Source organism: Perna viridis, chromosome 3 (assembly GCF_037379345.1).
Source record: "Perna viridis isolate PV_CMFRI_1.1 ecotype Kerala chromosome 3, ASM3737934v1, whole genome shotgun sequence".
Classification (NCBI taxonomy): Eukaryota; Metazoa; Mollusca; class Bivalvia; order Mytilida; family Mytilidae; genus Perna; species Perna viridis.
In genome coordinates this window covers 10,681,035-10,753,123 of record NC_142447.1, presented here as the reverse complement: position 1 = coordinate 10,753,123, position 72,089 = coordinate 10,681,035, and the positions used below count along the sequence as shown (strand labels likewise).

The 72,089-nt window shown below is 32.1% G+C and overlaps 2 protein-coding genes across 5 annotated transcripts in view; one reads left to right on the top strand and one right to left on the bottom strand.

The window, feature by feature from the left end:
- The window catches only part of LOC148620979 (alpha-1A adrenergic receptor-like), a 16,327-nt gene extending 5,182 nt beyond the window's left edge, over nt 1-11,145 (top strand). Inside the window, exon 2 of the mRNA XM_088574936.1 lies at nt 9,803-11,145. Coding sequence (XP_088431062.1) covers nt 9,803-10,287 — 485 coding nt within the window. The 3' untranslated portion in view covers nt 10,288-11,145. The remainder of the gene's footprint in view (nt 1-9,802) is intronic.
- Nucleotides 11,146-30,173: 19,028 nt separating this feature from the next.
- LOC148620978 (uncharacterized) lies at nt 30,174-64,380 on the bottom strand. Of its 4 annotated transcripts, none has more exons than XM_088574935.1 (18): nt 64,245-64,380; nt 57,887-57,974; nt 57,338-57,506; nt 56,351-56,495; nt 54,817-54,993; nt 53,851-53,929; nt 52,777-52,837; nt 50,322-50,866; nt 46,087-46,212; nt 45,323-45,402; nt 44,901-44,970; nt 43,511-43,633; nt 42,602-42,666; nt 41,484-41,569; nt 39,056-39,116; nt 38,520-38,680; nt 36,806-36,939; nt 30,174-33,447 (listed from the first exon to the last, which is right to left on the bottom strand). In XM_088574935.1, exons 2-18 carry the CDS (start codon nt 57,972-57,974, stop codon nt 32,147-32,149), a joined length of 3,471 nt encoding a protein of 1,156 aa, XP_088431061.1. In that variant the 5' UTR covers nt 64,245-64,380; the 3' UTR covers nt 30,174-32,146. The 4 variants fall into 4 exon arrangements, with proteins under 4 accessions (XP_088431061.1, XP_088431060.1, XP_088431059.1 ...); XM_088574934.1 differs by lacking the exon at nt 64,245-64,380 and adding an exon at nt 63,905-64,216; XM_088574933.1 differs by lacking the exon at nt 64,245-64,380 and adding an exon at nt 63,602-63,753.
- Between the last annotated feature and the right edge of the window lie 7,709 nt (nt 64,381-72,089).

Genomic DNA, 72,089 nt, shown 5'->3' with positions numbered 1-72,089 from the left:
TCATCTTGGTTAATCAAATTGCGACTCTTTAGAGATAAAAGCCAAGCATACTCGTGTCTAAAAATTGGAAAATTTTCTCACTATACTAAGATGAATAATAAACACAATCAAAACCATTGCCGAACGAGGTTATTAAAATAAAGCACTAATTAGAATAACTACGTCACCGAAAAGGTCATTTTTTAAAGTAGATATTGAATCTAAAGAGTTTGACGGTATTCCTAGACCATGAGCATTATGATAGGATAAATAACATGGATTTTTTTATAAATACAGCCACACTCCTGTAAAATATATATATGACCAATTCTTAATGTTTATTCCAACTGTAGCATCATTGCAAATCTACAACTTTGCATCCCTCCACGAGACTCAAACAAAATGTCTGTTATATATTGCTTATCCACAATGTCTTAGACCAGTAGATCACTAGACCCACTAAGCTATGCAAGAGTAAGCGTTCATTTACAGTGCTGATCTCGTGGTAGTGTGCTTACCTCAAGTGAGGGAGGTCATGGTTCCCGATCATCCTCCATTCATACCAAAACTTTAAAATCGGTAGTCACTTCATCCCCGCTAAATATACAGCCTACAAAGGAAATAGTAACGATTGTTTTTGTTTTTGAAAATAAACAGTATAACAATAAACCAAAAAATAAATGTATATCAGCCGGGGTGATACTTTGAGAACACTTTCATCTTTATTTGGTATCAAAAATTCATTTGGTTTCCTGAACTGGACCATTAGATCGGATGCATTAAAATGCACTGCACACACACATATTACTGTATCGTGAGAATGCTCTCTCTCTCTCTCTCTCTCTCTCTCTCTCTCTCTCTCTCTCTCTCTCTCTCTCTTACAATCATTACAACTTCATTTTGAGTTTGAATATTGATATGTAAAAGTAATTAAATAAAAATCGGTTGCATTCAAACCATCAGCATAACAAATGGCACAATTCATTTGAGATTGTTGTTGAAAACAACCGATAAATGACGCTATTAAATTACATATGACAGGCCAGTTGGAAACTTTGAGAGAATTAATGTCTTTTCTAAGACAAATAGATGGAAATTTGGAACCGTTAAATCTTATCTAATCTCTGTATATTTTGTTATATATCTCGTCAGTTCTCCCTGTCATAAGAGATGTAAATCATTCATGTTCTGACATTAAGGTTTGGAAAAACATTAATGTAAAGTTTAGCTGACAAAATTGAAGCAATATATGGGTAAAATCCGTTTTATTAAATAGAAAATTGAATTGATGCTATAAAATGTAATGCTAACATAACCATTAGGTGTGGAGAACACTGTTTTTTTTTACAATTAAGATGATGTAAACGTGGAAACTAGGGCACATTGAACTTATTTTGATGGAATTACAGTTTGGACTGACCTTGGACGTGCTGCAAATAAGAACATTTAAAAATTTTGGGGTTGCCATTATCTTTTTGATAAGTCAAAACGGATGGCAAACAAATCTATGACATATACCTAATGAGACCTTTTGGCAAGTAATTCCTGTCAGCTATATCGTGTAGAATGTAGAGGGAAGCTGTAGGTAGACAAGAGCGTTTAAGCGTATGTTTAATTCATCCGGAGGTAGAGGAAAATTTCAATGCAAATTAAATGATATAGCAAAAACAAAATACACGCAGGCACAATGATTCTATAATTGTGTAATTCCTAGAATTATTTTTTATTACTCATAATAAAATATAGGCTACTATTCAATGTAGATATCTTTGTTACTTGCTGCAACTTGTGAAGACCATATATGTTTATCCTTTGCTTCTGTCGGTATTCTTTCAAAAAACGTTTAGCGCTATGCTTCTATTCTTTCTACTGTTTTTGGAACCAAACAGTTATAGATAATATTGTAACCGAATTTATGTGTCAAAATGATACCGTTCGGACCCTCGTTACTAAGATCATAACCAAAGCCTGCGTTAAATCAAAATCCTCTTGTTTTGCAAACACGAGTGCACTTATGAGAAATCTGAAAACTCTAAAGCCGAAATGATGTCTGTAAGATGCGTATATAATATTTCTGAGAGCCGCTGTCAGGTCAAAAGCAAAAATAAGACATATTTCGTTTTTCATGAATGATTAAGTTATTGGCTCAGTTCTACCCGAGAAGATAAACAAACGCTTAAAAGTTTAGCACCGATTGTCAATTTTATTTTAAGGATTGATAACAATTTAATTTATTTCAGAGTTATTAACTTATGCCACCTTTGTCTTTTCTGTATATATATATATATATATATATATATATATACATCGTCTCAGAATGTGACGACTCTATTCGCTATACTGCTCCATCGGATCAAATTGATACAGGGAAGATATGTAAACGTATAGAAAGGTCTGAACAATTCCCAACGATGTTAGAACTGTCAAATTTGCGATGCAAATTTTTGGTCGTTCCCTCCGCGGGACTCGAACTCGTACCGCTGTGACATCTATGGCAACACCGCCTGCACAAAGTCCAGCGCCCTAGACCACTCGGCCAGCTAGGCTATATAAAAATATTGCTTTCGCTGGCCGGGTCATTCCTCCTCGTAGGAATAATCTAGGGCTGTAACTTAGTACACGATGTATGGTAGTACGGGACAGTTCATTTAGATGTTATTATGTAGGATAGAGGATCAAATTAGTGATGCATGTCACAACAAATCAATATTATACAACGTTTCAGAATGTGACGACTCTATTCGCTACACTGCTCCATCGGATCAAATTGATACATCTTTTGTCACCACAGGAGCGACTTTCGCCTGAAGTTGGGCTTAGATATTTCAGCCCTCACAAACAGACTACGCAAACTGTCTGGCTGTCTGAAAGCAATTATATGAGGTTCGGGAAAAACTTTGGATAATGTTGAGTTTCTCTCGACAGAGGCCCAGTGCTCAGGAATGGTATTGTGGCTTTTTTTAAGGCACGGGTGGCAAATTATAAGGAAAGATAACGTAATCTTGTAGAAGGGTCTGAAAAATTCCCAACGATGTTAGAACTGTCAAATTTGCGATGCAAATTTTTGGTCGTTCCCTCTGCGGGACTCGAACTCGTACCACTGTGACATCTATGAACTGTCCCGTACTACCATACATCGTGTACTAAGTTATAGCCCTAGATTATTCCTACGAGGAGGAATGACCCGGCCAGCGAAAGCTATATTTTTATATAGCCTAGCTGGCCGAGTGGTCTAGGGCGCTGGACTTTGTGCAGGCGGTGCTGCCATAGATGTCACAGCGGTACGAGTTTGCATCGCAAATTTGACAGTTCTAACATCGTTGGGAATTTTTCAGACCTTTCTATATATATATATATATATATATACATTGTATATATATATATATATATATATATATATACGTCTCAGAATGTGACGACTCTATTCGATACACTGCTCCATCGGATCAAAGAGTAATCAAGGGAACCAAGATTCTAGCGGAAATCAAAAGAATGCAATCCAGGGACAAAGACCAACATGGAAAACAGACAAACACAACAAAGAACATAAAGTAACTAAAATAATACATACAAAGTTACAAAAGTAAATGAGCATCTGGACTGCCAATTTTTTGTCATTCCCTCCACGGGACTTATAGCTTTCGCTTGCTGGGTCATCAGTAGGATTAATCTAGGGCTGTAACTTAGTACATGATGTACGGTAGTACTGGATAACTCATGTAAGTGTTGTTATAAGGTATAGAGGTTCAAATTAACGATACATGTCACAACAAATCAATATTATACAAACGTCTCAGAATGTGACGACTCTATTCGCTACATTGCTTCATTGGATCAAATTCATACAGAGAAGATAAAATAAGCATAGAAGGGTCTGAAAAATTCCCGACGATGTTAGAACTGTCAAATTAGCGAAGCAAATTTTTAGTCGTTCCTTCTGCGGGACTCGAACTCGTACCGTTATGACATCTATGGCAACACCGCCTGCACTACGTCCAGCGCCCTAGACCACCAGTATATTAATATAATATTAGTAGTATATTAGATTAATATTAATTTTAATAATCAAAAGTTCGGTGTCTTTGTTGTTTAGTAAAGGTTATGTCTAAGAATAACAATTCGAAAAAATTGTTTGTAATCAGTTTTCGTCTGCATCAATAAGAGGCCATACATTCTAATTGTATCCATGACAGTTTTTATGAAATTTAAGGTAGGAGGTTTCCTGTTTATTGATTACTGACCAATGTAAAAATAAGCACGTCTTTATATGCGTCTTTTATGTTTGGATTAAAGATTTATTCATTTAGTATTTAGTCGCTACATAATTTTATTATATGTTTAGCTTATTGATGTAATATTTTAATTAAATATTTTCCTTTTTTAACAAACCCCTTGTTACCCTTCTGATCGACACTTTCATAATGGCATTATATATCAATTTCTCAATCTGTACGTCGTGATTTGTACACAGTTGTACACATTATCACAACGACCGTACACTGTAAACCGTTTCCCCGACTACTCGAGTAAGAGTATCCGACCGCTTTATTTGGACCAAATGTCAGGCAAAATTACTGCCAAATTTAAAGAAATGCCATTTACCATATTTTACTTACAATATCATTAAAAGTTTAGTTTGTATGCCATTAGTTGATTTATGATAAATCAGTTAAACATGCAAGACCACAGAATAATAAAAATTGTTATGATTTTATATGACCAATTTAATCATCAAACACTTTACTCCTGTAACTTACTGTATTGTCAGCCCGATACTGTAAAAGTTTTGTGGATTTTTTCTCTGATACACGAGGTTATTCATTTTGACATTGGCCATTTAATTCTATTAAGGAAATTTGGTGCACTTAATAACAAGCAAGAACTTAGTTCTTTTTATTCTTTCCGTTTTACTTTTAGTTGTAAAAGATTCATAAAATTGTTCCCTTATATGAGATATTTTTGTTAAAATCAATAATTAATAATCAATAAAGATTTTTTTTCTCCAAAAAACAAGTTTGTAGTTGTATAGCTGTGAAAAGTAGAGATGAGAGAAGTACACTATATTTTATAACTTTGTTTTATCATACATCTGTTCATGTATCGTTAAACAAGTTTATGAGTTAACTTGAAACAGAGATTTAAAACTATTTGATTTCGAGTGGTCTCAAGTAACATTAGTACAAAACGGCATGCGGTAATTAAATCAACTTATTCTGTGTCAACTTTGTAGTAAAATACAAAAATACCAATCATATATATTGCAAATTTCGATATGCTGTACAAGTATTTCGAGGAGTTAACTCTCATCAGAGTTGCATTAGAATCAAATATATCGAGGATATATATCTATTATATACAAGATGTACCCAAAACCAAACTTATCGATATATGAAGCCAAATCCATCACTGAGAAGTTCTACCATGTGCAATACATGGAGTGAAGTCTTGGTGTTTTTGGTATTTTGAATTTTTTTATCCATGTACTGCAAAGGTTGATAAATATTATAAATAAAATCTAATACATTTCGGGGTCAGACAAGTCTGACAACTAGGTTGGTGAATACCCTCGGGGACCTCCACCAGCAGTTGCATTGACCAAGTGGTTATCAAACACATCCTTGTACCGATTAATACAATTAAAGTTGTTCTTAAAACTTTATTCAAAAGTGAAGTCAGAATTTAAAAAAAAATTATTTTTGTACTGTAATGTTATTTGACAGACTTCAAGAGTGTTATTCAAACAAACAAAATCTATATTACCCTGTTATGAAATGCACTAACAATTTTTGTTCGAAGTTAATTTTAAGTGCATACTTTTCAACCAAATATTACAAGCGTACCATCTTTATAGGTAAGTGAAGTAAGAGTTATGTAACAAAAAGACCATACAAACCTGATATTTGACACGTCCTGTAATGGGCTGTCAGTTTACAGACCGTTTTTATCCATTAGTTTGTTTATGATCATAAAGGGAAGACTTATAAGGTCATACAAAATTTATATTTCAATATACACTCCTTAAAGCCGAAATATATGTTATATTTAGACATGTTCATGTTCGTCAGAAGCAGTAATTATGATGTAACCACTGACTAGACGACTGGAAACTTAACAGCAAAAGTAAATAGGTTACAATCATTTTTTTCAATCCATGTACTCAGGCTGCAATCATCTACTTATTCTAAGTACTCATGCTACAATCATCTATTATAATCCAAGTAATCAGGCTACCATCATCTATTACAATCAAAGTAATCAGGCTACAATCACCTATTACAATCCAAGAACTCGGCTACAATCATCTACCCAATGCAAGTACTCAGGCTACAATCATCTATTACAATCCAATTAATCAGGCTACAATCATTTATTACAATCAAAGTAATCAGGCTAAATAAAGGTAACAACAAAATTGCCGAACACTAATCAGATTCATAATCAAGTCAAGTCCAAAATAAATCTGTCAAAGTAGATATTACACAACCGGAGCAGCTGGTACCGCAATGATGCTGACTTGGTACAGGCACTTCAGACGGAATGTTGGGTTAAATCTAGGTTTTACAGCGCGCTAAACCTCCCTCTTCCATTGCGGCGTGACTATACCCGTGGTGATTAAAAAGCATTTACATGCTATTGTCATAATTGGTAAATCAGCGGTCACACCACATCAGCACAAAGAAAATTTTTCAAAAAAACAATCATTACTTGTTTTAGAAGAAACTGAGCATTTTTCAACCAAGGACTGATATTTAAAAAAAAGAATTTTGTCAGAGACTTTTTAAGACGCATTTTCTCAAATTATTCAGGAGTCTCTTACGCAGAAAAATCCAATATATTACAATCCAAGTAATCAGGCTACAATCATCTATTACAAACCAAGTATTTAGGCTACACCATTTTCCATCGTTTCAAGTCATCACATTATTTCTTATTCGCAACAATTCAAAACATTTGATTTTACAATTAAAACTTTTTAAACATTGTTATGAAATGTTTTATCATTAAGTAATATTGCTGCCTTAATACTTATTTCCATGTGTACAAGGAAGGATAAAAACTTTGATTTTGTTATACGTTTCATTACGTTAAACGACCATTCAATGCAATAGCCTAGGATCAGACATAATACATAACGAAATTAATGCGCATTAGAAAAATCTAACTTCCTCCCATATAAGTGTCCTTATACATTTTAATAATTGAAGTCCATTAATTACAACAATTTAAATGCTTGAAGTGAAAGAACATTTGTATAGAAAGGCCATAAAAACTTAGTCGAAATAAAAACGGTTCGTAACGGTGTCACAAATCATTGTGCTCAGACCGATATAGAACCACTTTTAAACATTCACTGTTATTTAGATGTAACTAATTGCTCGGTGTGGTTCATGTAAATATCAACTGGTTTATTCTTATTGGCTAATTTCTAGCAAATAAAATTATCGAATGTGACTGTCGTAATAAAATATATTGGTAATTACTTTGACTTACGGAGAAAAATGGGAACATTTTTCATTATTGCTTAAATGTCACACATAAAAGATACAAAAGCCTTTCTACTAAATGAGGAGAATAAAATCCTCTTAGAGAGGCAAATTATAATACGACGCAATGTTCTTAATAACAGTGCATTATTTAGTGTTTTGGGAAATGCTATTCTTTTGAACATCATAAAAAGTATAAAATTTGATCAACAAAATAGACATTTAAACATACAAGTTAATATTACCAAAACTTTTTACCAACATTTTATATCATTAAAATATTAACATATTACTAAAATATTAACAAACATGTATATATAGTTACAAAAATATTATTACACGAGAATAAATGGTCATATTTACTATGGTACATTCACTTAGTGGTATCCTTTCAACTTGATCTGATGTAAACCCGTGGAAATGGTCATTTCTACAATTCTTCAAAGATCGGTTTACCGACAAAATATTTATAATGATACCAAAACAAGTCTCTCATTAGATTTAATCGATTTCCTGTCCTGAACCAACACACATTTGTTAAGAAGACGTGTAAGATGAAAAAGAATAAATAAAGCTCGTTAATGCTACAATGTTGTAAGAATGTAACTTCTCTCTGACACTTCGGTGGAGGGCAGCTGGTGACAACCTTTATTAACCAAGTTTGAATCTATTCGGGAATGGCTAAACAAACGATCTGATGATCAGTATGTAATATATGAAAATATTTAATAATCAAAAACACTTCTAAAAAGATTTCACGAGTAGATATATGTTTGCGTAATGAATTGCCGAAAAATCGCACAATAATGTAATATAAATTCTATGACAAAAAAAGAAAAACATAGCATGCGCATATTTATCTGTTTTATCCTAAGGAAAATATATTACCACTATAATGTCTAAATATCTTTTGCAAAGATGATTTTCGGTTTCTTTAATAAAAAAAAAGGTTATCTTCTGTTTTAGTGTGTTTTATTTTATATTTGTTTGTTCTAATTAGTTTTATACTTGCTTTGACTGAGACTATATTACTTGTACCTTTGAACAGCATAAATACCGAAACTACAAAGATGGAACACCAAAAACTCCAAGATTTGAAAGAACACAAAGACCAAGTACAAATTATTCACAAAATTACGAAGAAGTACACACAGAAAGACGAATAACACAATTTATATTATTGTAAAATATTTAAGGAACGTTTCTAATTTTTGAACAGGTTAAACGAAATAACCTGGTTTCCGGTGTCACTTATCAACCGTAAAAACTGGTTATTAAGTGTAATGATAACTGGAACAGTCTAGGTTATATTGATAATACATTTTATACTGCAGTCGTCTTATTTGAGCGACCAAAATGTATTGACAGTATATTTAATGTTAATATATGGGTACTCACATTATGTAACACTCAAGTGATTAAGATTGCATTATAAAGACAATACCAGTATATTGACCAGAAATAAAAACTATATAGAAGCCTCGCGTTCTGTCCCGATTATAAGACTCATTCATTAATTGTTTCTATTTAAAGTCAATATACTGTTACTGTCTTTGTATATCTTTGTTTAGTACATTTTCGTTTATTGTAATTTAGTTTTTTCAAATTTATTATAACCTGAGAGAAAAAGGTATATATATTTGTTTGTTTTTGTTTTGTTTTGTTTTGTTTTGTTTTGTTTTGTTTTTGTATTTGTTTTGTTTGTTTTTTGTTTGTTGTTTTTTTTTGGGTTTTTTTTGTTTGTTTTTTGTTGCTTTGGGTTTTTTTACATGTATTTGTTTGTTTGTTTGTTTGTTTGTTTGTTTGTTTTTTTTTTGTCTTAATGTTTAAAGAAAAAAAATATCCTAGATATGAAATATATTTGTCATCGCTTAATGATGTTGTTACATTAATTATTTTAATACGTATCACTATTTCTGAATCTTATAAGTAAGGGTTACATTACTTCGAAAATATCTTTAAAACTTATTATTTTCAATTTCCGCCAGGAATAGCGAAAATGTTATAATCAAGACAAATGAAATCCGTAAGACAGTTTATTCGTCGATTAAAAACAATTAATTATTACAGCGGAAGATTTAACAAAGCCAATTTTGTGTAATAAAGTCAATTATCTGTATGTCAAATGACATTTTATTTTTTTAATTACACGCAAAATTGCATACACACAAGCAAAGATCTAGATACGCCGTATGTACAAACATGAAACTCCGATATTAAACAACAATCACAAAGTACAATTATTGTAGCCTTTTTTAAAAAAAAAGAAATATATACCTGCTTTCAACAGTTCTAGCCGTATTTCATCCCTATACAACTCTTTTTTAAATCTTTTTCAGGTGCCTTATGCAATGATTGCGAAATTCCAGAAATTCTATTTAAGGTGGTATTTTGGCTTGGTTACTGTAATTCGATGATAAATCCAATTATCTATGCTTGTTCGAGTAAAGAGTTTAAAAATGCATATTGTCGGATACTGAAGTGTCGTTGTCAACAAACACGTCGCAGGTTTAGAAATAGACGACATTGGTCGATGAACACATCATTCTCAGAACTTAAAGGGTCCTTTCATGGTTCTCCTAAACATTCCGCAGTAAATCATTACAGAAACGGAATTGATATCAATCACGGCGACGAAGCTATTAAGATATATCAATACTCAAATGGAGGAACGAATAATTCTAAAGAAGTATCATCAGGAACTTTGAAAAGTGATTACGAGGACTATCCATCCGGCCATTATGATCAAGATCAAATTGACGCTCTAAGAATGGAACAAATGGAACGAAACCATAATACATACAATATAGTATCAGAGGTTTGAATAGACTTTTCGATTATCGGCTTTTTTTTATTCTATTTTATTATTTTTTTTGTCGAAGACGAGAAATAAAAAGAATCACCATCTCAACACTCTTAGTACTATTGTCAATGCTTAAATAAAGAAAATCTTTTGTTCTTCTTTTTGTTTGGTAGCAACAGTTTTAAGAACTTTTTTATAGTTAATTAAGCCATTTTGTTTTAAACAGCAGATATGTAAACAACAAATTAAGAATGCTTCATTATTTTGCATCAAGACTCGTTACAGGAAAATAAAGCTGTCATATATGTTTATCAAAGACAGAAGATTTTGGAATATTTTGATGAATGATCGATAGCAAAGTTATTGATGCACATAAGTAGATTGATTGAAAAAACGATGGTGCAGGCATGATACTGTTTACCGTACACGAATGTATTTCGCTTTTACGGTGGCAGTTAATAATCAACTCTTCATCATTACTTTGCACATGGGCACATGGAAACTTTTCACAAAGCCAAAATGCATAGACGTAGAAAATAATAGCAGTCATAAGACCTATACTGCTACCACACTCTCCAAAGACGAAATTGCGGAAAACCATAAATCTGTGCTATCCTCTTTTGGTCTCTCTACCGAGGGCAATGACTGTGATTTACCGTCTATGTAGTGGATTCCTAAACTCCACAAGAATCCATACAAACAACGTTACATAGCTGGATCTGCAAAATGTACCACCAAACCTCTTTCAAAACTTTTATCTTCTATACTCACAGCTGTCAAAGAGGGTTTGCGGTCCTACCACAACACTTGTTACTCCCGTCGTGGTATTAATTCTGTGAATCCTGAAAAATTCGAAAGATATTTTGGAGACAATCAGTTCAAGACTATTATCAGAATATAATAGCATTAAAACCTATGATTTTTCAACACTGTATACTTCTATTCTACATACTGAGTTAAAATCCCGACTTCAAAACATTATACATTGTTGTTTTTTCCAAAAAAAAGATGGTACACCTAGATACAAATACATAGTTCTTGGTAGAGATTCCTGATGCTTTGTAAGAAATAATTCCAAATCATCTTCCAAATGTACAGAGGAAGATGTTTACAAAATGCTGGAATTTTTAATCGACAATATATTTGTCCAGTGTGGTGGACGTATTTTTCAACTAATGGTCGGTATTCCAATGGGAGCTAATTCTGCTCCTCTACTTGCTGAACTATTCCTTCATTCTTATTAGGTTGACTTTATAGCTGATCTGATCAGAAAGAAAGAATATCGTTTAGCTAGACCCTTCAATCTCAGTTTCCGCTATATAGATGACATGTTATCTTTAAACAAGCCTAATTTTGGGGATTTGATACATCGCATCTATCCCAAAGAACGTGAGATAAAGGATACTACAGACACTGTGAAGTCAGCCTCATATCTTGACCTACACTTAGAAATCGAAGGTAAAGGAAAACTATTGACCAAACTTTACGACAAACGTGATGACTTTCATTCAAAATTGTCAACTTTCCTTTCATCTGTGGCAACATCCCTTCAGCACCTGCGTATGGAGTGTTCATATCACAACTCATACGTTATGCCAGAGCTTGCTGAAACTACGCAGACTTTTTGTATCGCGCTAGAACTCTAACAAATAGGTTTCTGGAACAGGGTTATGTTGCTACAAGATTTAAGTCATCACTACAGAAGTTCTATGGTCGTCATCATGAACTCGTGGATCGTTATTGGGTATCCATCTGCACCATGAAAACTGATTTATTCAACGGGTCATAGTTTTACTTTCCTCGTTTGTCTACGCCGGATTTGTCTTTTTATGAGCAACTCGACGGGTGTTTCTAGAAAAGCAGAGGACGCTTACCCTACCGGTCCATGCTCCCAATTTTTAGTGGAGTCCGAGTTGCTCATTTGTTTTTGTTATTTTGTATGTATGATTTTAGTTACTGTATATTCTTTGTATAAATGCATTTAATTTCGAAGTTATGTATGTTCCTCTTCCAGTATGAAACAGCAAATGTATTTTTCGCGGCACGTAGGGTATCGCAAAAATTGAATTCAGCGGAAATAAAATACATATATTTTGACACCAAATCGCAAAATTTTGTTCCTCGAAAACTACCGGTTATCATACATTAACTGTCGCCTAATTTTACATACATTTAATATTCTTTTGTTGCGTATCAAACATTTTGACATAAATTGTACTGGTTCTCATTCATTAGTATTGTAAACCAACAAATCTAAATACCACTGATGTATTATAAACAGTTACCTACTTTTTAGATTGCTTTTATGGTGTTTCGTCTGTCTTCAATGTACCTATTATCCCTTTAATTTTATGACATCATAGAATAATTTGCAGTTGAAGTGATTGTGCAGATATATCAAATGGTATCAATAATGTATTCAAAATTAACTTCTAATGAAGAAGCTTTGAAACGAGAAAAGTCGATGCAGAGATTTATCGTATTTTAAACACTATTACTTTCCATCAATATGAATTGTATGGTTTCATTAATCAAATATTGAATAAGGATTACAACCCACTCATTAATTTGCTGTATTCATTCATCTGAAAGATTCTTGATGCCTACCACTTGTTGTCTGAGCGGGATAGTGGTAAAACATCTCTAAGTTTCTTTTTAGGTCTCAAATAACGAAAATCAATACCAAACAACAAAACATATATTGAAAATATTATGAATGCCTTGCGTATACTTCTATTTTTTTCTATGGAATTTAAATAGATATGATCTATATTTGGTATACTTTCTTTTTTTTCTAAAATTATTCATGAAAGACGGTTTTCGTCTATTGGTAATAATTTCACTTCATTTGTTTAGGGGCTTTTTACATTACTTTATGGTATGAGTTTTACCCACCATTGAAGACTGAAGGGTGACCTGTAGAAGTTTAATGGTTTGTTGCTTAGTATTTGGTGGATGACTGACTCATTGGCAATCATACCAAATCTCTTATTTTTATATTTCTATTTTGGAAGTGAGAAAATGACAAAAATGTTTTATACTTCAAGTCAATGTTTATTTACTACGAGGCTTTCGTGAATTCTCACCTTCTGCCATCTTATTTACCTTTTTATACAGAAAGGTTTTTTTTCATTCGACTGAGGCTATTGCTAGGCAATCTATTTTAACGATGATTTTAGTTGGGATAATCCTGTTTTTTAAATGTGAGATAGTAAACCTAATTGTAGCCAATGAAACTTATTTGTGAATTACAAAAATACAATTCATATTAATACTTTCAGTATACTGTATACGTGTTTTAAGTTCTCATCATCATCATCATCAAATACAAGAAGAACTTTATCCAAAAATATTATATATTATTTATTAAAATTCAAAGTAATTGATAAGTTTTCCTTGATACTAGATATAATATGTATATGAGTTTATAAAATTGGAATTACAGAACTGCATAGTTATTACAGATATTACGTATTCATAACATATAAATATCTCCTGATAAAACTAATTTACTTATATTGAAACATGGAAAAGTAGTATCTTGCAAATTGAATTCATACTATGTATCAAAAGAACTTGGTGACTTTTCTAAATAGAAACAAAATGTTTAGTATCAAATTAAGATGCTATTTTTTAAGCAATTATAAGCTGTGTAGGATAAACAGTTAAACGGTTACTATATCATGATGCAAATTAATCTCTGTTCATTTTAAATTCAAAGATGGTTTCGTATAAATTTTATCCATGTACATTTGTTTTTCAAATATAATATAAAATTTACCATAAAATTGTACAATTTGGTACGTATTTTATATAATCAATGTTGAAATTCTCAAAAATAAAAGAGGAATGATTTCATCGACACAGCATTTACAGAAAAGAATTAGTTCGAAATGCACGTAAAAAGATGATTTCAACCACGACGACTGAAAACAATGCTATTTCCAAAAAGGGTCAACCATGATGTCGTTCTAGTTGCTTTTTCATTAGTTTTATTATCTATCTATTATCGTCCTTATCGTAAGAGGTTTATTACAACGCTGGAATATAATAAATCTGATAAAAGTACAGGAAATCAATTACAACACGAATGTCAAATGGTGTACAGCTAATTTATATAAGAAAGTCCAGAAGAATGATTTACAAGATATAACATAAATGTAGTTAGTCTAAGGTTGTGTATTTCGAGGAAACGTAATGCTGTAGTTTACTAGACGAAACAACACGTGCATTAGAACAAGTTTTGTATTAAGTCTAGCTTGTATTCGGTATTTATATAATAAATCATTCAAGTAACAAACAACAAAACAACTAAAACAAATAATATATTATATACCAGAGGACTTTCAAACGGCAATAACATTCCATATGGTAAATAGAGACTAATGATTCAAGTTACATATTGGACAATTAAAAAAAACGACCAGATATACTGAATATAAAAATCTTATGATGTCTTATCTCGTATAAACAATATTCGTATTTTTCCAGTTTCGCTTTTTGGTAAAGTATAACATTGTAAACACAAAGGCGTTTCCATCAAATGAATTTCCTACTATAAAAGTTGGACACATCTGTTTAAGGTGCAACTAAATACGCACTGCGTATGCTTTCAAATATCACATTTTGCTCAGTTATTGCAATATTTCCTCTTTAACTTCATACATTGTGTGCGTAAATAATCGAATTCAATTAGAACTAGAACATTCCCTCTAAAAACATTATTGTAGTTTTTGCATTCATCACAAAGTCATTGACAAAATATTTTTGTTGTGACTTGTCTTTATATTTTTGTGAGTTTAACCGTAAATTAGCATTATAATTCTAGAAAATGTTTGAAAATACATGTATTAATATGAGAGGAAATAATATATAAAATTTTTATCTTCGTGAATATTTTTATGCATTTTACATCAAACTATTGGTCTGTGCAAATAAAATATTGTGTCTAAAATAAACATATGATCCGGTATGCAACAATAAGTTTTACATATTCTTCTAAACCCTACATGGCTTTCATTAATGTGTTCACATGAATCGACAGTATCGTACTAAGTTTTATTTCCTGTAATAATTTAACTATTTTATATCATCACATGGGCAAGCGGTAATAACTTTTATTCAATAATAAGAGAAAAGACGATATTGATAGTTTGATACCACCTTAAAATGATAACTTTGGTTACTTGATGTGTAATTTAGAGTATCAACTATGGGTGAAAAGTGAATGAAAAGATAGTATAATCGCAATAAAAAATTTTAAGTTTGTAAATTATTTAGCGATGTTAATATTTCACAAGAAATACATAACACAGCTTAGTTATAATTTCAATGTTGATGTAAAGAAAATGTAATCAACATAAAGATCATTTGGAAAAGAGTAATCAAGAGAACCAAGATTCTAGAGAAATGAAAAGAATGTAATCCAGGACAAAGACCAGACACGGAAAACAGACATACACAACAAAGAATATAAAGTAACTAAAATCATACATACAGATTAACGATTAACATAAGTAAATAAGCAACTCGAACTCCACTAAAAACTGGGAGCATAGACACCGGTACGGTAGGCGTCATCTACTTTTCCAGAAACACCAGCCGAGTTGCTCATAAAAAGTCAAGTCCAGGGTAAACGAAAGAGGAAAGGAAAACTATCACATTGAACAAATCAGTTTTCATGGTATAGATGGATATACCGCAACGATCCACGAGTTGATGATGACGACCATAAAACTTCTGTAATGCAACAAAACCCTGTTCCAGAAGTCTGCGTAGTTATGGCAAGCTCTGGCATAAGGTATGAGTTGTGATATGAAAACTCCATACACAGGTGCTGAAGGGATGTTGTCACAGATGAAAGGAAAGTTGACAATACGGAATGAAAAGTCATTGCTTTTGTTGTATAGTTTGGTCTATAGTTTTCCTTTACCATCGATCTCTTAGTGTAGGTCAAGATATGAAGCTGGTCACAGTGTCTGTAGCATCCCTTATCTCAAGTTATTTGGGATATATGCGATGTATCAAATCCCAGAAACTAAGGTGGTCAAGAAAAGAATAAAACAAACAAAATCAAACAAAATCAAATTAATGTCAGCAGGCAGGGAGAATTGTTTACCTAGTACTTGGATCATGAAATTCACTGTGATCAGGGAATCTCGGACAACTAAAATTTCTCTCCTACAACAGATCAATCTTTGTGTCAATCTATCAAATGAAATAGAATATATGATTTATATGATTAAATAATATAAGAGCAGTAATATCTATGAAAATAAAATTATATTTTACTATACGATATATTTTTCATTCATTATGAAAAAGAATTTTTAAACTCCTGTAGGAAAACTTGTTATTCAGTAGACAGATAGATGGTATTTTAGAATATCCTCCTGACTAACACTAGATATTTGTTTTGAAGTTAATAACATTGAATGTACTTTGCGGTTTATTGAAGAAAATCAAGAAAAATCTCCATTATGAACCAATATCAAAGTGCTTCTAGCAAGATCCGCATGGAAGTATATAGTGTTATCAATTCACATCCTTCTTCCGTATTGATTTGAAATTATTTTGTACGTAATGAAAGTATCAAGTATACATTGTCATGTAAGGAAAAAAATCTGCAGTTGCGAACACATCTAACCTCTCTTAAATACTGTCAGAATCTGTAAGGAAAACTGTTCTACGACAGATACAAAGAAATCCTGACATATGACACAGGCTGTCAAGGGTCAAGACACGTTTTGCCCTTTTCCCTGATAGATCCTGACAGAAACTGTCCTGGGTCGTGACAAAGAAATACGAAAAGCTTTTCTTAACTGTCCTATCCCTGTACAGTTCCTGACACTAAATTTGTCTGTTCTACGTATCGTAATTTAGAACAGGAAGTCCGCGATTAATAATGGAAAGTGTGTGGTATAACGTAAAATATCAAATCCGATTAGAAAAAAATAATCTTGATTTCAAAATTTACATAAAATGATTCTGTTCTAAATGTAAAAACGGTAACCAATAACGTTTAGGTGTTTGGTTATTTTTCACAAAGTTAAAAATTGATTAGTTATTTTGAGTGAAAGTTCCTTTGAATTACATTAGGCCTCAAATCGTTCTATAAAATGTTAAATTAACAATTTTGGCATTACATGGGTGACTGCTACTTATATATTTCGGTCCTGGTGTCCTGGGTTAGAACAGTTACTGGCAGTTTAGAAATGGTCTAAAACAACAAACCATGACAGGAATCGAAGAGGGATCTCAACTGTACACCAACACCTTCATTTATACATGTTTATTATTTGGTATTACTTAACGTGTTTCATCTGTGGCAACATCCCTTCAGCACCTGCGTATGGAGTGTTCATATCATAACTCATACGTTATGCCAGAGCTTGCTGAAACTACGCAGACTTTTTGTATCGCGCTAGAACTCTAACAAATAGGCTTCTGGAACAGGGTTATGTTGCTACAAGATTTAAGTCATCACTACAGAAGTTCTATGGTCGTCATCATGAACTCGTGGATCGTTATTTGGTATCCATCTGCACCATGAAAACTGATTTATTCAACGGGTCATAGTTTTCCTTTCCTCGTTTGTCTACGCCGGACTTGACTTCTTATGAGCAACTCGGCGGATGTTTCTAGAAAAGCAGAGGACGCTTACCCTACCGGTGCACCTGGTCCATGCTCCCAGTTTTTAGTGGAGTCCGAGTTGCTCATTTGCTTTTGTTACTTTGTATGTTTGATTTTAGTTACTGTATTTTCTTTGTTGTGTACGTCTGTTTTCCATGTCGGGTTTTTGTCCCTGGATTATATTCTTTTGATTACCGCTATAACCTTGGTTCCCTTGATTACTCTTTTGAATCTTTAAAAATAGATCACTCGAGTTTTTTCACTATTATATAGACAAATTTTCTAATTCTCGCTATGTTATTTCTATTTGTAATCCGTAGTATAATAATACTTAATCTTACCGATAGGTGATTGCTTATAGCAAGTATGACTGCAAACGACCGACAAGATACAAACCATCATATGCAAAACCGATTCATTGGTTTATTTGTTCTTCTTTGATTTAAACGTTATTTAAGTTTTAATACCACACGAATTGCATTGGGTTTATACTTATTGGGAACAAACGTGACACAAGTAATACACGAACAAAACAATATTGGTCATATGTTTGTTCGTCCTTGTAAGTTTACCCTAATTTTGCATTTTTTTTTTTCGGCAAAAATGTATTAAAGCAATATTCTAACCACATTTGAGAATCATTTTTATTCAATTTTCATAGTGCATAAAAAATAAAGCGGTCAATATGACATACTCGAGCATTATTTTTGTTTTATATGTCAATATTGTTATTAACTCGAAGCTATATTTTTCTATCATTTATTCAATTTTTAAAAAAATACACTTTGAAAAACAAGTATTCAGAATTTTTTACTAACTATTCTTACTCCAGTGTAAAAAAACTTCAGTTCAAGTTTGCTACTTTGAAATGCAGCAAGTTTCTAATTGTAGCTTCTATAGACATATAATATTACAATTTAAAATTCAGAATAATCGACACACGGTGTCTACAACTGGTTAATGAATATCGAAAAAGAAATACATATACACTAAATATGACATGCCAACATAAACTCATTTACTAACTATTTACTTTGTAACACTGTTTAGTTCTCTGATCACCATAAATTTATTTGACCAAAAAAAGAAAGTTAAAATTTTAATACCTCATTGTTTAAACCAATATTTCCTTTCTAAGAGCTTACTCCAAAAACTCTTCAGTCGAAGTTATTAGGGATTTTCAACACATTAATCAAAACTTTGTCGTAATAAGTTTATCATTTACAAACAACATTGAATGAGATAAAAGTATGGAGGAGTAAATTTAATAATAAATTAATGAGTCTTTTCTTTTTCTTACATAACATGGTAATACGGGCTGGAATTTTAAGGACGGTGAGGACGAGAGAATAATTTTCCACTTTTCTAGAATACACGGGGAATAATTTTTTTTTCTCTTTTTTAAAACCGCATTTATCTTAAAAGAGAATGAAGCTTAATTTATCAGTCAGATATCGCCATAATTCTAATTGCCCACACTTTAACGTTATAAAGAGGTGCATGTTATACCTCATGGGTTAAATCAGTTTATAATTCTTAACCGAGTGCTTAAAAATTCCAAAAATAAAATCTTTAAAAGATTTCCTTGTAAATTGACAAATTTAGTATTTACCCGTTTAGTAGTCAATTAACATTTTTATAGAATTGCTTTTTGTGAAAGAGTCGAGCAGTAGTTTTCTCAAGGAGTCAGTGGTGCTTCCCCTCTAGTTTTTTTTGCAAGTGGGATAACTGATATGTACATTTGCTAATTAAAACGAACCTATTAACCTAATGGCACAGACGAAGATTGTAGAAAACGAATGGATTTAGTTTCTATATAAATCCCTACGGTTTGATAAAATCAATCAAGTTTGAGTGAGCAGTCGTCATCGGTACACCTGATCCCTAGTTCACGTGATATTATCTTATGTCGTATGTTGAAACATTGTACCAAGACAACCGTGAAAGATACACTAGGAGTCTATATTGCAATTCGCTTATCTAACCTGAAGCACAATGAGAGAGCGTGGTTACTTGACTGACCATTGATCGTGTGTATATAATTATTTGGAAGACTTGAGATAGACGGAGACACATTAGTTCAAAGAAATTCAATAAAAGCAGTTATTGACCAGGCCTTCAATCATATTCCTTTCGTAATGACAAAATATAATTATAAATTCATCTTTCAGTCTGCTTGATATATCTTGATATAAACCATTCTCAAACGTAACGTCCTCACCAATTACGTGAGTTTAGATATGGTTCTTGTCACGATTGGACATCTGTTTAGTGTCAACTATGGGAGAATAGTCTATAAAGATAGTCACTAAATGTTTCCGTAGAAACTATACTAATAAATAATTGATAAAAAAAAACTTTGAAGATATCTTCTTATTCTAAAAGGGTTTACGATAAATACTTACTTACAACCAAGTCTATTGTATAGTGGTTATACATATTTACAACCAAGTCTTTTGTCTTATAGTATATTACCTAGATGCAACTTATTCACAACCAATTCTAATGAATACTTTTAATTAGGTCAAGTAGTTACTTATTCGAACCTATAATACTGTTTTATTGAAAATATTCCTTTTGTCTATTGTTTATTGAAAAAAATCCATGTGTGTTGGTTTATTTCCGCTTTTTCAATATTCAAATTCATTGTCTTTTTACGGTTGTTGATTCAGCATTAATAGTCTGTAATTATATTTAATGTTGTAGATTTGAGTTGATTACCCATTTACTTGATAGTATCAACAATACAGAACCATTCATTATGTAACATGTTAACCGTTTCGTTACTGAAACATAGATTTTATTGCCTGCTATACATCAACAAGAGTTTGAACTTTAAATGTTGCGTGCTATCTTTCAATTGAAGCAAATGAATTAAAAAGTAGAATTTACATTTCCTGATTAACGACTTTAACTAACTTTACAAAATGGAAAACTGTTGTAATTAAGCAAGATAACATGACTGTATAGTCATTATAATCTTAATGACGTAATTAAAGTGAAAGATAATTCAGAAAAGTAACACAACGCTATGGTATAATGAATAGTTATCTTGCTGACTTCGTGGTCGTTTGTAACACCATTTTAAAATTGTTGCTATTGTTCAGATACCAAATTTGATTTTACAACGTGATAATGTTTAAACTATGCCGTTATTTATCCCACATAAATGCTCCAAACCATACGGGCATTTGGACTGTATGCCTATATATGGTCTGTGTATACATGTACGTGGACCTATATGGACAGGGTTAAACCAGCTGCATGAATCATACAAGACCCACATGCGTATATTTTGACAACTGATAGATTCTCGTGTGTTTCAGGGCGAGAGCGATTTACCAATCGTACAGACCCTGCTTTCTTCTAGTCTTACATGCTGAGTCGGATTTTTTTGTGCTAGCTCACAGAGGCATAACCTACAGATAGACATGCTTCCCAATTCGGACATTCTTCTGACTCTACGCCACTCATTATTATAGCTCATACAATACCACGTACTTAACGAAGAAGAAATTACTACCAATTTTTAATTTTAAAGAATCAGTGGGAAGTGTTTAAAAGTGATATCATCATATCATTCCAAGGGCCACCGGACAGCGGGGTGATACAGCATGTGATACAGATTTTGGCATGTCATGTTCATTATATCATATATTTTAACCATATTTTCAAGTATGGTCTGTAAAGGGGTGTGATATAGGGTATGCGATATAGGTCTAGAGTTGTGATATAGGGTATGCTATATAAGGTAGACGATATAGAGTTTAAACAAACACTTATAATGCATGCACAAAAAAAGGTTATATTTTAATCTAAATATATGATGTAATGGTTGAACATATATGACCTCGAGACAAATACAAAAATACAAATCATATTAGTACCGCAAATTTCGGTATGCTTTATTCGTGTTTCAAGAATTATTCGTCATCAGTAGAAACTAAATAAAATGCAATTAATTCACAATGAAAAATTCAGCATCGTCCACATTTCAAAGCAGCACACCATCCTGAGTGTAAACATCTCACTTGTGCTGTAGTAAGAATAGTATATCGATCATCTGGCATATACAATCTTATTCTAGAAGGCATAAAAAGCCTTCGTTAAACACATTTCAAATGAATAGTCAAGTAGTACAGCAAATTAAACATTATAATAGATACAAATGATCGAACTAATTGACTAAATGATGAAATTGAAACGTATTTCTTCCGCCATTACAATTCCTTTTAAAATATGAAATGTGAACAAATAATGATAATAGAATTGATATAAGTCTGTCGTGTCGTTTTTTTTTCTAGATAAAAAACAGGAAAACCATAAAATAAAGTTTCTGTGACTTTTTCTTATGTTTGGTGGTCACATATGATAAGGGTAATCAAGGGAACCAAGATTATAGCGGTAATCAAAAGAATGTAATCCAGGGACAAAGACCAGACATGGAAAACAGACATACACAACAAAGAACATAAAGTAACTAAAATCATATATACAAAGTAACAAAAGAAAATGAGCAACTCGGACTCCACTAAAAACTGGGAGCATGGACCAGGTGCACCGGTAGGGTAAGCGTCCTCTGCTTTTCTAGAAACACCCGTCGAGTTGCTCATAAAAAGTCAAGTCCGGCGTAGACAAACGGGGAAAGGAAAACTATGACCCGTTGAATAAATCAGTTTTCATGGTGCAGATGGATACACCATAATGATCCACGAGTTCATGATGACGACCATAAAACTTCTGTAGTGATGATTTCAATCTTGTAGCAACATAACCCTGTTCCAGAAGACCTATTTGTTAGAGTTCTAGCGCGATACAAAAAGTCTGCGTAGTTTCGGCAAGCTCTGGCATAACGTATGAGTTGTGATATGAACACTCCATACGAAGGTGCTGAAGGGATGTTGCCGCAGATGAAAGGAAAGTTGACTGAATGAAAAGTCATCACGTTGGTCGTAAAGTTTGGTCAATAGTTTTCCTTTACCATCGATTTCTAAGTGTAAGTCAAGATATGAGGCTGACTTCACAGTGTCTGTAGCATCCTTTATCTCAAGTTCTTTTGGGTAGATGCGATGTATCAAATCCCCGAAATTAGGATTGTTTAAAGATAATACGTCATCTATATAGCGTATATATATATAAGTGAGATTGAAGGATCTAGCCAAACGATACTCTTTCTTTCTGATCAGATCAGCTATAAAGTCGGGATATGAAATATTTTTAATTTAAAAAAGGATTTGTAAATAAAACAAGAACAACTGGCAGCAATGCTCACTAAATCTAATTCCCAATAACGCACACATGTAAAAAATCTATGTCGCTCAGAAAACAGGAAGTAGATGACCTAGAAAGCTGGGAAGGGAAAACACGGTATAAGTCATCATGCGTAAATATAAAATCTCCAGTAAAGCCAAGAAACGTGACGGGAATAATTGTTATGGACGGAATGACGGTCGGACGGACAGACAGACACCCCCATCACAGTTTACCTTTACTAATCAAGCGGGATATGAAACAAAATGAGGCAAAGATATTCCAATAGGTGTACAAATGAGGTATATCTGTCTGTGCTTCGTATCAGAGACAACTTGATTTCACAGCCTTAATTTCAGAAATATGTCACTAGGTTTCAGTCATCAATACATCGTCACTAATTGTTTTCTGTTCATTTGACACTTCTATGCATTTTATATCCATCTTTGAGTCTAAATGTAAATACGGAATCGTCAATACTCGATAGCATGTTCTACTAACATTACGACATATCAGGAAAGTCATGACGATGCATCTTATCTGTGTACGCCACATTATGTTTTAGTTTTTTAACAAGAATTTATTCTGTATTCAATATTCCTCGAGACAAAATGAACTGATAAAAACGAATACAAATAAATAAGAAAATTTATAATCACATGTCAATTACCAGCTCTACAAGTGGATTGATTCAAATTAAATGAGATTCCTTACAATAAATCGTATCTTCCTCTTTGTCTGTATTAACGTTCTTTGTGCTTCAATATTGATGCTTTTATAATATAGTTTATTAATTGAATTGAAGATTGTAATTTCTTCACGCTTACTGGAAATGTGACAATCTTACATGATGAATGTGTACTATTCTTCTATCCCAACGGTGTAATACAACTTCGACGTCAATTATAGAAAGAAGTGGTAAAAGCACCATCTCCATGAAGATATAAAATGATATAATATAAAATGATATAAAGTGTTGGTTTGGTACTTAATGTTGATGGGGCTTTTGCACATATGAACAATAAATCATTCCAAACTGTCTAGGACATAAGATGTTCGGAAAGTTTAATTAATAATATCCATGAGGTGAATCCTTACTTGAAGTTTACAAGTTACTTGTCATGCAGAATTTCAGGGATCGATAAATAGTTTAGAGTAAGTCCTGTAGCCTATTTATCATTAGATTGTGATTTCCAATGTGTTTGGTACTATTTTGGCTTATAAGAGGTAACTCCTTGCAACAGATGTATAGCAACCCGAAAACTATTTTAGCACTTAAAACCAAAATTGGTTACCAAACTTGATATAGATTAAGTACATTCCGCCATTACAGACACCCTGTCACTTACTTCAATGTAAATCGGACATCAATATGGAATGAACAATATTTTGCGAGTTTGCCAAGAGATGAGTATAGCGTTGTGTTATCATTTGAATTAAACTAAAGGTAGCACTAACTATCAATGCCATTCTTAAATTTCAAAAAGTTTGTCAAAATGGTTTCTTAACATTTAAGAAAAACTCATTACGGAATGAACGACTTCTTTTTCGTCTCTAAACCTTACCAAATAATTCTACATTACTTAACAAATAATTCCACAGTAAGTACTTACTATAATAAAGTTCTATATTCAGCGAGTTGGTGCCGGATGTATATTATCAGATAATATTTAATCGCAGGCATGTAACATATATACCAGTTATGCACCTTACAAGATTTCTGTGTTTTTATTGTGCAACCCTGACATATACTAAATTAGACTTAAAATGGATCTCACTATGTGCCAATAATTATTTTCAATAACCACTCTAAGAGGATTGAGAAAAGTTATAATACCACATCATTACATTTCATGACAAAAAAGTATATTTTTGGAGAGTATATATGTTAAACATCAACAAAACCGGTTATGCAGATCTATAGCTTTACAAAGGACAACACACCATCCTGATATTTTGAAATAAACCTTATATATCAGACAATGAATATCCATCTTCTAAACTTCTTTCAAAACTGATGACCTAAGAAATGAATATGGCACTGTTTCCTGAAATTGTAATCATAATTATACAATTAAAAGGAAATAGAGGAAAGCGGGATGGTTATAAAGTCAAAAGAAAAAGTCCCAAAGGTACCACAACTAAATAACGTACCACCAGTGTTAATCCCTAGACTTGGAAATGACCAAAGGTAAAATTCTGAACAGGAGGGCAACTAATTTTTTAGTTAACACAGCTATTATTTTTAACTTGATTCATAGTTGTCATACAATTGGTTTCTCACACAGAATATTTCAGAATTTATTATACATTTGTATTTCACCTACAGAAATAAAGCCAATACACGAAGAAAATGCTTTTGCTGACAAGTTCTTTTTGTCCATCGAATTCTTTTAACTTCAATTTTATAAGCTATGTATCACTACTTGAGAAATGTCATCTAAAAAAAGGGAAATGAATCTTAGTTGTGACAAAGAAAAATATTCCAAACTGACAGATAATACCCTTAAGAAATTTAATTCAAATAAAATAACATTTTTATTTGTTAATCATTTTTCATAACTAATACAAAGATTCACTGAGCACAGCATGATCGATCATAACTCTGTTCACTTGCTTTCAGGATGCTTTTGTGGATCATTTTTTTATCTCATAATCTCACAAACATTAAATGATAGAGTAAAGGAGAAAGTTCGGTAAGAACCACTTTTCACCTCATGATTGTGGGCTTTTTTTTGAAAATTTGATTAAAGCTGATTTGTAGGTAGTAGTAGTAGTATAGCAAAATGGTGGCAAACACTGAATATAAAACGTTTTGACAAGCTTTATGACGTTATTCCAAAAATAACGGTATGCATTTATGTAACCTTTACAAAAACCTTTTAACATTTCTACAATTTTTAAAATGGTTTTTGAGTGGACCACACATCTGTTGACTTGAGATATTTTTACACGAGTTGTAATAGTTACTGACAATTATACACAAAATATATGAAGTACCCGAGTCAACACGCATGTGGCCATTGTTAAAAGTGTGAAAAACTGCACAAAATTTAGTGTTTTCCAGCCTTTTTAACAGATTTCCCAATCTCAGCCAAGTTTGAAGGTCATACATGACTGTGTATGTTCAAAAGAGTAATCTAGGGAACCAAGGTTATAGCGGTAATCAAAAGAATGTATTCCAGGGACAAAGACCAGACATGGAAAACAGACATACACAACAAAGAACATAAAGTAACTTAAATCATACATACAAAGTAACAAAAGCATATGAGCAACTTGGACTCCACTAAAAACTGGGAGCATGGACCAGGTGCACCGGTAGGGTAAGCGTCCTCTGCTTTTCTAGAAACACCCGTCGAGTTGCTCATAAAAAGTTAAGTCCGGGGTAAACGAGGAAAGGAAAACTATGACCCGTTGAATAAATCAGTTTTCATGGTGCTGATGGATACACCATAACGATCCACGAGTTCATGATGACGACCATAAAACTTCTGTAGTGATGACTTCAATCTTGTAGCAACATAACCCTGTTGTAGAAGCCTATTTGTTAGAGTTCTAGCGCGATACAAAAAGTCTGCGTAGTTTCGGCAAGCTCTGGCATAACGTATGAGTTGTGATATGAACACTCCATACGCAGGTGCTGAAGGGATGTTGCCGCAGATGAAAGGAAAGTTGACAATTCTAAATGAAAAGTCGTCACGTTTGTCGTAAAGTTTGGTCAATTGTTTTCCTTTACCTTCGATTTCTAAGTGTAGGTCAAGATATGAGGCTGACTTCACAGTGTCTGTAGTATCCTTTATCTCAAGTTCTTTTGGGTAGATGCGATGTATCAAATCCCGAAATTAGGATTGTTTAAAGATAATACATACGTCATCTAAATTGCGGAAACCGAGATTGAAGGATCTAGCCAAACGATATTCTTTCTTTCTGATCAGATCAGCTATAAAGTCAGCCTCATAAGAGTGAAGGAATAGGTCAGCAAGTAAAGGAGCACAATTTGTTTCCATTGGAATACCGACTGTTTGTTGAAAAACACGTCCACCGCACTGGACAAATATGTTGTCCGTTAAAACTTCCAGCATTTTGTAAACATCTTCCTCTGTATATTTGGAAGATGATTTGGAATTATTTCTTACAAAGTATGAGGAATCTCTACCAAGAACTATGTATTTGTATCTTGGTGTACCATCTTTCTTGAAAAACAACCATGTATAATGTTTTTAACTGAGTATGGGGAATAGAAGTATACAGTGTTGAAAAATCATAGGTTTTAATGCTATTATATTCAGATAATAGGCTTGAATTGTCTCCAAAAGACCTTTCGAAATTTACAAGATCCACATTGAATTAATACCACAACGGGAGTAACAAGTGTTGTGGTAGGACTGCAGACCCTCTTTGACAGTTGTGAGTATACAAGTTAAAAGTTTTGAAAGAAGTTTGGTGGTACATTTTGCAGACCCGGCTATGAAACGTTGTTTGTATGGATTCTTGTGGAGTTTAGGAATCCAGTACATAGACGGTAAATCACAATCATCGTCCTTGGTAGAGAGACCAAAAGAGGATAGCACAGATTTATTGTTTTCCACAATCTCTTCCTTGGAGAGTGTGGTAGCAGTATAGGTCTTATCACTGCTATTATTTTCTACGTCTACCTCTGATAATAAACATTGGATGTAAAACGTTTTGCAGACAAAAACAATGTTGTTTTGGGCTTTGTCTGCTGGTATGACAACATATTTGTCATGTATAGTAGACAATGTTTTTGCTACATCGGGGTCTTTGAAAACTAATGTAGCCTTGGCACTCATTGGCCTACTTAAAACTTTCATTCGTTTCAAAATTAAAGACCTCATGGCCTTTAATCACTCTGACAGAGAATCAATGTCTTCTTGTTCTTGTTTTATCTATTTTCTTGCTGAGTCCTCGACGGCATCCATAAGAACATTTAAGTTATAATTCCAATTTATGGAGCGTGGTTCACGGTACTTGGGACCTTTAGGAAGGATATTACGCAGAGATTCGTTTTCGATGATTGTTAAATCTCCCGTAACGACGTGACCAGAAGGACCATATTTGAATGGAGAGGTTTTGCAAGAACAGTTAGGTGGTTTAGCCTCGAAGTCCTCAATCTCGAGGTTCTGCAATAGCCTTTTATAATTGAAAATTTTGGTTGCAATGGGTGAAGTATAGGAATATGGTATGGATTTGTCTTTGAAATATGGGGGAATTTTGTTGGTAACGTTTTAGTGATGGAGGATGTTAGCCAAATTAATTGCATCTATACCTTTGTTGACAAATAGTAGTGGAAGAAATGATCGTTTTTCTTCATCTTGACTTTTCACACAAACTGGTTTAAAGAGTCTGTGGAAACCAATATCCAAAATGATGGCAACATGTCTGTATAATGATGAGGTGGGGTCAGAAACAGGAGTGTCAAGACTTGTTTTGTAAAGGGAGTGTAGTTTAGAGAGAGGTATAGAATAAGTTTGGTTCTAATGTGATGAAGTCCAAGACGTTTTTGTATGAAAGGAAGGATACCATCTATGGAGACATCATGTAACTTATGTGAAGTATAGTGGCGATGGCCATGACTCCTTTCCCGTCTTGGATTTTTGTCAAATAAATTCATCACATTTACGCTATTATAATATTGGCTTAATAATTACCATAAACCAATCAAATCAACTATTTAACACATTAAAGAGCTGGACAAACATAAATTTTCTTCAAGTTGACTGCTTTTGAGGCCAAATTTTGCCCTTACCGAACCAACTTCTTTGCTAGCATACTTCTTATACACATGTATCCCTTGTAAAGAGGAACAATTTACAAAAAAAAATGTCATTAAAATCAGATGAAAATATTTTCTTTTAAATGATTCCACAAATGACATTTTTGGCCACCTTGACTCCTTGTAACTAAAAAACAGCAAGAAATATTTCAAATTTGATTAAAATTACAGGTTTGGATTTTTACAAGGAATCCAATGAAACAAATCAAAATAAGACCAGAAATTAAAAAGTTGATTTTTAGGGTGTGTCCCCACCTTGACCCACAATAGACGGAAAATGCTAAATGCTATTTAAAATATGTTAAATATTTTTTAAACAGAACTTCATTACTAACATATTAAACTAGAGACTATCCCTGCTTCAAATGCAGGTAAATGTATAAACCGTAAGTTCAATTTTCTCCCTTTGCAGTCCCCCAACAGTAACAAAATTCCTTAATCCACATCTATATATCTTGCAAAAACTTCCTATAAAGTTTCATCGAAATCCCTTAAGCAGTTTGGGAGGAGTTGCACATATCAGTTTAACTCGTGAAAGCCATAACTAGGATAAGCTACCTTTGGATTCCACTGACAATTAAAATATTCCTTCATACACATCTACATATGATGCCAAACCTTCCAATAGTTTCTTCAAAATCTTTCTAAGCCATTTAGGAGGAGTTATGCTTTTACATGTACAACATTTGAAGTTGAATTATCTCCCTTTGGAGTCCCCTTCCTTCATGCACATCTACATATGATGCCCAACTTTCCAATTAAGTTTCATAAACATCTCTTGAGCGGTTTAGGAGTTGCAATTAAAAGAAATGTTGACAGACGGATGGGCAGACTGACGGGGTGATTCCTTTATACCCCCAAACTTTGTGGGGATATAAAAACAACTGTCTAAATGAAATAAGAAAAAAACCTCCTATGTCAATTTTAAATAAACACCTACTTACCCCTTATGGCCCATTTTTTGCAGAATGGAAGGAACTAATGACCCCATTTTTAATAGCAAGCTTCCACTACAAGCAACAACACCATAACATAATACAACTGCATTTTTTTTTTGCAGTCCTATAAAAACGTTGCATCCAACCATTTAATACACATTATATAAGAAGATGTTACTAAATATTACTTTTCACTCTGAAAATAAAGTTAAAAAAATAATAATACCAAAATCATAAACAAACAAATAACTACCATCCAATGAATCAGAGGCCTAAATAGAACATAAATCTAAAAAGTTATCTTTTTTATTGAATAATTTTCACCATACAGTTCAGCAAAAGTCGATCAGATTGAAATGAAAATAGGAGATGCACAATGGCAATATCTGATGAAAAATGTGCAAGTTTCATCAAATTCATTCACTGTAACCATCTACTAGAATAAGTGCAAGTTTCATTTATGCATTTGGTTTCAGTTGCAGATCATAAAACGGTCAACCCTTGGTCAACAAAGAAAATGTCTAACTTCTGCATCAAGAAATCCAAGAGTGATTCAGTAAAAATAAAAAATAAAAGGTGCATAATAGCGTCATCTGATGAAAAATGTGTGCAAGGTTCAACAAATTCCATTCAGCAGTTTCATAGGAGACAGATTGAACTTTGGGGTATATGTAGGAACAGACAGTATGATCACTACATATCTCCTGCTAGGAGTATATATTAGTGCCAGTGTAAATCATTGCAAAAACTTTCCCAAAAACATTAAAAAATATGAAATATTAAATGACAGCATGTAATGTGAATGACACTACACAATACCACAATTTAAAACAATTCAATAACAAAGTTGTTCTTTAAAGCATATACACAAAATATAAGGCAGCACTCCTGTGGTTATTATTATTTAAATAATCATTAACTAAATACTAAAAAAGGGAAAATTCATTAAAAAAAGAAAGACAAAAAAATTGGTCCTGAATTGCTCACCTAAAATCCCACAGCATTGTCTCTTTGCACCAACTGGATAAAAAAAAAATCGTAATTAAATTGCGCCAAAAAATCTTTTTTGCACCAAAAGCTAGACTTACAAAATTAACCAACACTTGACATTCGATCTAGATCAATCCTGTTGGTACTAGTTGGGATTCCATTGCACTGACCACAATGTACCTGTTGGATCAAAAGGTGTTCACTACGCACAAGTACAACAAATAAAGAAAAAATATTGGATTTCTAACAAATAAAGTCAAGACTAGAATTTTGTCTCAGTGAATGATTCCATATAATAAGTACAATTATACAGGGATGTGAAGCTTACTTAAAATTTCTATGTAGTGATATCAAAATTTTACAGAACCTTCAAATGTCATCAATTCTTTTCTCTGTTGTATAGCTTTCATGGATACAAGAATGGTCATTACATTCCACTTGTATTTTGCTTGCTACTGGCCAAATCTGGTGATTATTCACACACCAAAACTAAAACAAACAGTTTAATCTTACTCTGAATATTTAAACCATTCATTTTGACTTAGAGTTTTGATATTTGTATTATACAGCATCATTACAATAACAATAATAAGATAATTGCAAATTCGACTGTTATTTGGGGCAAAAGTATTCTTTTTTTATTTTGGTGCAATTCAACTACAAAATTTGAGGAGAAAAAAATAGTTCCTTTTTTTGGTGCAAAAGGAGATAGCCAGATCACCCAATCATACAAAGTTCTTTCATTTCAGGCAAATTGTCCTTTGAAGATTTCATGCATATTTTAACCTTACTCCTAAGCATGTTGCAAATAAGTGATATCATTTCCTTGGAAAATTACCAACTTACAGTTGCAAGTAAACTTATATAGTCACAAAATGTGCAAAACGTAAAAAAATATACCTTGTCCCCCTTTTCTTTGGTGTTGGCCCTATCATTAAAAATCAAGAAAAAATGAAATGGTTCTTTCTTCCAAAATGATTGGCATTCTTAAAATAAATTACAAAATCCCTCAAAGCCTTTTGATTTATTGTACAAAGTGTGGAGGTACAGAGGGACAGATAAATGGAAACTGATATACATGTACCAAGAAGTCAATCAAAATACCAGTATATCAACAGATTTAAAGGAACAACAATCAATAAAAACAAAACATGATAACTATTTGGCTAGTTGTGATAGAGAAACTGTAATTTTTTACAAATTCCACGGAGGATTCTCTTAAGTTATTTTATGTCATTATGTGTATAAAACAATCTATAAAATAAAGCAAGTTCTAATAAAACATTCCTTGTTTATGCTTATTAGGGCAATCATAAATCAAATGAGAGGTATCGCCACACACTGTGCATTTTCGTACACCAGGTTTCCATGTTGGTTTTTTCTCAGTTAGATATTCCCTTGAAATAGACACTTTGCTACCTACTTCATAGTTTTCTCCAGATTTCTTATTAATGTCCATAAGATTTTCATCAGTACTCTCAGTGTAAGATTCCCAGTCATCTTCATTGTCATCATCATCAAAATCATCAATATTTTGATTTGTATCATCTTTAACATCTACATCAAGTTTCCGACTTTTTGTATTCTCATCTATGGCATTAGTAGTACTTTTATTTTCTAGGTTTTGAATATTTGCACCTGTAGATTCTGATGTAAGTTGATTTACATGATTTAATCCTGTATTCATTCTTTGTGGAGAATATTCAAGTTTCTGCGTTTCATCTTTTTTTGGAGATGAAACATATTTTTTTCCATAACTTTTTTGCTTCGACGAATGTAATGTTCCTCTATGTGTTTCTACAATATTTTCAGAACTGTTAGGAGGAATTTTCTCAGATTTTACACTTACACTCTCTGAAGTATCACTATCATACCAATTATCCTTGACCTTTGACTGTATGACCTTTGGTTCATCTTCAGGATTCCACCAATCTTTGGCCTGACTGTTGTGCGAGGACAATTGTCTAGGTTCTAAATCATTCTTCTTGTTATCTGTTTGGTAAAAGTTAGTTGTTACATCCATCTGAATCAGACGAGCCAGTGGACTTACTTCTCGACTTTGGCCAGCTAGATTAGGGCTTAAATCCTTATCTCCTTTTTGTGATGAAGCAGTAATATTCAAAGTATCATTAAAACTAAGAAGGGAGCAATTATTTGAGTTTTCATTCATTGAAAAGTGTAAACTACTGTCCTCTTGACTAGAATGGTTATCAATTGGTGGCTCTGTATCAGAAAAGCTAGCAGGTGGTAGCAGATAAACAGGTTCTGTGATATCACTAGTGTGTAGCTTATTGTCTAAGAACATTTGTTTTGTCTTCGGAACAATTTGTTGATTGCCAACAGTCTTAGAATAAACTCGGTTGGCAGAAGGAGATTCTTTCTTTAGCAATGGCATATTTGTATGAATCTTTGGCAGAGTAGGCCATGATTCTTCTGACTGACCAGAAGATGGAGTTGAACTTCTTGACCCTTGTTTGTAATAACTGGATGACTTGGGAGGGTAAAATGGTGGTCTGTTGGTCTTCTGAAACTTCACAGGTACATTAAACAGAGTTGTGTTCTCCTCTGTGCTACCTGAAATAAAATCATAAAAAAATGATTAAAGATTCAATTACATGTATAGGTCTTTAAATACTTATGCTGTGTTGTACAAATTGCAATATGTATTTTCAGTTTTAACCAATTATAATTTGGATGAAATTTGTGAATATAATTATAATTTGTACAAAATCAGCCAAACTTGAACAAAATTAAGTGCTTGGTTATTAAAGTAGGTTATCCATCAATTAATCAGCCTATATTGGAAAGGGAGACCATACATTAGGTTATATTATTTATGTGAGTTTCATTTCAATGCATGATTTATCTTGGTCTTTCATTTTGTGGGTGAGTAAATCTTAAGATATTGTTATCAAATTTTCCCAAATGTTGGATGTTGGAGCTATATAGAAGTAAATCTTTTTTAAGTGCAAAATTTCTCTAAATAAATGAATTTAACATCTTTAACTTATCAGGAACTAAATTAGGCTATAAATGTTATGGTTTTAATATGACCTCGATTCCCATCTCTACAGATTTCCTTGCCTGAATCTATATGCAATCTTTCAAAAGGGGACTTATTTTACAACTGTTTAAGTGGTTGTAACACTTCAAAAAGCAAGTGCATTAACACCAAAATATTATTTGTAATTCTCATTGTTTTTTGATAATTTTCAAAAATGGAAAATTTTTGAAGCCAAAATTAACATTATTTGATGAAACTGTGTGAACATATTCACTTCCATAAGAAAATATGTTTATGTTCATACCAGCATATTGAGGGTTTCTTCATATTAAACAATTACAAATGGATGAAAATTTCTACAATTTATGAATGATTTCTTAGCAGAGTTTGTTCAAATCATGACGTGTACAAAATTTTCATACAAATTATTTTGTGTACAAAATTACATGGAAGGATTTTACAACAGACCAATGAATAAATGTCTCTTCATAAATATCAGTACTGTCCCTAACACTTGTTAAGAATTTTCAGTGATTTTGATATTTTATCTAAAATGACTTGCACATATGCTAAACCAGGGAATCCTGGCATCGACATTATATCACTACATGCATACAATATTTAACGCAAAAAAAGTATGTTCTTAAATTGCTTATATTTCAAGCAGTCTTTTAACTAACTGAAACATGAAACACCATTCCTCTTTAAATGGTAGCCAATGCAGTCTTTTAACTAACTGAAACATGAAACACTATTCCTCTTTAAATGGTAGCCAATGAAGTCTTTTAACTAACCGAAACATCAACCACCATTCCTCTTTAAATGGTAGCCAATGAAGTCTTTTAACTAACCGAAACATCAAACACCATTCCTCTTTAAATGGTAGCCAATGAAGTCTTTCAACTAACCGAAACATCAAACACCATTCCTCTTTAAATGGTAGCCAATGAAGTCTTTTAACTAACTGAAACATCAAACACCATTCCTCTTTAAATGGTAGCCAATGAAGTCTTTTAACTAACCGAAATATGAAACACCATTCCTCTTTAAATGGTAGCCAATGAAGTCTTTTAACTAACCGAAACATCAAACACCATTCCTCTTTAAATGGTAGCCAATGAAGTCTTTTAACTAACCGAAACATCAAACACCATTCCTCTTTAAATGGTAGCCAATGAAGTCTTTCAACTAACCGAAACATCAAACACCATTCCTCTTTAAATGGTAGCCAATGAAGTCTTTCAACTAACTGAAACATCAAACACCATTCCTCTTTAAATGGTAGCCAATGAAGTCTTTTAACTAACCAAAATATGAAACACCATTCCTCTTTAAATGGTAGCAAATGAAGTCTTTTAACTAACTGAAACATTAAACACCATTCCTCTTTAAATGGTAGTCAATGAAGTCTTTTAACTAACTGAAACATCAAACACCATTCCTCTTTAAATGGTAGCCAATGAAGTCTTTTAACTAACCAAAATATGAAACACCATTCCTCTTTAAATGGTAGCCAATGAAGTCTTTCAACTAACTGAAACATGAAACACCATTCCTCTTTAAATGGTAGCCAATACAGTCTTTTTAACTAACCGAAATATGAAACATCATTTCTCTTTAAATGGTAGCTTGAGTTTTTAAGATTTACTTAACATTTCTGAAAGTGTGATACATGTTGTTACTGTCTTAGTTTTGCTATGGTTTTACAAACTCAAGAAAAACATAAGCAAATTGAATTCCAACAAACTTTCAAATTAGCTTGCCAGGAATTATTTACCACAATGTCTAATAATCAAAGTATCCTTGTCAGGCAAATAGCCTAATAAACATTTTCTTTAACTGGGTCACATTGTATGAGTTTAACAGATAATCAAATTACAATCTCAAATGACTTGCTTCAAGTATAATCCTTTGATTGATTGAATATTGGACTTGTATTGTTCTTCCTCATAGTAATGAAATATCTGCATTTTTATTTGCAGATATTTAAAAAATATATATATATGATTTAAAAAGTAGTTAAGTACTTCTCCTTCTAAGAATTGGGCAAAATGCATATAAGGTGTGGAAAATAAGGGAAAAAACTCAGAAATTTTATTGCATTAACCAATTAATTATACCTGATAACCACTAGAAATAACCATCAAAGTATTTGTAAAATTTGCCTTTTTAAGATATTGATAGGTCAAATTTAGTTGAAATGCACTATGGAAAATTGGCGAAAAAATTTTCCTGCACTCTTTCCTTATATAAGCAGTCAAAAAATGCTTCAAGATAATCTTAAATAGCTTTTTGGTTGTTTTCTAGAAGTACTGAATATATTTTAGGCAAAACATGACTAAATTGGGGAAAATGATGTGCCACCCATTGCCTGATTCTTGCAAAGAATAGTACTTAAATACTATCACTATAATCTAATTGCAAAACTCTGATTACTACTGACCTTATTGGGCTTGTAGTGTAAAACTCATTAATAATTAAAATAATAAACAAAACTCATGAGACTCAGATGAATTTCAAACTATCTGTTATAGATTAGTTTTTAATAAAATGACTGCACAATAGCCACTGGTGTATACCTGAATTCAATAGAACCTTACTTGTTCATTACTAATTTCAACAATGTCTTATGTCAGTTAAATCAAAAATAGAATTTCACCATTTTAATTATGGCAGAATACAACATATCATCTTAATAATCCTATCTGATAAGATGATATGTTTATCAGACACCGCACATTTACATGTATTATGTTACTATAGACAACCTGACAAACATGTAACTACTTGTAAAAGTGCAAAAAGCAAATCAAGTGAAGAAAAAAAATGACCCTAGCTAAAATGGCAGAACAATACTACTAAAAATAGACTTTGTAGGTGAGTAAATATACATGAATAATACAATGGTTTATATACAGTCATTGCTACCTGTATTTTCCTCTGTTTGACATGATACTTCTAACATCTGTGCACTGGCTTGAACACCATAACTTTTTCTATGTATCATACCTGATTTTAAGTTCAACATTAAATATATCTGGAGTGTTCTTTCTCTGATGTTTCTGAGAAAAAAAACTTCCATATTTTAGTATGTGAGTATATGATAATATCTTATCAACTGACAGATCAAGTTCTGTTCTCCTGGTTCATGGCTCTGACTCTTTTAATCTGCAGAACGGAAGTCAATATGTCAATTGCATACTAAAAATCAAGTCAATATCTGCAAGCATTTATATAAAAGTTAGTACTGAAAACTGTAAAAGGACAGAATGACAGAAAAGGGTGTAACTATAAACACTTAACATTTGGCACAAACTAAATGTTTTATTTTCACAACTCTAAATTTATCTCTATGTCTACCCCGGACTTGACTTTTTATGAGCAACTCGGCAGGTGTTTCTAGAAAAGCAGAGGACGCTTAACCTACCGGTGCACCTGGTCCATGCTCCCAGTTTTTAGTGGAGGCCGAGTTGCTCATTTACTTTTGTTACTTTGTATGATTTTAGTTACTTTATGTTCTTTGTTGTGTATGTCTGTTTTCCATGTCTGGTCTTTGTCCCTGGATCACATTCTTTTGATTACCGCTATAACCTTGCTTCCCTTGATTACTCTTCCAATAAAAATTTAAATGCTGTAGAATCAAAAAGAAAAAGATTCTGTAGTAAATCATTATTTTAATATTACCTGACATAACCTTGGATCATTATCATGGCCTAAATCAATATTTTCATTACCAAAGGCAAATGACAAAACAAAATCTATAATGGCAAAAACTGTCTCATAATTTAACTGTTTAATTCAGGGTCAGATCCATGATTTAAGGTTGTCTAGTAATATAATTATCTTAAATTAAGACTTTATGCAAAAAAATATTTGTTATTTCTGTCTCCTATATTTAAATAGCATTACGTGTTGTTAAATGCATGATATAAGTGTTAACTGTATGATATGAATGTTAAGTATATGGCATGTTATCTGTATTACATGCATATTAACTGTATATGTGTGTTATCTGTATGACAGTGGTTTTAACTGTGTGACATACGTGTTAACTGTATGATAGGAGGTTTTTTTCAATATGACATGTTTGTTAATCACATGATATGTGTGTTACCTGCATGACAGAGGTTTTATCTGTATGTCATGTGTAATAACTGTATGACATGATTGTTAACTTCATGCCACAGGTTTTAGCTGTATGACAGGGGTTTTTACTGTGTGACATTTGTGTTAACTATATGACATGGGGGTTCACTATGTAACATGTGTGTCAAAAGTATGACAGGAGTGTTAACTGTATGACATGTATGTTAATTGTATATGTGTCTTCACTGTACAATATGTATGTTAATTGTATATGTACATTAACTGTATGATATGTATGTTAATTGTATATGTATGTTAACTGTATGAAATGTATGTTTAATGTATATGTGTGTTAGCTGTATGATATGAGGGTTAACTGTATGGCATGAGGGTTAACTGTATAAAATGTATTTTAGTTAAATGACATGAGGGTTAACTGTATGACATGTATGTCAACTGTAGAGGTGTTAACTGTATGACAAAGGTGTTAACTATATGATATATATGTTCACTGTATAACAAGTTTGTTTACTACACTTAGAAGTACAGTCCTTACTGTGATATCTGCCTGTTCAGTATTTTATCTTTACACTCTCCCAGTAGTCTAGGTTTAATACCCTTAACTGTATCTAACAGAGCTTCTCCACATATCTCCCATATTGCCTCAAAACTTTCCAAGTATATCTCCTGAAGTGTGTCTATCCCAATCTGTCTACCCTATTAACAAAGCATCATACATCACTGTTAACAATAATTACACAAAATCATATAATCACATTTAATCTGTGAAAAGAGTTACCTAAAATTTATAAACAGAATCATGTAACTATAAAACAAACATTCCAAATTCAGTAAAGATACCAGAAAATGACGAATCAGTAAACATTTAAAAGGTATTGAAATAAATTGTTGGAATAAATTGTATATATATATCTGTCAAAAGAGTTTTCACATCTCTAAGGAAAAGAAAACTGGTTTAAGTTCATAGGTCATGTTAAAAACTAATTGGTATCCAAAAACAGGAAAATCTTCAGGTTTTAAAATAAAATCCTAAAAGGATTTAATCCTTACTTAATCCAGTGTACAGTTTACCTGTTTATTGAACATTATCCATTTTTCCAGCAATGAGGCAACATATTCTTGTAAAGAAACACTGAAAAAAGGATCAATATATTACAATATACATATTAACTAAATCCATTTATAAATTGTAAACATAAAAAAACCTGCCATGAAGTTCCAAGTGTTGTGTCCCACTCATAAGAGAAGTTGATATAGGACAGCTACCAAAACTAGAAATTGCCCCTAACAGAATTTAATACCCTTGCAGGCTGAACAACCCTGTACATTAGGGGACCAATGTGAACATACAATTCCAACTGGACACAATTTTTATGGTGGACAGACGAGGCACTTTTGACACACAATTTTCTCCCATTTCTAAAACACCCAACTCCAAACAGCAATCAGTGTTATTTATTTTTTGATAACACAATCACAGAATTTCTGATAATATGCTTATTTCCATATGGTAACCTAACACTCTATTGAGTTTCTTTACAATCCTGTTGCTGAGGAGTTGTAAACAAAGCATCAGACCAAGTTTTGTTGAAAGAGTAATCAAGGGACAAAGACCAGATATGGAAAACAGACATACACAACAAAGAACATAAAGTAACTAAAATCATACCTACAAAGTAACAAAGCAAATGAGCAACTCAGACTCCATTAAAAACTTGAGCATAGACCAGGTGCACCGGTAGGGTAAACGTTCACTACTTTGCTAAAAACACCCGCAGAGTTGTTCATAAAGAGTCAAGACCGGGGTAGACGAAAGAGGAAAGGAAAACTATGACATGTTCAACAAATCAGTTTTCATGTCGCAGACGGATACACCGTAGCAATCCAAGAGTTCATGATGACGACCATAAAACTTCTGTAGTGATGACTTCAATCTTGTAGCAACATAACCCTGTTCCAGAAGCCTATTTGGTAGAAGTCTAGCGCAACACAAAAAGTCTGCGTTATTTCAGTAAGCTCTGGCATAACGTAAGAGTTGTGATATGAACACTCCATACGCAGGTGCTGAAGGGATGTTGCCACAGATGTAAGGAAAGTTGACAATTCTGAATGAAAAGTCATCACGTTTGTCGTAAAGTTTGGTTAATATTTTTCCTTTACCATCGATTTCTAAGTGTAGGTCAAGATATGAGGCTAATCTAACAGTGTTTGTAGTATCCTTTATCTAAATTTCTTTGGGGTAGATGCGATGTATCAAATCCCCAAAATTAGGATTGTTTAAAGATAATACCAAATTCCAACCATCACATTTTCTACAATTTTTGTTCAAGCATAAATTCCTGACAACAAGCACATCAAAGTATGAACACCCAATTAAGTTTCATAACAATCGGTGGAAGTCCTTGAGGAGGAATTGTTGACAATGCATAAGACCCAATTTTGCTAAAAAAAAAAAAAAATGCTTATGTCCATCAGCTGTCATTTCTACAATTTTTGTCCAAACAAAAATTCCTGACAATATGCACATCTCCATATGGTAATCAAACACTACATTGAGTTTCATTACAGCCCTGCAAGGCGTTAAGAAGGATTTGAGGACGAAGCAGCAGACAAGTTTTGCAGAAAAATGCCTGAGTTCCAACAGTCATCATTTCTACAATTTTTGTCCAAACATAATTTCCTGACAATATGCTCATCCCAATATGGTAATTCAACATGCCACAAAGTTTCATAACAACCCTCCAAGTTGTTGAGGAATTGTGAACAACACATGAGACAAAGTTTTGCTGAAAAATGCTTAAGTTAACCGGCGATCATTTCTACAATTTTTGTCTGAACATAAATTCGTGACAGTATGCATATCTCTGTGTGGTTATATTACATCCCACAAAGTTTTAAAACAATGCTGCAAACTGCTAAGAAAATATTTTGGACAGATGGACAGATGGACAGACAAACAGATTCAAACCTATATACCCTCCCTCCAAACGTATAATCACCTACAACATATATCCTATCTGTATGAATCCACATACACAACTTGAAATCAATTCATCCATTGAAAATGGAGATAACTGCAACAAAATTTAGACAAACAGATAGACTGAATGATCGATGGGCAGACAGAATGATGGATGAAGGTTATTCCAATATAGCACCCAGTTGTTGAGTGGGAGTACAAACAATACTACTACTTTCACTTTCACTTTGAAAGCTGGAGTTCCTTTCCAAAGTATCTAACAATAATCATTTTACTCATGCACAACAACATATGATTCTTTACTAATACATAAAGTTTCATTGAAATTCATTGAATGATTATGGAGCTGTGTTCATATGGATAGACAAGCATGACGCCTATATACCTCCTTCCCAAACTTCATTTACTCCATGCAATAGGGGTATCATCATTATTATTTACTATTCATAGAAAACTAAATGAAATGATAACACAATTTCAATAAAATTAGCAGATCAGTTATTTATAGAAGTAACAAACCTGTTCATCCAATGAAATGACATATTAAATATAAACCCTATCACTTTACTGCATTGCACATGGAATGGTTTTCCCTTGTATTGTATCTAAAAGTAATAAAAAGAAAAATAATAATTAGAGAGCAGTGGCAACATACTGGTGAAATAATATAATCAACTGAAAATATCTACTCCAATTCATTATTTTGCAGCAAGATAAGACCAGTTTGTTGATTAGGACAGCCAATGAAAAGTTAGATACAGAACGATAAAAGATTACAGTGTCTGACTGGTGTGCTTAATAAAACAATTATCATTGCTCATTTACTTTTGACTTTGTGTGAGTTCTCTTTTAGAATTTGTGTTTCGTTTATATATCTGAATTCTATTGCAACCACAACCTTTCATTATAATAAGTATAATACAACTAAAATATTTGAAGTCAGACTCTCTGTGTCTAGTATCTATGTGAAAACCATGGTACACAGTACTGTCAATTCAAAAATCAATGTATGCATTAATTTTTATTGTCATTTAAGTCTAAAATGTCATTTTAATTTTCGAGAAAAATCCAGAATTATTACTGTAAAAATTACACAACGCAAGTTTCATTTATTGCAATTTTAAATCAGTAATATTTTCACATAGTTTCTGAATATACAGTATCTTTGTAGTCTGTGGCCTAAGAATTCTTCTATCTTTGGGTCATAAATCTATTATCTTCCAAAGTTATGCTGTTCTGTGTGACTTTAAACCACTGGTGTATGAAACTGTAGCATCAGGTTTTTTTTTTTTATAAATATGCATACACACAGGCAGTAGTATTATACCAAAAAGTGCAACCTAAAATGGGCATACTATAAAAATGCTGCAAAAAAAAATTTTAAAATATCTGCTTTCAGGCCAAAAAAAATAATTTGTGTGTTTCTTATTACATCTTTGAAAAAGGGTAGGTAAGGATTTAAAAAAAATTCTTTTTACATTCAATTTCTGTGTTTAACAGTGTTTATTGAAAAATTACAACAAATCTTTATGGTATACTATTTCAACTGAACAACATAAGGTGGTTAGTGTATAAATAGGAAACACATATCATTTTCATTTGGCCTTACTAATCATTGTGCAGATATAAGAGGTTACCTTTATATACGTATCTTGAATTCGTTTAGTTGCTTCTAGAAGACATTCTTGAAATAAATGTGTTCCTGAAAATATAAAATGCATGATAATACTGGAGTGTTGTATTAAAATTGAGATGACACAACTTAATCAGAGTAAATTTTCTATATACTCAAAACTTAGTTACTGTATGTTAATCAATTGCATAATATAAAGATAGCTAACACGCATAAAGTGGTTTTTAACAAAACTAAAGATAAATTTATGTCTTATAAGATATTTTAGGGAGCATAAATCCTAACCTAGACATAATGGGAAGAATTGCACCAACATAACTTCTTCACACACTACAATGTACTAGACTACTAAAATAGCCATATCAATGTTTAACTATTTTTAATACAGATACTCTTCTGAACTTTAATACAAAGCTAAAAACTGAAGGCTTTGAAGTTATACAAAAGAACTGATATGAGAGCTACTGCTATTACTGAACATATGGCTGCTCTCCCTTGATTACCATTTACTGTAAATGTTTGAACAATATACTAATTCAAAATAAAGTAGACAGGCCAAGGTTTAAATACAGTAAATATTGTACACCTTATTGATGCTGCATACATGTACATGTGTATTTGTTTTGGACCGACAGTATACCCTAACTCATTCAGAGTCAGAGTACAAGTATATATAGGAAAATGATCCATCAAATAAAGTCAAATATTACCTTTACCAGAAACATTGTTTCTCAGAATTACCCACTTAAGTGACCTTTGTCAAAAATCTTATACATATCATTACAAAGTTTTGGTAAATTTCTGAATATATTTTTTTTTCTAAAATGTATGCAATAGAATCCCTATTAGACATGCCTGGTCCCTATAGAAATGAGTAACCCAATCAATGTTCAGCTATAATTAATAAGCTCACCACTTAGAATTTCTATTATCTCTAGAATAACATCATGCACCACTCCATAATACCTGACAGCTCTGTTTAATATAGTGTTTAAAACATCTGTCAATTCCTCCTTATTCAAGTATAAATATGAATCTACAAAAACAAAACAAAAAACATAAAACCATCTTGTGAATGGCACATGTCATGCCTGTCTTAAAAACTAAAAATGTTATAGTAGTATTACATTAGAAATACATTTTAATGATGACTTCAGTTCAATAAAACGACTAAGAAAAAGAAAAAAAATAAGACTTAATATTGATTTGGATGATGCTATTCATCAGTCAATGACTAAAATTTTGAAACATCTTACAAACATCCTTACAATGTCAGACACCCCAAGTCAATTAATGCTTAAACAAGAGCATTAAAAAATTCTCAATCAAATACTGTGAGTAATGCTTATTAACTTGATATCCCCAATTTCCCCATTTGACAGCATGCATCTTTTGACCAACAAATTAATTTGGATCAAAATCTTAGATAGGAGCTGCACAATTTGAGTATGTAACAAGGAAACTGTGAAAGTTTCATTCAATTTTAATCAGTGGTGTATGAGAAGTAATGGAGAAGAGGGTGGGAGACGTTTTTGGCCAGTGGATATTTCGATCTAGGACATTTTGCCTTAGGATTGTTTCAACATTTGATAATTCAGCCAACAAATATTTTGGCTGAAAATATATTGCAATTTGCTATTCTTTGCAGATAAAGGTTATTCAATAGACATTTTAACCCATCACCCATCATTTCTATAATTTTTGCCCAAACTTAAATTCCTGACATTATGCACATCACCATGTGGTTATATAACAATCCACAAAGTTTTATAACAATCCTGCGAGCTCTTAGAAAATAGTTGTAGACAGATAGAGGGACAGGTTGAAATAAGGGTAACAAAAAAAAATAACTAACACTAATCGGATCCATAATCAAGCCAAGTCCAAACTAGATATTACACCACTGGGGCAGCTGGTGCGGTCTTGGTACAGGCATTTCAAACAAACTGGTGGGTTAAATCTAGGTGCGCTAAACCTCCCTCTTCCACTGCGGTAAAATATACCAGTGGTGATAATGCAGTTATTTATGGCATTCAAGGAAATCAGAGTAGTTAGTAATCGCTCTAGCGTAGCGAATAAAATGTGAAACATAAACACCATATGCAGGATATGAAGGTATATTGCTGCACAGGTAAGGAAACTTTATGATATATAAATTAAAGTCGTCTCTTTTATCATAAATCTTAGTGCTGAGATGACCACTGTTGTCTTGTTGGCAAACTTAGTTTGCAAGAGTATAAAAATGTCAAATTAAACCACTTTTAAAAAGCATATGATAACAAACAGAGTTAACTGCTACCTACCAGTTTTGAATAAGCTGACAAGTCTGACTCTTATTTCTTCTACTGGTTCTCTTTCAGATTCATTAAATATCTGTGTAAAGATAAGGTAAAATGCTAGTGACATTAATTTGGAAATATCTTCATTTCACTGCATATAAATGAAATCACTACATTAATGGGAATTCAAAATGATAATTACATGTAACATCTAGAAATGTTTGTACTTTTTTAAATAAAGAAAGAGACATGTATCTGCCAATAAAATTATTTGCCTTAATATCTAAATATACCAAAAACATGGGTCTTGTCACAAAAGGACTTGTCACTTATAATTATTATAACAAGTTTGAACTACTATTATGTGCGCAATATATATATGTAAAATTTGTTTTATTTAAGAGGTCACATCTTATAATTTACACAAATATAAACATACTGTTTACCTGGTTAAGAACCTTCAATAGTTCTCTGCCATGAGCTGATTCCCTAGTATTTACTGGAGGCGGCAGTATATCCTTCAAAGCTACAAAGAAGATCAAAACACAAAATACACAAATAAAAAACTTAAAAGGTAATCCATGGCATTGCAGGCTGTGGGGGTACATACCAATTTTGTTTCCAAAAGGTATCATTCATAAGAGATCACAGGCTCTTTGTTTCTTAAATGTGAATGTTGGTTTGTAATTTACTGAAATGGTAAGAATGAAAAGAAATACATATAAAAAGCACTAAAACTTTGAAATAAAGGGAAATCACTCTTTGATCTGATGACAATGTAACTGATTTGCTAGATAACTTTTACCTAAAGACCCTAATGAAAGTTCCTTGTCCCAATTTATAACCCATCTGGATCAGGTGAGCCTAATTTGATTATTTACTTGTCCCAGTCTTATAACCAACCTGGACCTAGAGACCCTGATGATAAATCCTTGTCCCAGTCTTATAACCAATCTGGACCTAGAGACCCTGATGATAAATCCTTGTCCCAGTCTTATAACCCACCTGGACCTAAAGACCCTGATGATAAATCCTTGTCCCAGTCTTATAATCAACCTGGACCTAGAGACCCTGATGATAAATCCTTGTCCCAGTCTTATAACCAACCTGGACCTAGAGACCCTGATAACTGTTTCTTTGTTCCAGTTTCATAACCAACCAGGACCTAGAAACTCAGATGATACATTTTTGTCACATTCTTAAAACCCACCTGGACCTGGAGATCCTGATAACAGTTCCTTGTCCCAGTCTTCTTTATCCCCAGAACATATTTTCCAAAGATCTTTAGGTTTTTCTGGTGTACTTTTCTGAGAGCTGGCATCATCTTCAATTCCACCTAAAAACAAACACAATCTAGATGGCAAAACTATTAACAAGCACTCTAGCTAAGAATCATGCAAAATGTGATTCATGGGTGAAAAGCCTTCATATTTTAATTCTTGATATTTTGTTTGAAATGCCATAGTAAAAAGAAATTAATATTCGGTTTTTCCATACGATATAAAAATCATATAGAATGCACTTGTAGATTTCAAAATTAAGAAAGATAACTCTGTAAATGACTCAAATACAATAGAATCTATTGGATTTTCAATGTTGATTATCCTCTAAGAGCAAACAGATTTTAATGAATTATTACACATTTCATATTATAGACCCATAAAACAGTTTAATTACAAAAATAAAAATATGTAGCCTTTTTTTAGGTGTATCACATTTTTCAGATTTTGCATGACTCTTACAAAGACATCTCCTAAAAGGGTAAGCCTTTTGAATAAGTTTAAAAACTTCATAAGGGAGTTAACTTCCTAACAAGTAGTTTAAAAGTTCCCTCTACAGGAAAGTCAATTATAAGAAAGATGATGTATTCTAAACATGTATGTTGTCAGTCAAGTGTAAGACAGCTGATCAAAATGTTATTCTGAGAATAGCGTAAGAAAAGTACACCCATACTTACATTTTCATTCAAAATTTGAAAACAAATAGAATACAGGAACAATGAAACAAAAGATTTACTAGGTAAAATCTACCATAATATACATAATATGAACAAAAATCCTAAAAACAGAAGAACAAAAAACTAAAAGGCTTGAACTGCTGTTTGATCCCTACTGCTTATTTTAACTAGAAATAGTGGAAGAAAAACTCACAAAGAATACTCCGAAGTTAAATATTTTAATTTCAAACCATTCAAGACCAGAATCAGGTGATATATGGCATCAATAATATAAATCCAATAATTTTAATATATTTAAGTTCAAAGGTCAAGGTCATTTAAAGGTCATGAATGTACCCTACACATTGTCTTATGGTGATTCACCCATACATTGAAAATTAAGTTTACACCAAAAGACAAAAAGAAGCATCCCAGACATGAATCCATGTTACAAAAAATCTATGATTTTGACCCTGAGGTCAAGGGTAAAAGTCATATACTGGTAGAGGTCATGAATTACATCCTCTCATGGTGAAACACTCTTTAGCCAAATACGGTATGCCTATATAAATCATATTAAAAAACTTGATTCTAACTTTGAGGGCAAGGGTCAAGACAATATAGAGGTAATGAATGTACATGACGCATCCTGTTATGGTGATTCACCAACACATTGAAAATGGAACGCCTATATCAATAGACAAACAAGAGGCTCTTGAAGAGCCTGAAATGCTCACCTGACAAAGCATACCCTATCAACCCAGTAAGCAAAGGTATCATGCTTTGTTACCTTGTTTGACAAAAACGTACTGAAAAAGAACATATATTGATGAATGCTGTAAGTTCAAAAGAATACCTAAGGCACTATAAAATGTTGGAAATTCCTTCAAAGTGTTTTTAGAACCTGTAGAAAAATTTTGGGCAGGGGTCCCCCAATGCCCTGTTATTCCACCAGGTCAGAGGAGGCATTAGTCCAGTATTCATTTGCTGAAAAAAGAACATAAAATGATGTTAAACCATGGCTATCCAATAATTTTCATCATCACCATTCATATCAGGAGACTATTTTTACTATATAAATCAATTATCGTTGAAATCAAAGCAAGTATAAAAATAAGCAGGAAATGGCCGCCCAGAACCATCTTTCATCATCACCATTCAACTTTTAGTAATGACGGCCATGTTTTTTGACTGCTGAAAAATTTTAACTGATCAGTTTGTGAAGGAAACACTAAAAAAAATACGTCAACTTTTATTAAATTTTGTTGCAATTGGTTTCAGAGAGTTATACACATTAAAATGACCAAAAAATCTGTTTCAGGAGCCATTACTCCTACAACAGGCAACAAATCATTCAGAAACTTTTGGCAAAGGTCCATCTTCTGATGGTGAACAAAATTACCGGTACTCTTCATCATAAATTTGCAAAATTCAACAAATTTGGATTTATCAGCAAAAAACTGCATTTCGACCATTTGTTCTAGTTTTAGTAAAAGCTGCCCAGTTTTTTTTGTTTTTTTTTCATAAATCAAACATCCAAACAGTTATTTTGTGCAGGATACCCTAAAAAAACAGTAATACCAACTTTCATTAAATTGTGTACCATAGATTCTGAGGAGAAGATTTTTGAAAGTAATAACACCAAAAACAGCAAAAAACATAAAAAAAATGCAATAACTCCAACATGGGTCCACAGATTTTCACTAAAATTTGACCATATATAGATCTCATCATGCTGAACACTTTAACCCAATGTTAGAATTTGGTTAAACCTAACAGTTTTGGAGATATATGCTAAAAACTGTTGTCTGACCCCTATGTTCTATTTTTAGTAACAGCGGCCATGTTCTTTAACAGATCAAAAATCCAAATGATCATATCGTGCAGGATACTCTAAGGAGCAAGCATCTTAAATTTCATCCTAATCCACTCAGTAGCTTCAGAGAAGAAAATGTTTGAAGAATTGTTAATGACGACAGACGACAATGACGACAGATGCCAAGTTAAGGTAATAGCTCACATGGTCTATGGCCAGGAGAGCTAATAAGTTGTGTCCCTTGAGGTCAAGGGTCAATGCAAACACATCATCTCATGGCAATATACCCAAATGTTAAATATGGTATGCCTATGTAGAAGAACAAAAAGAGTTATAACCTGGAAACGAATCTGCACAGACACACGTACAGATGGACAGATACACGAAGTGATTCCTATACACCCCGCCTGAACTTTGTTCACAAGGGGTAAAATAAAGGCAGACATGTTTTTCACTCACATCAGTCTATATAGGAACACATTTACAAAGTTGGCTTCCTATTGGTCAGGTAGTTTCAAGGGAAAAGATGTTTTAGAAATAATAACAAGAAATTGAATGAAATAGCAAAAAGTAAAACAAAATGCTTTTTCAGGGACCATATCTCTGTGAAAGGATATCAGATTTTCTGAAATTTTGACTGATGAAAGTTCTTGTCCTCTTTTTGAAATGAAATTAACCTTTAAAAGCTAATTGCTTTAGCTTTCAAGTAAACAATTTTTTTAAACTGCCAAAAGGTCACAGGATCAACTTGAAATTTTCCAGGAAGATTGAGCTCATCAAACTGAAGAACCTAAGAAGCCTTAGCTTTCTTTTATCTGTTACAGTTTGTGAAATATAGGCAAAAAAAATTGAATCAGACCACAATGGTTAATATTTTAGTAACAGTGGCCATATTTGTAGATGGATAAAAAAATCTCCACATCATTTCTAGGCAGGATACCTGAAGGAACATTCAAACTAAGTTTGAATCCAATCAGTCCAGCAGTGTCAGAGGAGAAAATTTTTTTAAATTGTTAATAATTAGGATGACAACTACGGATGCCACTGATGGCAATGGCTCACTCATATGGTCTTTTGAGGTAGGTGAGCAAAAAAAGAATAGAAAATGTAGGAATCTGATTTGCCTTGAAGCCAACTGACAAAACTCCTGTTCCTTAAGGGAATATCATCAGTCATACAGATCTTGACATCATATCATGCACCTTTGTATATTTGAAGCTAATCCAATAAGGTATTCATAAAATATGGTGTGGTGTGAACAATTGTAATGCACAGCTGTACATTTAAGCAATTCAGAGAAGGTTATTTTAGATACAACATAAAATTTGAAAACACAACTTCATAATTTTTAACAAAAATTAAATTACTTGGGAATCAAAATTCAGATGATCCAAGCACTAATGTAAAGTAAATTGCATTCTAATTTTAACAAACAAAATTGCATTAATTCATACAATAATTTCTGAATTTAAAAAATAAAATGATAATAAAAAAATAAGTTAGTCATACCAAAAAAAAAACATATTATGGAAGGATGGAAGAATGGAAACCAGATATTTTTATCGAAGCTTTGGCATGATTTTGATAAATATGCAACATTAGTTTTACACTCTTCTTAAGTTCTAATTAGATCTGTTTTTTCTTAATAAACAAATATTAAAAGGTCATAAATTAACAATGAATGTAACAATACCATAGCCTGCTAAGACAGCAAGTTCTGATTGCTCCTTTGTTTCTTTCTTCACTCGAGCTTGTTCTATCTTGCATGCCTCTCGTGTCTCCTTGTGAACTTTTTCCAGGAGTTTATCAGTACTAGCAACTTGAGTCTTATGGAGATAGTCCATATTAAATTGAGGAATCATCTGTGGAGAGAGAGGGTCTGCTTGTCTGTTACTGTTATTCTTGTTCCTTGGGTTCCCTGTAGACTCGATGGCAGAACACAAATTACCCATCATAGACAGTGATGGAGAGGAATTGAGACTAGAAGTTGATGATTTGTCACTGCTTTTGGATATTTTCTCAAACAATGCTCCAAGCGGTGAGGAAACATTCTGCTGTCTCTGGTTTGACAAAGGAGATTTAGCTGGTGATGAGAAGGATTTGATTCCAATGTTATTTCTAGGATAAGGAGAATGATCTCCCTTGTCAGAGTCAAAAGATACATATTGTTGATCTACATCATTATTATCATCAATACCATCTTCTTCGCTGAACTCCCCTTCATCAGCATCTTCAGATCTAAAGTACAGTATTTATTTAATTCATAAAGCATTTTATAATAAAATCACTGAAATTTGTGCAGGCTGGTAGTAACCAAGTTACAAAAGCAAATGATGAATTCTTCACAGTGGGGGCAAGAATAAATACTTAGTTTTGGCCAGTTTTGTTATCCAAAATAAAGCCAAGCATTCTGAGAGTATTGCAAATTAATACATAGTCTCCTACCGGCTGTTTAAATCACTGACCGAAAAACTACCTTGGAACATTAAGTATAAATGACAAACTGAGGATATGACCTTATTTTGAAACTTTGGAAAAAATCTGCAAAGTGGAATGAAATGTAAATTTGATCTGTAACTCATCAAGATATACTCACATACCGAAAATCAGCTCAACATCTGCAAGTGATTAAAAATCATGGAAAACTTTAATTTTTTTCAGAACTGACAGATGGATGGATGGATGGACAGAGTGCAAATCTAAAGTCCCCATGGGCTAAAGCCTGTAGGGGGCTAATAACCTCCTATATAGAACCAGTTACTATCTGTTCTCCATCTCACTAATAGGAGTTAGGCATGGCCTAAAATTGAGTATTGCACCTATACATACTGTTGTAGATCAGGTCTGTTTTCTGTTCATTATTGATCATTGAGTAGCAGACAAGATTTGTTTTTTTGCAATAGCAAGCACAATATTTTTTTTTCTTCCTTATCTCTTTACTTAAAACTATATTTTTTTACATTTTTTTGATAGAAAAAATGGGATGATAGCTGAAAGGAGCAAAATAGGGTAGATACACAACTGTCCATTTAAAAATATTCAGCATACTGGGTCTAGATACTGTAAATAATTCTTTGTAACATATTTCAATTTGATTTTTTAATTTAAAGGCTATTTACACTTTGTATTTAGTTCCCAGACCTGGCCTGTCTGATACCATGTTTCAATTGGGTGTCTTTCTTAACATGGGCCTCAAATGTGATGCTCTGTATCATATCTCACTAACTGACTATATGACAACTTACTGCCATTTACTATCAACTCTGTATCTATACTTACTGATTACAATCACTGAATATCTGAACACCTTTCTGTCAGTCACAATCAACTCTGTATCTATACTTACTGATTACAATCACTGAATATCTGAACACCTTCCTGTCAGTCACAATCAACTCTGTATCTATACTTACTGATTACAATCACTGAATATCTGAACACTCTCCCATCAGTCACTATCAACTCTGTATCTGTACTAACTGATTGTCATCACTGACTACCTGAACATTCTCCTGCAAGTCACTATCAACTCTGTATTTATACTAACTGATTACTATTACTAACCACCTCAACATCCTCCTGTCAGTCACTATCAACTCTGTATCTATACTTACTGATTACAATCACTGAATATCTGAACACCTTCCTGTTAGTCACAATCAACTCTGTATCTATACTTACTGATTACAATCACTGAATATCTGAAAACCTTCCTGTCAGTCACAATCAACTCTGTATCTGTACTAACTGATTATCATCACTGACTACCTGAACGTTCTCCTGCAAGTCACTATCAACTCTGTATTTATACTAACTGATTACTATTACTAACCACCTCAACATCCTCCTGTCAGTCACTATCAACTCTGTATCTATACTTACTGATTACAATCACTGAATATCTGAACACCTTCCTGTTAGTCACTATCAACTCTGTATCTATACTAACTGATTACTATCACTGACTAATTGAACATACTCCTGCCAGTCACTATCAACTCTGTATCTATACTTACTGATTTCTATCAGTGACTACCTGAACACCCTCCTGCCAGTCACCACCAACTGTATCTATAATTACTGATTACAATCTCTGACTATCTGAACACCCTCCTGCCAGTCACTATCAACTCTGTATCTATACTTACAGATTACAATCACTGACTATCTGAACACCATTCTCCCATTCTTTATAGGCTTTGTAGGTATCTATACAGAAAAAAAAGATTCATTTACAATAACTGTACATTGACTGGACGTAAAACTGGTAAACAGATGAGTCTTACATGGGAAAATGCAAGGTGAAGCATACTCATTGGTTCGAGCCTAATTTGTATATCAAAGTTTTGGTCAAGTCAGTGCACTATTATTGTCTTTTACTACATCTAAATTTTAAATGAAAAATGACATTTAAAGTAAGAAAAACAATGTTTTTCATATGAAGTGGACAACATCCTGGCAACTTCAAATCAATGACATCACAACATAAAATTTGTAGTTAGTCAGTTACCGTGTTTCACTTCTAAATATATATGGTCTATGCATTTTGACTGCTCAAGTAGAACAGTGGCAGTATAAATTATAATAATCACTGCACAAAAAGGGAAAATAAAAACTCTCAAGTCATGTGATGTCAGTCAACACTCATAGAAAGAACTTAGGCCTAGCTTTACTAAACCAAAATTGAGTTTACTAAACTGACTTAACCTTTTTAATCCTTTGACAGCAAAAAAATACCATGTTCAACAATAAAGGAACAAGTAAGGCAGTTGCTGATCCTTTGAAGCAAAAAGAGATAATACAACTTATTCAGATTTTAACTTACTTTTCCTAGAATTGTCAACAAGATGAAAATTTGTATGCTTTAATAAAATCCTTCCTTATTCAACATAATGATTTGATTAAATGCTGATATATACATTATATTGTGATTTAAGTGTGCATATACTCCAGCAAAAGAATTTTATCTTCAGATTTGAAAAAAATAAGAAAATATTTCCACCAATCAATATTGAACTCTTTCTAGAAAGAACAAAGTTTCCAGTTTAAATTATCAGTTTTGACTCCCAGACTGACAAACCTCAAGAAGACTGTGATACACAATGAAATTCCTCTATTATAGAATTTTGTTCAACATTTTTATTTTCAAATAAATGGTATACCTTATTGAAAATAAATTCCATCACAGTAACATATACTTTTATAAATGAATTCAAAGATACCTGCTTGAATCTCCTGCAGTCTTGTTGAATAAAATTCATCAGCATCCTTAAAATACTCTGTCAATTCATCTTCAATAGGCTGAAAATGTACAGAGCTTACGTAAGTAAGTTACTATGTAAATAACAAATGAATAATTCGAAAACATAAACATTACTTTTTTAAAAGTGTATCATTTATTAAGAATTGGCTATGATAAAAATTTTGTCTATTGAAAAATAATATAAATTTTCCATGTGCATTTTCCATGTGCATAATGTTTATTGCACGAAGTGCAATAAACAAAATATGCACATGGAAAATTTATGTTATTTTTGAATAGACAAAATTTTTATCATAGCCAATTCCTATAAATTAATTGTAAAACATAGTTTTATCTTTAAACATGAGAAAAGTAGCTCTGAATTTAACTGAATAAAGGCGTGTCAACATTTTTTTTATCCACTGAGATATAACAAAATTATTTTAACCAATCAGATTACAGTATTTAATTTAATTTATATAGAAATAGCAACTTCCAAAAGCGTGAACCATTTTCACGATGAAAAATGTATTAATAGTTCCTGTATTCCAATCGAATATCTTAAGAATTTAATATTGAACAGGAATGGGAACAGGAAATTTTTTATGTTATGTGAAAAATAAGTTATTTACTGTAAACATATAACTTTAATGTAGCTATTTTTATGTCAATAGAAAATACTGGCAGCTCAGAGAGAATTTCATGCTAAATTATTCAAGAATATCAAAAATAGGCAAATTAGCATATCACATTACTGTTAGCAAAAGTAAGTCTGTTAACCAGTAGTCACCATTCATTTACAATGATTGATTGATTGATTGTTGGAGTTTAATGCCCGAGCAGCAATATTTCAGCTATATTCAGCATGAAATTCATTTATAAAACAAACCAGTTTACAGTATGACTTAACTGGTAAACCAAAATAACATTATATGTTTTCTCTTACAAATCCAAGTTCCTCATCCACCAGTATACTAGAAAGACACCTCTGTTTTTCATCTTTACTATACAGCACAACTTTAAATGTACCATTTACAGCTTTCAAGATTATAGTATTGAAGATCCTAATTTTAGTGTATTTGTCAAATGTCTTGCTTGCTCTTCTTGTCCACTGCTTTGCAATCTGTATAACACAAGGAACATTGCAACTATTGATAAGTTCAAATTAAGACTAACAAGAAGTTTCCAGGAGCCCAAATCGCTCACCTGATTGAATTTTCTCTTACAAAGGCAATAAATTGAACAAGAAGTTGTCCAACAATTTTGACGCAAGAAGACTTTGGTAGGACTTATCATATTAAGGATCATTTCAGCAATTGAGAGAGTTTTTCTATCTATCACAGTTTTCATGATATTGGCTAAAAACTGTAAAAAAAAAAAAAAACCTGTCATTTTTTCCTTTTCAAGGGCAATAACTCTAACAAGGAGTCGTCTGACAACATTTATCAATGAAGACTTTTGTAGGCCTTAAAATAAGGATCATTTCAGCAACTGAATGAATTTGGCTAAACCTAAGGTTTTTGGAGTCATACATGTAATATGCGAAAAACTTCTGTGTGACTCTTATGTTCAATTTTTAGTAATGGTGGCCATGTTTTTGAATGGATCAAAAATCCCCACAACATTTCTATGGCTAAACCTAAGGTTTTTGGAGACATACATGTAATATGCGAAAAACTTCTGTGTGACTCTTATGTTCTATTTTTAGTAATGATGGCCAAGTTTTTGAATGAATCAAAAATCCCCACAACATTTCTATGCAGGATACCCCAAGAAACATTCATACCAAGTTTGATTCCAATTGGTCAAGTAGTGTCAGATGTCATATAGTGTCAGAGGAGAAGAGTTTTGAAAAATTGTTCACACCGACAAATGACGACAATGGACGCCAAGTGATGGCATTAACTCACAAAGCCTTCATGGCACTCCTAAAGGAATTTCATATATAAAATATATAATGTATGCCCTGTCTATAAAAAGCAGCATGTCAAATTTGAAATCAATCCATTTATTGGGAGACGAGATTTCGGATAGGCAGACAAGGTTGATTCAATATACCACCCACTCTTTGAGTGGTGTGAAAAATTAAATATCTTCCAGCTATTAACTAAATGAAACAAAAAAAATGGATATGATTTGATTCATTATAACTCACAGCAATAAAATGATCAAACTTGAAGCATTACTGAATTATCTCAGAGAAAGTTCAAACCTCCTGGTTTTAATGTGTATCACTACTGTTATATAAATTTGGTTATTTTCCAAAATATATAACTTTTGGGTTTTTATCATGAAGTCCTTTAAGTCCTAGTACCCACAAATAGAAGAAAATTGTTTAAAGTCTCAATGAACAAAATTTTCCACAATAATTGTTTGAACAAGAACGTAAACTAGAAAAATTAAGTAAAGTTGAGAACACGAGTTTTAATTTTTTGTATCACATTATTACTTGAAATATTAACTATGTGTTGGATACATACAGGTCTAATTCCTGCGAGAGAGCATCTTAAGGCTTGAGATGGGTAGGCTGATATCTCAGGAGATAAGTCAGCACAGATACGGTCCTCACCAATATTCTCTGTCTCACCATAGTCAATATAAAATACATCAGCTGTGTTGTTTTCGCTAAATAATAAAAAAATCTTATTTAATTATCACTAAAATTCTTAAAAAGTAAATCTTATATAAGATACTTAAGTACAGAGATTTATTCAGAAACTGTAGAGTGGTTTGGCAGGAGATGAACTTCCATCAAGATTTAAAACCCTTAAAGTTAGATTAGATCTCTTTGCATGAAATGGACAATAATCATTTTCCTTCGTAAACATTTACATGTACATATAAAGCCTAACCTTTCTAAAAAATATCAATAAAATTCTATCAGCAGTTTAAGAGGAGTTGAATCCGATTAATAAGGAGAACTAAACTTGATCTTTTGTTGAGCTTAAATCACAAGTTGACAATAAATATTTTGCCAACATTTCTCATGTTCATATATTCTACAGTAAGTACATGTATTTACAAATGTACAAATTTAAACACAAATTCTCTTCATGGAGAGATAAATATTATTTCCACAAATCTGCAATATATATCAAAGGCACGACTTTCTATGTCAGTCACAAATAAAAAAATGTCAACTGATACTAACATCATAACCATGTATCTATGGCTTTAAACATCACAAATAAAATCCAAACCTCAAATGTTGAGATTTCTGTAAAACAAAACCTATCCAAGCTTGCTACACAATATTCACTGAAGTTTGAAGGAAATTGTACTGGTCAAAAACTGTACATGAAAAATGTATTTAATTTATTGTACAAGTGTATTACTGCTTTTCAAAGTTATATACATACGTATTATTCTCTATAACAAAGAAATTAATATGAAGGAATAAATGCAGTCTGCTAAGATGGGGCAGACTTGTGCTTGCTTTATGAAGGAATAGGTTACACTCTACAAACCTATCAATTCTTGTTACTTGTCCACGCCTCCAACATCCATAAGACTTCTGGCAGTCAACCACTACAATGTGTCCATCTGTTAAATCAGATATGCTGTCTATACATACTGACTTCATGCCAAAGTCACTTATTTTACTCTCTATTAATGAGAAATCCTCCAATTGTTCAGCTAAAAAGTGAAAAAGAAGAGTCCAGATAAATTTACAATATTCATTTATATGCAGGAAATCATCAATTTGGAGTGTTAATGTTGGTTATAGGGATAGATTGCCATGGTTTACTACTTTATATATGATTGCGATAATCCAATAGCATTCTCTTTACAACTTTTTAATAGATAAGTTAGGTGTAATAAGAATGTAACACAATATGAGATGCTGTTTTGACACTTAGAGCCTAAGTGAAGGCATTAGTTGTTATATATAAAAGTCCTTAAGAGTTAAAATTTGAGCTGTGAAGCTCATTCCTTATTTACAGTCAAGTATAAGAATTTAATAAAAACATTGAAAATGCCCTAAGACATGTATTTTAGATAGGTATAGATCTTACCAGTTCCTATGTGCATATAGAAATAGTCCAGGTCAATGATGTAAGTCACTTTTCCCAAGTACACAGGTACTTTCCTACTGTCCATCATCTAAAAAGTATTTGACACAAATAAATGACTTAACAGATCCTAGTATTCTCTATCATAAAACAAGGAAAATGTTCAAGTCTAGTATGTTCTTACGTATAAAATGCTGGAAACAGTTCAGAGATGATAGGTCCACAGACTTGAGATTATTTCTAATCCCACTCCCATACCTTACACCTGGTAACACAACAGATTTGTATAATCTAATTAATACCGCAGGACTCACTGTTTTCAAAACGGCACCATGTAAAGCAAAATACACATTTTTTTTTCTTTTCAACATGCTTTTTCATTCTTTTTCAAGATTTAAAGTTGGATTCAAATTTATACCAAAACAGGTATTATTGTCAAAGTGTGGAATCACAAATATGCCACAAATCTAATATGATGACTATGTAGTGACTAGTGTCTTAGCTTTTGACTAAGCCCATGTATTAAATATTTGAACTATTTCAACTACATTCTGGAGAAAAACTGCCACACCTACCCCTGCAAGAAATCACATCAACATCAACCAAAATTATTTAGCATATAATCACTGTAAAAAAGACTTCATGGGCACTATTGTTTTAGATATAAATATATCAAGCATATTTGCTCATTCTCAGTTTTAAGGAGACAATAATGACCTTGTTTGAAAATGAGGAATTTTCGGAATTTCAGATTTTTTTCCATTTCACCGTAAGTGTAACTGCAATTTTCAAGATACTATGGGAGAGCTAAAACATTGGTGCATGATTATACATGTACCTATATAAATTTATTTAGTTTATTCCTATTTAATGTCAAAAGATGACTTAGACGTTCAAACAACGCAGTCAGAAAAAAATCTTGACTTCTTGATCCAGTGGAATACAGCTTACACAAAACAAGAGACTCTCGAAGAGCCTGAATCGCTCACTTGACAAACCATACCCTATTAACTAAGTAAGTAAAGGTATCATGCTTTGTTACATGTATCATGTTTGACAAAAACTGCTGAAAAAGAACATATATTGATGAATGCTATAAGTTCAAAAGAATACCTAAGGCACTGTAATATGTTGGAAATGTATTCAGTGTTTTTAGAACCTGTGAAAAAATGTTTGGGCAGAGGTCCCCCTTTACCCTGTTATTCAACCAGGTCTAAGGGGGCATTAGCTCAGTATACATTTGCTGAAAAAGAACATAAAATGAAGTTAAACCATGGCTATCCAACATTTTCATCATTACTATTCATATCAGGAGACCATGTTTACTACATGTACATGTACATAAACCAATTATTGTTAAAATCAAAGCAAGTATAAAAACTAGCAAGAAAATGGCTGTCCAGAAAAATCTTCTGTTATCACCATTTAACTTTAAAACATTTAGTGTCCTCAAAAAAACAAAAATCATTGGAATCTGAGCAACTGGTGAAAATGGTCATAAAATGGCAGTCTAAAATATTGTTTCAATACTGCCAGTCAACTCAGAATATCATGTTTATCTTATTAGTAGCTTTTATTTTCATAATTCTTCTATGGTTGAGGAAAAAATAGCAAAAAAAAAGAAGTTTGGCCCCTATGTTCTACTTTTATTAACAAGGGCAATGGTTTTTTTTTACCAATTCATGAAAAATTTTAAATGATCAGTTTGTGCAGGAAACCCCGAAAGAATTATGCCAACTTTTATGGAATTTTGTAAGATAGATTCTGGGGAAAAGATTTTTGAAAGAAATAACATCTAAAACAGCAAAAAAAACATCCAACAAGGACACCAACTCCAACATGGGTCAACAAATGTGCACAAAAATTTTACCACATATAGACCTCTCAAACCAAGTCAAAAGTTTGTTAAACCTAATGGTTTTGGAGATATATGTATATGCAAAAATCTGCTGTCTGACCCCTATGTTCTAATTTTAGTAGCAGCAGCCATGTTTTTTCACGGACCTAAAATCCAACATTCATTTCGTGCAGAATACCCTTAAAAAACAAAAACACCAACTTTCAATGAAGTCTGTAAGGTAGATTTTTAAAAATAATAACATCAAAAACAGCAAAAATGGCCAAAAAGATCAATAACTCCAACATGCATCAACAGATTTTCACCAAAATTTGACCACAGATAGATCTCATCATGCTGAATACTTTAACCTTGTCAGAATTTGGTTAAAGGAAATAACTTAGGAGATATATATGTGTGTATGCAAAAATCTGCTGTGTTACTCCTATGTTCTATTTTCAGTTACGGAAGCCATGTTTTTTAACAGATCAAAAATCCAATCTGTCATTTTGTGCAGGATACTCTAAGGAACAATCATTTTCCTCCAAATTTATTCAGTAGTTTTAGAGGAGAAGATGTTTTAAGAAATTAACAACAACGACAATGACGGACATCAAATGATGGCAATAGCTCACATGGCCTCAACCAGGTGAGCTAATAAAGCTGTAATTATACATTAGCATTTCCCATATTAAGTGTACCAGTATTTAAAACAATTTTTTCCTAATATGTTTTTACTGAATATCAATCTTTACTACTGACATATAAAATATAATCAATAGTTAAACAGTATCCAACTTACAAATTTTGTTCCATTTCACCTTTTTCACAAATTTTAAATCTGTCTAAAAATTCATTTGCATTTACATTCAAAACTATTTATATAAATACTGTATTTACATCACAAAATATATTCAAATAAAACTAATTTCCATGATGAACATAAGATTTTCAAAACTATCCTGTAGACACTTTCTATCAAAATGAATTTTGCCACCAATTTTACTTGGTTAAATCACTGCTCTTCACTTCCTGATTATCAATACTAAAATATTGATGAAAGTACAAAGATTTGTTAAATGGAACATGATCAATACATTTAATGTTTCTTGATACATTACTGCAAGAACTAAATTCCCTAAATGTAAATTTATTACTCTTCATCTTTAAAGGCCAAAAGGCAAAAAGGAGTTCCTCAAATCTTCAGTTGAGTAGATCTCAATTTTGTTTGCAGAAATAATAGAATATATGATAGAGCTGAATAATTACAGAAACACATGTACAAAAAGGTTTACATAGGAACTACATTTTGTGTAGACTATTCAAAAATACATGTAATAGGGAAGTTCCTGACATGAACCAGTGACATAAGGTATTTTGATCACGAAAGAGCAAAAACCCAAAAAGCCTTTAGCTGCCAATTGATTTCAATATGAAATTGACTTTACATTTGTTACAATTGGCTTCATGCAAGATTTTGCATGCATATTCATGTTATATAAAGAGCTCCATTGAGCCAAGCATGATACTAACGCATGGGCCAAACCCTGAACAGTTTTGGCAAGTATCATTATGGACACAATATTAGTTTTTGAAACACTTAAGCATAGGGACTAACAGTTCATTATGGATACAACAACTGTTTAGTACACAATTCGGCACAAAATTTGAAATTCAACTTTTTTTTTTTTTTAATCAGAACAAAAATAAAAAGTTGATTTTATTGTTGTGGGTCTTTGACCCTTATTACTTGAAAACCATAAGAGATACTGTATTTGAAACCTCATCGAATAATGCAGGCAGAGATTTGTATAAGGAACCCAATGCAAAAAAAAAATTATAAATCTGACCTAAAATAATGAAGTCAAAATTTTTTGGGATACGGCCTCTTTGACCCTTTATAACTAAATATCCGCAAGAAATATCTGAAATCTAATAAAAATGCAGGCAGGGATTTTCATAAGGAATCCAATCATAAAAAAAATTCTTAATTGGTACAAAAATAAAAAAAAGTTGATTTTATGGCGCACGGCCCAATTTTGTACCCAATTCACTTAAAAATATGGCAAGCCATTGTGAAACTTATTACCTTTTTATTAATATCAATAAATCATTTATTGATATCAATAAATGAATTATTGATATTAAGGATAAATTATTGATATCAATAAATTGTCATTAATTGATATTAATAAATATAACATATTTATTCACACATTAATAAAAAATATTGATATCAATAAATTGTACAATTTATCAACCCGTTAATAAATATTAATTAACATGTTATTAAATCATTAATCGATATCAATAAAAAGATGAATTATTAATGTGTTGATAAAGAGGGTGCCACTAAAGGTGGTGTAATCATGGTCAGAAAAGTGTTTGTAATTGCTTATTTTATTGGATATTGCCAAGCATGCATAATCCAGAATAAGATTTAATAACATGTGAACTAATATTTATTAACATGTTAATAATTCGTTCAATTTATTGATATCAACAAATGATTTATCAGCATGTTACTATACTCGACATCACATACAGCACATTTTCGATTTGAAGCTCTATTTTTTAAACTGTCGGGACTTACCGCTAGAGTTGTCTCTCTTTTATTTAATCTGAAGATAGTTCGCATATATGCATGACGTGATAGTTCCAACGAGTCGTTTATTGGCCGAAATCGTACATAACAAATCCTTACGGGAAAATCCTATACTAATATCCGCCATGTTGGTTTCTACGGGACAATTTGTTTACAAACGAAGTTCATAAGTTCCCGTCGAACTCTGGTGACAATCGTCTGCTTGATCAACTTCTCAGTGTTATACAATGTTCACATAGAATAAATCCGAATCAGCGCCGAAATGCATTTTGGGTTCTTTGGTTTTTGGACAAACCATTTAAATGTAAACAACATCTCCTAGCAACCCGATCACTGTAAACATGGCCGACTTTTGAAAATGTAAATATTGGGACCGAGAATTAAAATCTCACCGAAATTTAACGATTCAATGTTTAGGGAGAAGCCGTTTGGCTAAACGAATGAGCAAGTCATTTAAGACAATTTAAATGATGGTAAGTGTCAATAAAGTCGTAGAAAATATTTTTATTCAAATTTTAACAGTATCTAATTTATGTGACGCTGAGTATAATTCATTTATTTATTGATGTTAATAAATCATTTATACACATATTGATAAATATTTATTAACATGTTATTAAGTATTTATTAACATGTTATTAAGTATTTATTAACATGTTATTAAGTATTTATTAACATGTTATTAAGTATTTATTAACATGTTATTAAGTATTTATTAACACGTTAATAAATATTTATTAACATGTTACAAAATTTTTATTAATATCAATAAATGGGTAATAAATTCCACAACGGCATGCCATACCAAAACAGTTTAAACAATTTTCCAAACAGAATTTCAAAAAGAACAGATCGACACCTGAATCATTAAAATCAGATCAACAATACGCTTTTTCTATCAATTCTAATGGTAACACCTATTTTCCCCTTTTAGCTCCTGATTGCCATAATGAGTGGGGCAAAAACCTCTAAAAGCTATAGGGCCCTCTGCCATTTCTCTAGGAGTTATAATTGAAATTTCAAAAAGATTAGATATATGTATTTAAGTTTTACTAAAGTTTTCATAACTAAAGTAAACAATGCCAAAGACGATGACAACAGGGTGATACTATTATAAGACAAAAAAATTGTTTGCAGTTGTATAAATATATAGCAAGCAGTGACTTGTCAAATACAGCTTTCAGTACTATCATGTAGAATATATATATATATATATACTTGTGAAATATTATACCACAGGCACATGCTTCATACAAAAAAATAAAATATACCACACCCCTTCTCTTTGAACAGGCACTCGTGTCATACAAAACAAAATATACACCTCCCCTGGGATCACCTGAACAAGGCGATCACAATACTGGTATACCAGTATTGTTAACAATACTGGAACAAATTTTTATTCCAGTATTGTCTCCGAGTATTGTTCCAGTATTGTTGATTATATATTGTATTGTTTGGTTAATTTACATTGCAATAATTAAAATTTGTAATTATAGAATGACTGGACAATAGAAATAAAAAAAAACAATATCATGCTTTAATATAATTTTTAATTAACTTTACCATTAATAATTACCTCCTAATTACATGAAAAGATGTCAATTGAATAAACACAAGCTGAAAAGGTTCTTAAAAGTTGACCTGGCTGACTTCTATACACACTTAGCACCTAATGTCATATTCAGCAAAGACCCATCTGATGTTATCAACTACCTCAGAGAACACAAACTACTTGCAGATTCATACATAATAAAATGACACATTAAACCATTTAAAAAAAAAAATTTACAATACTGGAATAAAATTTTGTTCCAGTATTGTTAACAATACTATTACTAGCTAGAGTGCCACAAATACAACAAACAAACTGAAAGTTTCATTTAATCTCAGCAATTATTCAGGTAGGGGATGGATACCTTAACAAGAACCTTCTCCAATATAATATTCTTTTTTAACTTTTTTTCAACGAAACTTTCTACATCTGGATTTTGTTACTTTCTGATTTCCCGTTTTTTTTTTCCACTAGCGCTCGTCTGATACTTATATGAAGGCACGAAACACTTCCGATGACTCGTGATGAAACATTGGGACCAGGAAAAAATGGTGTGGGTAAATTATGACTACATTTCTTATTTCGGGTCGAAACTACACGAACTGACGCAATGCAAAAAAATGACATTTATGTCCTGCCGCATTATATAGATGTAATTGAATCTACCAGGGTTTATATGTCAGGACAAAAATCTATATACATCTATATCTAACTCCTTGGACAGGATTTATAGAATAGAAATATTTTATTAGCCTAATCACGTGTCCTTTCGAGCATATATAATTAACATATTAATTTAATTATAAGATAAAACGGTGTCTTCCTCGAATGTCAACATTTTATGTTACCTATTCCTTGAATGCCAACAAAAATATTTCAATAGATGTTTATATTATAACAATAGGTGTTTTTATAAGTATTTAACTATTGATATTAATTAGTGAAGTTGATAAATGGAATATTTTATAACTTTTTTTCATTCATTCATTCACTTTTAAATTGTCATGATGTAAATAATTTTTCAGATAACCGTTTATTAGACGATGATATATTTAGACTCTGAGATAACTTTTGATGAGGTATTAAAGGTGTTAACTAAAGCTAATAATGGTAAAGCACCATGGATTGATATGATACCTGTAGAATTGTATAAAAATAAATAATGTTTTTGTCGGTATATTACAAAGTTTATTTAATGTATGTATTATACCACAATGTTCAACATCAGACCCAAGAGATCCTCGGTCATACAGAGGAATTACTCTAGCACCTTGTTCATTTGAATTATATTGCAGTATTCTGAATAACAGACTTGTATCTCTGTTAGAATCAAGAAATATTTTACATGATGAGCAAAATGGTTTCCGTAGTAGTAGAAGTACAATTGATCATTTAAGTACAATTACGTCTATTATTGAGACCAGAAAACTGAGAAAATTATCTACATTTACTGTGTTTGTTGATTTTAAAAAGGCGTATGATACAGTTAATAAAAAAATTATTTTTTATTAACTGTATCATACGCCTTTTTAAAATCAACAAACACAGATGGGTATTAGTACACATTTTTTGAATACTGTTAAAAATATAAATTCTCATGTTGAATGTGCGATTAAACTGAACGGTAGTATGACCGAATGGTTTACTGTCAATTCAGGTTTAAAACAGGGTTGTGTGTTATTTCCTATACTGTTTAACATTTATATTAATAGTCTTGTTACTGATGTAAAGGCATTAGATATAGGTATTGACATTGATGGTGAAAAAGGTTTATATTCTTTTATATACAGACGATACAGTACTCATTGCTGAGTCTGAAAATGATCTTCAGTTATTATTATATGTGCTTAATACATGGTGTAATAAAAAGCTTCTTAATGTTAACTTAGATAAAACTAAAATTGTACATTTTAGATCTCCTTCTATGAATAGAACAAGTAGAATTTTTTCATATGGTGACAAATAAATATGTGTTGTTGATAGCTATACTTATCTTGGTTTATTATTGACTGAGCACCTTGATTATAACGAAATGGCAAAAGCTGTTGCAAGGTCAGCCAGTAGAGCTCTTAGTTTATTAATTGCAAAGAGTAAAACACGCGGAGGTTTCCAGTATATAACTTTTACCAAACTATATGATAGCTTAGTCTGGTCAGTAGTTAGCTATGGTGCAGCAATCTGGGGTATACCAGAGATTTTTCATGTATAAATGCTGTCCAGCACAGAGCTATTAGGTATTTTATGGGTCTAGGTAAATATGCTCCTTCCTAATGATGCCATTAATGGGGATATGGGCTGGAGACCTCCGAGTGTTAAACAATGGAGCAGTGTTTTTAGACATTGGGCTGGACTTAATGTTATGCCCATGGATAGAATTAATCATAGAGTTTTCATATGGTACCATAGAAATGCTATCTGTAAAAAGAAAAATTGGTGTTTTAGAAATATGGAAAAAATTCAGAGAATGTGACTTAGATCTATATACAGATTTACATAATATATTTTATAAGAATTTAATTCCTCAACTTGAGGAGATGTTGTTTCATAAGTATAAAATTGAATGGCAACGGAGAATTTTATCCAATTGTGTTGGTAAAAAATTAAGAACTTATAAACTACTTTTGAAACAGAATTATATTTAAATAAAACTATTACTCATAGATATAGAAGTGCATTTGCAAAATTTAGGTGTGGCGTAGCCCACTTACGTATTGAAACTGGTCGTTATAAAAATAAAGAGGTCAATGAACGAGTGTGTTTTATAGGTAATGATCAGACTGAGGATGCGAAACATGTCTTATCAGCTTGCTCTCTATATGTAGATTTGCGAGGATAATTATTTTATGAAGTCAAAAATGTGAATAGAGAGTTTGTTATTTTATCTGATGATGATAAATTTGTTTTTATGTTTCAAAGTATTGAATGCTTCGATATAGTTGTCAAAACCTGTTTTAATATTTTAAATAGAAGAAATAGATTTCTGTACTCATGATAACATTTTATCTATTAGCTTAGTTACTTTTTACAAATGTGTTTATATTACGTCTTATTCAACTAATGTATGTTTTATAGTCTCTCATAATTTTTTATAGAACGGCACATGTACTTTTAATATATGATATTTTTTTATTATTGTTTATACTATATTTTATTATAATATTGACATGTCGTATGTTGTACATGTGACGAGACTTTAATAAAATCTTGAATCTTCATTCATTCATTACTGTAATTCCTCCTTTAGGAGTTGTTACATATAAATCACATACAAATTAAGTCAATGAACAAAATAAAGAAAGCGCTAAAATAGGAAAATCGTTACTTATAATAATCTCTTTATTCAGAAGCAATACAGCTTACAGAAAATACATTGATCAGTATAATATATAGTAGGTGAAAATACATAGGAGTAATATGTATATACATACAGAACGGCAGAGAATAAATGTTTATAGGTTTCTAATTTTTTCTGCTAAACACAAGAATTTACCTAAATTATTGAGTTCTTTTACATTTTGAACTGACAACAGTTGGACAAGCTTATAACTAGACGGTCTTCTCCAATAATAGGTTTTAATATACTTGGTTCTAATATCAGCATATTTTTTACATACCAATATAAAATGATACTCATCTTCTACACTTAGGTCATTACACATTCTACATAAACGCTGATTTCTATCAATATTAAAATATCTTCCAACTTCAATGTTTAAACTATGTGATGAAATTCTATATCTGCATATAAATGGCTTATATAAATAATTTATAGTGCGATCTAAATAAAATTGTAAAGAAAAAGGACTGTGTATATATCTATAGAGGAAACAATTTGACGAATTCTCAAAAAAGGCGTACATTTCTGTAACAAAGGTGTCAGTTATTCTTGTTTTTAAATTATAAATAAAAACATCCTCATCAAATACAGACTGGTTTATCCAAACCTCTTGGAAAGCATATTTAAACAGTATATCTTTTACATTTTGTAACCAATTATATTTACACTTGTCATTACTGCCTGATAGTTTATCCAACATATCTTCATATAGCCGTTTCAAAATACAATTTTCAGTTTTCAACAACTTGAACCAATACTTGATAATTCTACAAAATCTCTGTTTAAGCATAGGGCTTCGCCCCAATTCATTATACACCATAAAATTGCTCGTCGATGTCTTTACTTTCAAAATACGGTTTAAAAATTGTATGTGGACAAGTTCTATATCTTCAGCTTTGTGAAAGCCCCACACTTCACTACCATAATTTAAAATGCTTGAAATATAAGTATCAAATAATGAGAGTAAAGTTTCATGATTAAAACATTCATCCACAATTTTACTAAACAAGCTAAACATTGCCTTTCTCCCTTGCTTTGATAACATCTTTTGTGTAAAACTACAGTTACCATTAAATCTTAATAAAACACCAAGGTATACAAATTCATTGCAGACATCTAATTGTACATTATTCAAAAACCATTTTTCATCTTTATTAATACGACCACTTTTCCTAAAAACTACAACTTCAGTTTTATTAAGGTTAATATTCAACCCATATTCATTTGAATATTTATCAACACAGTTAATCATATATTGTAAATCTTTTATATCATCACTGAACAATACAGTATCATCAGCATACATTAACAGAAATAAATTTAACATTTTAAGCTCATTTGGTTGGCATCCTTGTCTAATAAGGTCTACTTCAATGTCATTTATATATAAAGAATATAACAAAGGAGATAGTGATTCCCCTTGCATCAGACCAACATTACAACTGAAAAAGTTAGAGAAAAGACCATCTAGTCTAACACAGCTTTTTATATTAGAATACATAGATTTAATAATATTAAACAATTTACCAGTCACGCCATATTTTGCTAATCTTAACCATGTAAAACACTATCGAAAGCTTTGTTATAGTCAATGAAACAACAATATAGCCTTTTGTTTTTACTAAACGAACTATTTATCAGTGAATGGAGAGCGAAGATGGCATCAACTGTGCCAAAACTCGGTCTGAAGCCAAATTGTGCATCGGTCAGAACAGAATGTTTATCTCTCCATCTTGTGAGTCTGTTGGTTAAAATGGCTGTAAACAATTTTCCGAGATGAGAAACAAGAGAAATACCTCGGTAATTTCCTGGATCCTTACTATTTCCTTTTTTATAAATCGGAATAATTATACTCTGAGTCCATATTTCTGGAAAACTTCCACTATTTAATATGTTATTAAAAAGCTTAATCAACACTGGATTAATAAACGGTTTACTAAATATCACATATTCATTTAATATATTGTCAAAACCACTCGATTTATTACGTCTAAGTTTATTCATACACGACACTAACTCGCCTTCAGTAAAGTCTACGCCCAATTCCTCAAAGACAGATTCATTCACTCGTGGATTATCTTGCGCTTCTCCATGTAGGGTTTCATCATTTGGAAGCTTACTAAAATAGTTCTCAAAATCCTTCAGTTAAATATTACTGTTCACCTGCTTCTTCTTCACTTTAAATTTCTTATAAAACCGCTTTGGGTTGGTTTTTCTTAGACTTTCAAGCATGTTTCCTGATTTATTTTTATATTGCCGTTTAAGTCTATTTTCTAAAGTCTTGTACTTTTGTTTGGCCAAATTCAATTGTAGCCTATTTTCGTTAGAATGAAGTTTATTAAAAGTTTCTAAAGCACTCTGATAGTCAATATGTAATCTCTTCAACTCAGCTGTGAACCAGGGTTTTTCAGTCTTACTTATAGTTGTACATGTAGCGTTATGTTGCTCACAATAGTCACACGTTTTGCTTGCGTTTTATCTCGGTCTTTGTAAAACCTTCAAAAATGTCTTTCAATAGAATGTTAAGTAATTCTACACTTCTGTTCACATCTGTACTTTCGTCTATTAACGATGCAATCTCATCAAATTTACCTGCGTTTTCAATCAAACGCTCTCTGACCCCATCTTCGCTCTCATCATTCCATTCAAAAACGTTATAATTCATATTTTGACAATTACATTTTTCTTGACTTAAGGTATTATGTTTAAGGAAAATATCTGCAAAAATAGGAGCATGGCTAGAATAAGTATTAAAATTACTAACATGAAAATTTTTAACAACATTCATTTCATTTTTTGGAACTAATAAATAGTCAATTACACTCGACCCATTTTTGTTATTAAATGTTATCTTTTCACTTTCTATACCAAATCGTCCATTACAGATACGCAGACCTGTAGAATAACATAACTGTAGTAATTTTCTGCCAAAAGCATTGACTGTCTTATCGTCTTCAGATTTTCTTTTAACCTTATAATATTCATCGTCATTTTGGTAGTCAATAAAATCTAAATTGTCATGGAACTGAGATTGAATTGCTTCCCCTTGTATGTAATCTGGTTCTAAGCCCACACGTCCGTTAATATCACCAATAATTGCTACAATACCTTTATTGGAAAAATGCTCAGTATCTGTTTCAAGTGTCTCAAATACATCAATGTCATACTTCCTGTGAAAAATGTTTTTATCAGGTGGCATATAAATAGAACATAAAAACATATCTTTATTATTAAGCATTATACTCTTATCAATTATGAACCAAATTATACTATCAGCACTAATTTTTATTAATTTTAAATATGGTTTCAACCACTTTTTATACCATACAATAACACCACCTCCATTGCACTTTTTCCTATGAACAATTTCCTTTTCGTATCCTTTCATGTCAAAATCTTCTGGGCACTTAACCCAACACTCTTGGAGGCATACAATAATCATATGAATTCACAATATTCCAAGAACATATTTTCAACACATCATGACTGAGACTAACATGATCCTCCGCCGAATTCTATTCCTGCCATAGCTCTCCGTCGATATACAGCTTGTCACCTGTCATATAGGCTCTCTTCTTGTTATCACGCGCTTTCTTCAGTTCCGATAGTAACTTTTTTCGCTTCTCTAAAACATCGGGTGGGTATTGTATACTGATTCCGTATCGGGTTCCTTTCAATCGGTTTGATATACTCCGTATATAGTTCTTAAATGACACAGTTCACCAAGGAAAGGTCCACTGGCCGAAAGAATGAGATTTGGTTCGGTTACTGTCCAGTTGGCATCAAGCATGATGTTACACTGGGATGTGTAGTCCATAGATATGAAATTTGAAAATCCGTCTAAACCGAGGGTATCAGAAAGTTTTCAATACATGACATATCGATTGTTACTCAGGGATAAGCAGTTCAGTATTTGATGCTGAAGAACATCGTCTGAATGTAATAAGCATTACGGGCAGTTCCCGGTCTTCATGGGTAAAGTCCATAACTTAGTTATTCTCTGTGCAATGCGTAGGTCTTTAGCCGAGAGTAGTCTGTATTTCCATACAGTCGCCGGGCTTCCAAGTTCTATAAGTCCATTGAATCTGTCGAAATCGGAATCACCTTGCATTCTTAAAATTTTGTCGGATTTTTCGGAGTCGTCTACGGCTTGTGATACAATGTTTTTCCAACTAAACTGTAAGAATATAATAAAATTGAATTATTAATACTTTGTAAAATATAATCAAATTTTAACATTTTTTAAAGTTTTATTTTAAGAAATTCAACATCAATAAACATTATTTCAAACTCTGAACTTCATATTAATGATTTATTTTATTCTTTATTGTGCTATACATGTACAAGTATGATTTTGTGACGAAATGCCAAAAAACAAAAACAAACAAAGATAAAACAACTGGAATAACTATCTGAAATATGACCTGAAATAAGTCACCTGTAATTGACCTATCTGTTAATTAGTATGAATGTTTTGATTAGCATGCACCGTTGTTGTGATAACCACTAGTACACCTATTCCTTGAACGCCAACAAAATTTTACAGGTAAATTGTCGGAAGATCAAAGGATTTTGGCATTCGAGGAATAAACCGATAAAACACCAAAGTTCAAGTTCAAAGTTTAAAAAATAAAGCTTTATTTAAAGTCGGTACATGTAAAATATTGAATGAATGACCTTTATTTGCGTAAGGCATATATACATGCTATTGCAACAAAATTGACATATTGATAAATATAATGACAGAAAACACACAGAGAACAATTATCAAATCGATGTATAATATAAAATGATTTCTAGTATTCTAAGCAGCTGTAAGGTAGTTACGAAGTTTAATTATTATTCTGTTTGAAGCTTGAATCAGTCTGTAAA

Excerpts from the sequence above, each read along its gene's own strand:
- LOC148620978 (XM_088574932.1), bottom strand. The coding sequence starts at position 62,358 with ATGCGAACTATCTTCAGATTAAATAAAAGAGAGACAACTCTAGCG. Across the intron at positions 57,507-57,886 it reads CTATATGCACATAGGAACTG|CTGAACAATTGGAGGATTTC; the intron begins GTAAGATCTATA and ends TTCACTTTTTAG. Across the intron at positions 50,867-52,776 it reads ATAGTCAGTGATTGTAATCT|ATCTGAAGATGCTGATGAAG; the intron begins GTAAGTATAGAT and ends ACTGTACTTTAG.